Source organism: Lethenteron reissneri, chromosome 3, assembly GCF_015708825.2.
Source record: "Lethenteron reissneri isolate LAM-NWPU_2019-01 chromosome 3, ASM1570882v1, whole genome shotgun sequence".
In the NCBI taxonomy this organism is placed as follows: domain Eukaryota; kingdom Metazoa; phylum Chordata; class Hyperoartia; order Petromyzontiformes; family Petromyzontidae; genus Lethenteron; species Lethenteron reissneri.
In genome coordinates this window covers 14850818-14911993 of record NC_083781.1, presented here as the reverse complement: position 1 = coordinate 14911993, position 61176 = coordinate 14850818, and the positions used below count along the sequence as shown (strand labels likewise).

At 48.3% G+C, this 61176-nt stretch overlaps 4 protein-coding genes across 7 annotated transcripts in view; all 4 read right to left on the bottom strand.

Moving 5' to 3' along the window:
- Positions 1–3732: 3732 nt before the first annotated feature.
- Positions 3733–13785, bottom strand: LOC133348033 (N6-adenosine-methyltransferase TMT1A-like). The gene is made up of 4 exons (XM_061560859.1): positions 13527–13785; positions 7741–7879; positions 5626–5797; positions 3733–5004 (listed from the first exon to the last, which is right to left on the bottom strand). The coding sequence occupies exons 1-4, from the start codon at positions 13783–13785 to the stop codon at positions 4768–4770; spliced, it is 807 nt and encodes a 268-aa protein (XP_061416843.1). The 3' UTR covers positions 3733–4767.
- Positions 13786–16614: 2829 nt separating this feature from the next.
- On the bottom strand, positions 16615–34428 carry LOC133347328 (cytochrome P450 2F2-like). 4 transcript variants are annotated; one of them, XM_061559521.1, is made up of 11 exons: positions 34263–34428; positions 32447–32537; positions 30691–30918; positions 29004–29166; positions 26816–26956; positions 25883–26043; positions 24328–24501; positions 23146–23290; positions 21549–21736; positions 21045–21186; positions 16615–18071 (listed from the first exon to the last, which is right to left on the bottom strand). In XM_061559521.1, the coding sequence occupies exons 3-11, from the start codon at positions 30910–30912 to the stop codon at positions 17884–17886; spliced, it is 1524 nt and encodes a 507-aa protein (XP_061415505.1). In that variant the 5' UTR covers positions 30913–30918; positions 32447–32537; positions 34263–34428; the 3' UTR covers positions 16615–17883. The 4 variants fall into 4 exon arrangements, with proteins under 4 accessions (XP_061415505.1, XP_061415513.1, XP_061415495.1 ...); XM_061559529.1 differs by lacking the exon at positions 32447–32537 and having other exon boundaries at positions 30691–30994; XM_061559511.1 differs by lacking the exon at positions 32447–32537 and having other exon boundaries at positions 34263–34425.
- A 7456-nt stretch (positions 34429–41884) lies between these two features.
- Positions 41885–52961, bottom strand: LOC133347321 (cytochrome P450 2J4-like). Its single transcript, XM_061559497.1, has 10 exons — positions 52724–52961; positions 51619–51846; positions 50117–50279; positions 48627–48776; positions 47520–47680; positions 46410–46583; positions 45295–45436; positions 43923–44110; positions 43112–43253; positions 41885–42668 (listed from the first exon to the last, which is right to left on the bottom strand). The coding sequence occupies exons 2-10, from the start codon at positions 51838–51840 to the stop codon at positions 42478–42480; spliced, it is 1533 nt and encodes a 510-aa protein (XP_061415481.1). The 5' UTR covers positions 51841–51846; positions 52724–52961; the 3' UTR covers positions 41885–42477.
- A 3485-nt stretch (positions 52962–56446) lies between these two features.
- Positions 56447–61176, bottom strand: part of LOC133347343 (cytochrome P450 2D15-like) — a 10991-nt gene continuing 6261 nt past the window's right edge. The window contains exons 5-9 of the mRNA XM_061559552.1: positions 60192–60365; positions 59797–59938; positions 59194–59381; positions 58236–58377; positions 56447–57805 (exon numbers count right to left, since the gene is read on the bottom strand). Of these exons, the coding sequence (XP_061415536.1) occupies positions 57621–57805; positions 58236–58377; positions 59194–59381; positions 59797–59938; positions 60192–60365 (831 nt within the window). The 3' untranslated portion in view covers positions 56447–57620. The remainder of the gene's footprint in view (positions 57806–58235; positions 58378–59193; positions 59382–59796; positions 59939–60191; positions 60366–61176) is intronic.

The window sequence follows — 61176 nt, the reverse complement described above, 5'->3', positions numbered from 1 at the left end:
TCGGGGGGGAGGTGGTGGCAGAATGGGGCAAACCAAGTGGGGGCGACTCGTGGGGGGAGGTGGTGGCAGAATGGAGCAAACCAAGTGGGGCGACTCGTGGGGGGAGGTGGTGGCAGAATGGAGCAAACCAAGTGGGGCGACTCGTGGGGGGAGGTGGTGGCAGAATGGGGCAAACCAAGTGGGGCGACTCGTGGGGGGAGGTGGTGGCAGAATGGAGCAAACCAAGTGGGGCGACTCGGGGGGGAGGTGGTGGCAGAATGGAGCAAACCAAGTGGGGCGACTCGTGGGGGGAGGTGGTGGCAGAATGGGGCAAATCAAGTGGGGCGACTCGTGGGGGGAGGTGGTGGCAGAATGGAGCAAACCAAGTGGGGCGACTCGGGGGGGGAGGTGGTGGCAGAATGGAGCAAACCAAGTGGGGCGACTCGTGGGGGGCGGTGGTGGCAGAATGGGGCATACCAAGTGGGGCGACTCGTGGGGGGAGGTGGTGGCAGAATGGAGCAAACCAAGTGGGGCGACACGTGGGGGGAGGTGGTGGCAGAATGGAGCAAACCAAGTGGGGCGACACGTGGGGGGAGGTGGTGGCAGAATGGAGCAAACCAAGTGGAGCGACACGTGGGGGGAGGTGGTGGCAGAATGGGGCAAACCAAGTGGAGCGACACATGGGGGGAGGTGGTGGCAGAATGGAGCAAACCAAGTGGAGCGACACGTGGGGGGAGGATGTGGCAGAATGGAGCAAACCAAGTGGGGCGACTCGTGGGGGGAGGTGGTGGCAGAATGGAGCAAACCAAGTGGGGCGACACGTGGGGGGAGGACGTTTCGATTGCAACACAAGCAATCATCAGGTGGGAAAACCACAGCAAGAATTTTTTTGCTGCTGCATTGACATTGGTGGCTTCATTGGCATTGTTGCTGCATCCCCCCCCCCCCGCGCATCCCCCCTCCCCCCCAGCTCTCTCAGCCCCGCCCACTTCCCTCCGTCCAGCTTCACGTCCCTCTCCTAGACGTCCACGCAACGCTCCCCTACCCCCCTCCCTTGCCCCTCCTCCTACCCCCCTACCCCCCTCCCTTGCCCCTCCCCCCCTCCCTTGCCCCTCCCTTGCCCCTCCTCCTACCCCCCTCCTCCTACCCCCCTCCCTTGCCCCTCCCCCTACCCCCCTTCCCTTGCCCCTACCCCCCTCCCTTGCCCCTCCCTTGCCCCTCCTCCTACCCCCCTCCTCCTACCCCCCTCCCTTGCCCCTCCCCCTACCCCCCTTCCCTTGCCCCTACCCCCCTCCTTTGCCCCTCCCCCTCTCTTACCTATAAAACCTCTTACCACGACATCTCTCGTCCACTTCTTTCGAACTGCTTGTTGTTGTTGTTTAGATTGTTGTTCTTCCCCCGACAGCTCCGATTAGCACGGTTGGCTACGTACGGTGCGAAAGAGGTACGACATTTATAAAAGGCGAGAGGGTAAGCGAGGGAGCCCAGACAAACCAAACTAGACACACTTCAAGATTCAAAAGCAAAGGGCAGCGTCAAAATCGTGAGCTTTATTTAAGGCAACAGCATTATTACAATGACATTTTTTGCAGCAATAAAGTGAAGTCAACATAGATCAGAAGAAGATTTTACCTTGAAATTATTGAATGCAATTTTTTTTAAATATTAGTTTGCAAGGTAGCCCAAAGCGATCCAGTAAACATGACCAACGTTCCATGTTCCAAGATAATTTGGTTTCATTTTCATGGTTGTGCTGCTTCAGTGTCCCAGACTGCTTTAATTGAAATGGTCAACGGGCACAAGGATTACAAAATTGTACCTTTAAATTTAAATTTTTTAGTAATACTTTCGATGTAAGGGTTTCCCTGGTACTGAAACACTACAAACAGTGTAACGATGTATATGCCATAAAAAAAGGTTATCAGACAGTGTTTTTTAAAACTTCACCCTCACCATTGTTGGCTCCTTCTCTCTGGCTCTACGTGCTAAGAAAGGATATTGCCCAAAACGTCCCAGACTTTATACACTTTTCTTTTAAGGCAGAGTTATTGATGAATTTTGTAAAAACAAAAACATGTTCATTGGATGCGGATTGCTTTGGTGCTGAAATCTTTTCTGGATTTTTGACCCGAGCAGACCCAGCTGAAATGAAGTGACGCCTCCAAGCATCAACTCAATAGAGATCATTCACCAGTCTCTTAAGTGCTATGTTTATCACTCGCAAGCTAATCACTCATGCAAGGCACCTCGCACGACTATGCTATTGCAGGCACGGCAAAGGCCTTTATAAAATCTCCGCTCGTGTTACGCGCGAGATGAGCAAAAGAAAAAGCCTAAAATATCCCAGCGTCACACGATCAGGGGGGGTGAGGGGGGTAAAACCCAACGCTTCTTGGTGGCATTTCACCAAACTCGCGACAGCAGGAAAACTACGCGGAATGCGTCGTTTGTCTTACGTGGTGTATTATTATGCAAGCGACAACAACAATAAAAACAACCCCGGGATTTTAATGCCTCACGAAGACTCGGAAATTTCTCAGGAAAGCTCCTTTTAAATGGAGGTCGTCCTCAAGGAAGATCAGCAGAGGGTGGCCGGCCAGCCCGGTCACAAGAGTCGGCAGAAGCGGCAGCTGCGGGTTACAAGGGGCCCGAGCAGAGGTCGCAACCGGGTACCCGATACCCATACCCTACCCGATACCCGGCTACGTTTGCGACCCTGGTGCGGCCGGGTACGGGTAAGGAATCAAAACCCGTTTGCGACCTCTGGGCCCGAGGTGGCGCTCGCCTCATTACCAGAGATGTAAGTCGAGGATCGTGAGCCGCCTTGGCCGCATGAATAGCGACTGAGGGGGGTGTGCTTGCAAGAACGTACGTACGACAAAAACCCCACAAAATCTCATTGTCCACGGAGTAGAGGTAAATGGACAAAGCAGGTGATCAAATAATGCAAGGGGACACAACAAATATCTAAAACGTGAATTATAAAATTATAAAGTGTTCCAATAAATCAATCTTTTTTTTATATTTGTGCCACCTCTAAAATATGAATGGCTATCAATGCAGTCTGAAGATTCATGCTAATCCCGTCACAGCCGCCACGTTTAGAACAAAATCAAGTTTAGATGACAGGAAACACAGGAGAGGGGACTGCAATGCCGCAGCAGTACAGCCCGAGACGAAGCAGCCGGGGCTCAGCACCACCACCAACAACACCACCACCAACACCACCAACACCACCACCACCAACAACACCACCAACACCACCACCAACAACACCAACACCAACAACACCACCACCACCAACACCACCAACACCACCACCACCAACACCACCAACACCACCACCAACACCACCACCACCACCACCAACAACACCACCAGCAACACCACCAACACCAACACCACCACCACCAACACCACCAACACCACCACCACCAACACCACCACCAACACCACCAACACCAACACCACCACTAACACCACCAACTCCAAAACAACACCAACACCACCACCACCAACACCACCACCAACACCACCACCAACACCACCACCACCAACACCACCACCACCAACACCACCACCAACACCACCAACACCACCACCAACACCACCACCAACACCACCACCACCAACACCACCACCAACACCACCACCAACACCACCACCACACCACCACCACCACCAACACCACCACCACCACCACCACCAACACCACCACCAACACCACCACCAACACCACCACCAACACCACCACCAGCACCACCACCAGCACCACCACCAACACCACCACCACCAACACCACCACCAACACCACCACCAACACCACCACCAACACCACCACCAACAGGCCAAGAGACGGCGGGCACAGCCACAGCAGCACCCGTCAGGGCAACGGAGAAGTTCGTAAAAAGAATTCTCACATCGACCTCGTCATTTTACGCTTCACAGGTAAGAGGGTCAAGCATTTACACCATTGGAACCTCATTTGCCAGTCAAAAATATGAGAATTTTTTTTTTCACCCTTCTATCTGGCAACAAAACTGACACCTTTTTTTTTTACAAGGAGTCATGTTTGCATAGACCACAATACCTGCAGCCATAATGCAAACAAAAAACAGAACAATATATGATAATTGTTTTTGTTTGCATTATGGCTGCAGATATTGTGGTCTATGCAAACATGACTCCTTGTAAAAAAAATTGTCAGTTTTGTTGCCAGATAGAAGGGTAAAAAAACAATTATCAGGTAAGAGGGTGTTTTTTTTCTTCCTCCCCGTGGCTCGTGATGTCAGAGCGATGGGCTGGCAACCCTCGAGGTCCTGGGTTTTGACGGTCTATTAAACGTGGCCTTGCATTCGAGTACGCTACCGTCCACATTTGAGAATAAAACATTCAGTTTGACTGTCACGTTCACAATCTAGGGGTAAATGGACAAAGCCACATGTAACGGTGTATTAATTGCATACCAAGAGCATTCATTACTTGTCAACCCCTTATCAGTGGCCTACCTTATTACAGACCAATTCAGACCTTATTGGTCACCCCGTGCTCTTATACATCTCAACGTTCATCCTACAAAGTCCCATCACAAGGGAGAAACACAAACAAATAGACACAAAAATGCCCATATTGAAACGGCTGTACACCGCATGGACCTGAAAACTCAATTTCCCTGTACAAGAATACAGGTAAAACCGTGTGGGTCGACAGGCATGCAAGAGTACAGCACACGTAGTGGTGTAGTTGTATCCGCGTACCAACATGACGGAACCACGTAGATCGGTGTAACTATTTGACTGCACACCCCACTAAATGTGGATTAATCAGGGGAAACTTAAGGGGCGCGTTGATGTGCTTGATGTCCACTTGTGAAAATCCCGCGGCCTGCACAGTGCGTGCGGTGTCACGAGCCAGCTTGCACCCGTCACACATGTAGGACCACAGAGGGTTCAGCATCTGCTGACAGCTACGCACCCACGTGTCGGGAGCTGCCACCACGTGCTCCAGGAGGTACAGCTTCCCGCCCTGCACGCAATGCAATTGTACACAATCAGATTCCATAATAAAGGTGCATTTTTTTTTGGGGTTAGATCGCGTCGGCATTCATGTGTCGTTTAATGCGCCACCATCCGGCACAGCCAATTAGTAAGGTTTGTTACGTCACCAAAATGTGCCAATTATAGTTGCTACTTCAGCCCACCAAAGTGTTGGAGAGTAAATCAACAGCATTTATCTTCTTGGTTCTTTCGGTAAAGTCACGTAGAAGGGAAATAATAAAATTATAAAAATAAAACATAATAAAATAATTCTCACGACGTTTCGGCCACAACGCAAGCAGCCGTCCTCAGGTGAAGAACAGGGCTGTCGGAAAGACAGCGTCTGAATGAACACTACCAAGCTTGGCAGCGTGAGAATTGAATTTTATTATGTTTTAATTTTATTATTTCCCTTCTACGTGACTTTACCGAAAGAACCAAGAAGATGAATCCCTGCAGTCACGAAAGCTTTAAATCGAAATTCAACAGCATTTACTCAAATTGTAAAGGCACAACATGTACTCAAATTGTGTGACAGGAGGACACGGGGAGAGCGTTGTGGATGATGGGCACTGTGCGGCGAGCATGCACAGGGGTGAGTCAGCCTTACGGGACGCAGCACGCGGATGACCTCCCGCAGGACGCCCTCGGGCTCCCGCACCGAGCACATGACGAGGGTGCACACCACTGCGTCCACGCTGGCGTCCGGCACGCTGCGCATGTCCTCCCCGTGTGCCACCACCGTGTCCACGAGAGTCACGTGCCGGTTCTCGTCAAACGCCCTGGGGAGGCATCGGGCGGCAATGACGATGGCGAAAGTGTGGAGCGCTCACGGTTATAATTTATATGAGAAGCAATTTCGAATTTCTATTTAAACTAATTTTTATGACACGCTTTTATTTAACTCACTCCGTCTGTTGTCGCATCCTTAAAAAATGTTGTAACTCAATTTTTACCCACTTCCCAAAATGCTATCGACAGCAAACTCGGTGTACTTATGTCACACTGATGACACGACTCTATTCTATCATGAAAAATAAAAAATAAATATTTTTTAACATTTTACACGCTTTTATTTAACTCACTCTGTCTGTTGTCGTATCCTCAAATCTTGTAACTCTAATTCAACCGTCTTCCCAATGTCGCATCGACAGCAAACTTGGTATAGGTATGTCATACTGATGACAATACTATACTCTATCATCAAAAATTTTAAAAATATTTTTAAACAATCTTTTTTACGGGTCTAATTGTCCACGCTCAACTCACGTTGGCTGTAAATCACCACGGTCCCTTGCGTCATGGCAAGCTGCGTGGCCACTTCCTGGAGTCGTGGAGTTCTGCCATTACGAGTACGGTACATTTCATTCAAGCGTGTTTAAAAAAAAAGTATTTTAAAACATTTTATTGTGTTTGGTTTATTATCCTTCCCCACACACTTTCGATTAGCGCGGTTGTTTACTTACGGTGCGAAAGAAGTTCAGCGCACATACATACGCACCGTGGCATGAATTGCATGTACAAGAGATATCTCAGCCTTGTCGAGACCGACACTTCACAGGAAGTGACTGTGTGGTAATTTTGTAATTTAGACCACCAACTCTGAAAATCCGCAACTGTAGATCGGTTTGGTCCTCAGGACTCATTAGTACAGTACAATCAATCAATGTTCACTGCTGTCACATGCATCTGGGAGCCCCGGAAGAATGTCTAAATGACAAAATGGCCACACATTCAGTTACATTGAGCTGGTGGTCTGGCTAAGGCTGATAGAGCTCTTGTACACGTAATGCTGCACACATCTGTGTGTTAACACCTCGTATTTGTTTCCAGCCTGCAGCAGCATTTCTGTTGTGATGCGCCTTCTCGTCATGTACAGATTAGAATTTGTTTTCGCGACCAATATCATCTAACATATAGGTTTTCTGTTTGTTAGTTCTGCAATTAATTTGCTAAATTCTAGCATTCAAATGTAAATAGAGAGTTGACTGTCACGCAATTAATTTGACTCACATATGCAAAGTAGGCTGGGAAGTGCTGTCCTCTACCGTGTGGGTCAGAGGTCACCTGGAAGGGATTCTCAGAGGTCGCCCTGTGACACCCGCTTCAGTCGGCCGTTCTCTAACACTAAAGAAGGCTGCACCGCCCTGTGAGAGATTAGACTGGATTCTTCTTATTCTCCTCCTGCTCATAGCACGATGCTAATTGCACAATCAGTATAAAATGGAGGGAAATGACAACAAATATTCAGTAACAAAGAATATGTATTGATCATCTTCTTGGTGCTTTCGGTAAAGTCACGTAGAAGGGAAGTAATAAAATAATAAAAATAAAACACAATCAAATAATTCTCACGACGTTTCATTCAGACTCTGTCGCCTCGACAGACCTGGTTTTCACCTGAGGACGGCTGCTTGCGTTGTGGCCGAAACGTCGTGAGAATTATTTTATTGTGTTTTATTTTTATTATTTTATTACTTCCCTTCTACGTGACTTTACCGAAAAAACCAAGAAGATGAATCCCTGCAGTCACGAAAGCTTTAAATCGAAATGTATTGATCATTGAGTCGAAGTTACTCCCCTACGAAAAAGATCAATGCCGCACAGCCCTCTACAAGCCTCAATCGGGTTTCTAAGCCACTGGATCGAGTTCCGAAGCCACTGGATCGAGTTCCGAAGCCACTGCGGTGATATTACGGTGCGGTATGTGTGACGCATCACTCACCTGAGCAGGTATTTTTTGAAATGCGGGTTGGGATCAAGACACGTGACTTGGGTGCCCGGTGGGAAAAACTCAAAGTTGGCTCCTGTGCCTGCTCCAATCTCCAACACACGAAGAGGCTTTTCATTGCCAAGTACCAGGTCTGTAGCATTGAATGCAGATAAAAACACGAAGACACACACAAAGACAACAATTATATCCATCTGTGTGTCTCTGTCTCTGTTACAGACCAAGTTTGGCGCACTCGCCGTGGAGGATGTTCATTGACATGCTAATTTTTGCCTGCAGCCCTTTGATTGGTGGAAAGCCCAACACCATCGCAGCGGTCGCTGCCCACCACCTGCATTGGATGCTACGCCCATTTCAAACCTTTATAAGCAGTTGTCTTTAGAAGCTAACCCACTTTTTTTAATGAAAAATAATTTCCCGTACGTATGTACGTACGTATGTTGAAATTCTTCTTTCGCACCGCACTAATTGCGATATTCAGTCTACGTGCCAAGGTGCGTGGAATGACGCATAATGCACCGGGGATTAAAAGATTAGATTTTACACCTACGGGCATTGTGACACTACTCTGCTGCAACCACAAACTCCTGAGAGCCACCCGCCTCCCTTACACTATGGCTAGGAATGTTGGCACACAGAGTATGCTGTGGTACGTGGGGTGGATCGTGTAAGTGTTCTCTATGCCAAGTGCTATTTTTAACCACGTGCGATTTGCGCTCAACACATGACCCCAAACCGCTCATAAAATCCTGTTGTCGGTCTCTGCACTTTTGTCTCTTTCTGTCAGTCTTAATTTGGAGCTTTCGTGACTGCAGGAATTACTCTTTGGTTCTTTCGGTAAAGTCACGTATAAAGATAAAATAATAAATTCAATACTAGCATACGACGTTTCGATTGCAACACAAGCAATCATCATCAGGTATAAATGAAATAGAAAACACAAATCTAGTATACTTAGAAATGTAATGTAATACAACAGAGAGTCGGATAACATAACAGTCAACACCCTACCTGGTTGATTACGTTCTTCCTGAGAATGCTAAATTTGAGAGAGAGATAAAACACAGAACCACAGACATATAGACAGACATATAAGCAGACAGATATCACAGAGATACATGTCAGTGTCCATCTCGTACAGTTTTCCAACAGCTTTCTCCTCCCAAATGTGTCTTGTTTTTTATGTCCTTGTGTATCTCTCTCTTCACATCTCTCTCCCTGTATGTATCCGTGTCTGTATCTACTCCACATCTCTCCGTGCCCATTATTGTCTCCGATATTAATTATTTCTGCGTCTCCATCTCTCTGCATTTCTATCCGAATCTCCATTTCTCTCTCCCTCTTCGTGTCAAACTCTTCACGTTTTCGTCCGGCTCCCTGCGTCCGTCTCTCTCCGCATGTACGTCTGTCCCTGGTCTGTCCCTGCGTCTCCCTTCTCCCTCTGCAAAGTCTCTCCCATCTCTCTGTGTTTTTCTAGAACCCCAAACAGGGCCCCCCCGCCCCCCTCTTCCTCAAGCGTACAGTTTGGCCCCAACAGTGTGGAGTGAGCAGACACACTGGGCTAGATGGATCTGGTTTCTGTAACGTGAGGCAGATGCTTATGTTTAGTGCGACGTTATGAGGATGACTCAGGGTAAGGAGGCGTTTTTTTATTTATAATTTGAATCCGCCCCATGTCTCTCGCTGGCACAACGAACTCATTCACGTATTGGCCGAAATCCGCTTGTGCTGCCACATGTGGTAAACCCAGGTAAATGGCCAGAAAATACCGCAAATGTACGTTCGTTTTCTTGGTTCTTTCGGTAAAGTCACGTAGAATGGAAATAATAAAATAATACAAATAAAACATAATAAAATAAGTATCACGACGTTTGTCTGTCTTCTCGACAGACCTGTTCTCCACCTGAGGACGGCTGCTTGCGTTGTGGCCGAAACGTCGTGAGAATTGTATTTTATTATGTTTTATTTTTATTATTTTATTATTTCCATTCTACGTGACTTTACCGAAAGAACCAAGAAGATGGTTCAAAGTTGTTATGTTGAACCAGGTTGTAACTCTGCGAGACCAGGATAGTCTCATTTGCAAGAGTGACCTGCTTGCAGTATTAGTCTGCCAGTCGGGGCGATGATTTCTATGTATGCAGTCCCGATTGAGTAATACTATAACTTGGATAATCCGATGAGATTAAAACGTTTGGGGGGAAATATCTTCGCAAACCTTTTTGGGGGATTAAAATGGTGAAAATATAATTGGCTTGACTCTTTCTGGAAATAATACGGGAGGCGTTAAGATGTTCAAACACTAAATAGACACACCTATTGGAAAACATTGTCTTTGAGACTGATATAACTGTCTGCTTGGTTCTTTCGGTAAAGTCACGTAGAAGGGAAATTATAAAATAATAAAAATAAAACATAATAAAATAATTATTTTATATATTATTATATTATTATTTTTTATTATGTTTTATTTGTATTATTTTATGTTTTTATTATTACCCTTCTACGTGACTTTACCGAAAGAACCAAGAAGATGAATCCCTGCAGTCACGAAAGCTTTAAATCGAAACTGATATAACTGCTCAAACCGAGCAATGAATGCTTTATTATTTACATCGCTCTTGATTTGAAGCTTGCGTGACCGCAGTAATCCATACCCTTTGGTTCTTTCGGTAAAGTCACGTAGGTAGAAAAATAAAACAAAAAATTATAAATCACGACGTTTCGATCGCAACACAAGCGGTAGTCCTCAGGCGAAAACATTCTAATCCAGCAGTGGAGCTACTGAACCAGCGCTGGGTTATATTTTTCGCCTGAGGACGACTGCTTGTGTTGCGATCGAAACGTCGTGATATATTATTTATTTTTTATTTTATTTTTCTACCTACGTGACTTTACCGAAAGAACCAAAGAGTATTAACATCGCCTTTTTGCAGTGCGCCTTTTTGCGTTCTCCGGTCTAACACCGGTGGCACAAGGCCATAGCGAAGGCTGTCTCGGCTGTAGGTCAATCAGTTTCAAAGACAATGGGTACATTATTATCAAAACATATTTGTTTTACCACGAAGCATGTGTGGTTAACGCAGACTTTGATGGCTTGCATTAATAGGTGTGTGTCTATTTGGCGTTCGAACATCCTAACACCTCCTGTAAATTATTGCCGGGAAGGGTAAAACAGCCTATTCTTTAAACAAAACTAATTAGTCGGACCTTTAGTTTCCAGGTGACGGTGGTGGGGAGGTAATGGGTTTGGCTTGGTGACGTACTCGGTCTGGCTGTAGTCCGCGTCACGCTGGAAGTGGTTGTTGTGTTGTGATGTGTCACTGTCAGCCATACGTGGGGCCGTCCATAAATGACGTCCCGCGATTTTGGACGATTTTTGACCCCCCCCCCCTTCGTCACACGGCGTCACAAAAAGTCAAACCCCCCCTCAAAGATGACGTCACAAAGCTCTGCCACCCCAAAAAAAATAAAACATGCTTCAAATCGCCTTAAACTATTGTCATTGTAGTGCGTATTGAATGTGGCGCTGCACTCTGATGTTGTAGCAGAAAACATTCATTAAAAAGTCAATTTAATTAAGTGGAACGTGTTGTCTATATTTATTTCAAATTGCGCATTTTGATGTGACGTCTCATTTCTCAACCCCCCCCCCCCCCCCCCATCGTCACACATCGTCACATATGTTTGACCCCCCCCCCCTAGGTGCGTGACGTCATTTATGGACGGCCCCATACGTACGGGGAGTTGCTGTCTCCCCCCACTCTCACCGCTAGGGGGCCTCATGAACGAGGGGAGGGAGATGGGAGGGCCTGCAGGAAATGTGTCCGGGTTGGCTTTCCATTTTTAAAGTAATCGATGACAAATTAAAGTGGATTACCAATTTTTTTTATCGTGTGAAAAAGTAAGAATAGCTTTTACCCTTTTCTGTCAATAAAACAGTTGGGTCCAGATGTTCAAACGCCAAATCGATACCTTTTGCAAGGACTCAAGTCTGCATTAACCACGTGTTAATTAGCCACACGTTAATGCAGACTAAATAAAACTAAATCTTGATTAATTTCATTCCTGGACGGGCAGTCTCAGTACAGTACTATAAATGCTATTTCCACCAACACGTGCGTTGACCAGGCGAAATCAAATGTTGAGAGAAAGAGGGGGGCTTCACACGACATGACATACGCCCATAACTTAATACAAACCAATTCGGACCTTACTGGTCACCCCGTACCCCTTCAAAATCTCAACGTTCATCCTACAAAGTTCCCACCACAAGGGAGAAACACAAACAAATAGACAAACACGTTTTCCTTTGTGCCCGTATTAAAACGGCTGTACACCATACGGACCTGCAAACTCAATCTACCTGTACAAGGATAAGGGGTAAACCGTCTGCGTTGACAGCAGTGTAGCCCTCTTGTCCCCATTGGCACATTCGAGCAAAGCCGAGCTCTGGGGCCCTCACAGTAGAGGCACTTTCCAAAGGCCATTTGTCACGCTGAGCCGAAACTACAAAGTGTGCGACACGCGGGTTTCACTAAACATCCGAATCTGGCTTGGCGCCAAGCAGGGCCGGGCATTGGGGCTGATGACGTAGGCCGTTCCTTATGACGTCTGCCGTTCATTGTGACGTCAGCCGCCCAGCTGGGGATCTCTGCACTCGAAGGCCTCGTGACCCGGGTTGGGCCAGCTCGGCACGGTTCCGGCGTGGCTCGGTTGTACGTAGTGGAAAATACGTTTTGCTTAACTCCTTTGACCAAATCGCCCATAGTGCGGGGGGTGTGCGTGTTCTCAGAAGCTAAGCAGACACGAGCCTGGATTGTGCCTGGATGGGCGACGCGAGGTCTGGGGGTGTGCAGCTAAATCTATTGTAGTACCGTACTCCTATGGCTCCCTGCCACCGCCAAAGTATCAATCGGTCAGAGAGCAAACCACGACCCGCAACAAGGAGGGCCCTCGTCCAGCAGTGGATTTATAAACAAAGATGTCTCTACGATGTGCAAACTGCAGGGCGCCTTCTTCCTGCTCTCGCAGTGAAACATAAAAGAAGCGACCTCGCAACGCCGCGGGACACGTCACGCCGTGAACTTGAACTTCAACCCCCCAAGTGGCCTGCTGCCCCAGGGAAGCGACGCGACACGGCTGACGTCCCCTGCCGTGACGCAGCACGCCCCCCCCCCACCCCGCCAGCCCCCCTCCCCCCGGCACGAGCCCCCAATCGCCAGGAAGGGCCCCCCCCCCCCCCCCCACAACGCAACACAAGCTCCCCCCCCGGACCCCCAGCAAAAGTCCCCCCCCAGCTCTCACCACCAGCCCCCCCCCCTCCTCGCAAGCCCCACCACGAGCCCCCCTAAGCACCCCTCCTCTCTGACCCCCACCACGAGCCCTACCAACCCCCCCCTCCTCGCAAGCCCCACCATGAGCCCCCCTAAGAGCCCCTCCCCTCTGACCCCCACACGAGCCCCACCCCCTCCTCGCAAGCCCCACCACGAGCCCCCCTAAGCACCCCTCCCCTCTGACCCCCACCACGAGCCCTACCAACCCCCCCCTCCTCGCTAGCCCCCACCACAAGCCCCCCTAAGAGCCCCTCCCCTCTGACCCCCACCACGAGCCCCACCACCCCCCCCCTCCTCGCTAGCCCCCACCACGAGCCCCCCTAAGAGCCCCTCCCCTCTGACCCCCACCACGAGCCCCACCACCCCCCCCCTCCTCGCGAGCCCCCACCACAAGCCCCCCTAAGAGCCCCTCCCCTCTGACCCCCCCCCCCCCCCCCCACTGACCGTCCATGCTGGAGAAGAGTTCCCGTTTGGTGCGCGCCATCAGGCGGTTGTAGCGCTTGCTGAAGGCGGCGAGGAAGCGCGGGGTCACCACGCGCCTCCACAGCTGCGCGCGCCGCGCCGCCCAGCACGCGCCCAGCACGGCGAGCGACGCGCACAGCCACAAGCTGCAGCAGCAGCAGCAGCTGCTGCTGCTGCTGCTGCTACTGCTACTGCTGCTACTGCTGTCGATGCTGCTGCTGCTGTCACCATCGAGCGCCATCGTGGGAATGAGCGAGCGCGCGGTGGGAGGGAGGGAGGGATGAGAATCCCACGTGACGAGGGGGGCGGGGGACAACCCTTCTCGGCTGGACCCGACCACTCGTCCCTCCACTCCTCCGTGCTCCCCCCTCGCCAAATTTGAATGTCGAGTGCAAGTTGTGGGTAAAGGTCAGGCAGCAGCAGTTGTGGTTAAAGGTCAGTTAGTAGTAGTTGGGGTTAAAGGTCAAGCAGCAGCAGTAACTCATTTCAACCGGAATGAATTCATCTGTGTGGCCTGCCACGTTGTCCTCACGACCAGAATGAGAATGTTGATTTAGCCTGGCAACACAAATCCGATGAGCTATGAAGCTCTTCTTTTGCACCGTGTCCAGCAGGATTGCGTCAGAAAGCTACAACGACAAACGATGCCTAAAGAAACAAACAAACCGATCGGAGTGCAAAGTATTGGAAAGGAAATCAAAGCAATAAAGATAAATATACGAAATAGATAAAGTTAAAATTACATAATGACACCAATTCCCAAACTTGGGCAAGGCAGTAAAAGTTGTGTATGCATGTTGAACTTCTTTCGCACTGCACGTAGCCAACCGTAATAATCGAAGGTGCGGGGTTTAAGGACAACACACTAACAAGTTTGGCATACAATACAGTACACGGTGCAATCATTTAATGCTATTTAATATTATTGCGTAATGATGTTATAGGTGGTGGCTATGCACGCCTCTAAGTCCAGCACTGTGGGGGCAAGGGTTGGTGGATGATGCACATACGTTGTGAAACTCCGTTCTCGAGGGTGTGGAGGATGAGGTGACATCATACCGTGACCCGCCAGGAGAGGGTGGTGCAGCAAGTGTGGACCCACCGCCACCCGTTTCCATCTGTACGGGGATAGAGCGTTGCCCCCTCGCGCGAGTGGATTTTCTGCAGGCGCTCTGGTTTCCTCCGATTTGTAAAAATATATATTGGCTGAAAACTTCTTTAAAATGTTTTAATCTAATGCAGGAACTTCCTGTAAAATAATTGAGTTACACGACTCAGTGTTGCTTCCCTCCACAAATAATTATAATTATTATTGCGGATAGGAGTACCTTGTGCTGTACAACAGTGGCATGGCAGTGTGTTAGGCCCATAATCCTTGCTCGAGTGAGGAATTAAGCCCGAGTGCATGGAAATGTTTACACAGACACTTAATATATTAGTTCACGAATTCAAAGCAGAATGACAAACATTTATTTTACGGCTCAAACGTATTATTCGTTGACAAATTGTTGTAGCTCTCCATCAAGAGGAATACGGAGCGAGTAATCGCAACCATGGCCGTGCTCTCCAGGGAACTATTCAGGTTATATTGAGTTTAAACTATTTCGATTATTTTGTTGCTATAGCATTGTCCAAATGACAAGACATTTTGTGGAGCTATCATTTTGTGGCCAGGTCGCTTTTGAAAAATAAATTGATATCTCAGTGGACTTTGCCTGGTAGGATGGGGATGGTTTAGTGTTTTATTTGTTTCTGTTTTGGGTGATTTGTTTACAACTTTTGTACTTTGCACTTCGATCGTGTTTTTGTACTGTGTTGCAATGCTCTTACCCGCCCCTACTGGACATATGTGAAAACGAGCTTTATAGTTCATCGGACGGATTCCTCCAGTATAAATTCATGTTATGATTCTGATTCTGAACTAAGTACAGAAAAAAAACTACATGAATCCTACTGGGGAGCGATGCGAGTACGCTCCGAAACCGCGTGGTGCAAAACCCCCGGAGTGGAGGTGTCTGCGCCACGTCCCAGTGCAATCGCAAACGTGAGCGCACATCAGTGGTTGCTAGGGATTACATCACCACTCCCCCTGCACCGGCCAATCGGCTGCAACGGGACGGGTTTTGGCGCCAAATTTGTATCGATGCTACCTCTGCTGCAGCAGTAGAAACCCAGATGTGAAGTGGAGGCTGGGTGAACTGGACAGTCAACCGTTAAACGTCCCTGAGTGGTGCGCACTGGCGATGCCAGGACCACCGTGCGTGCCGATGATGTTTGCCGGCGTGTGTTGCTCACAACCCTTTGCGGAGGAGAGACTGGCGGTTCGGTGAAGTAACACCGTTAACTCTCCCTTGGTGTGATTGTGTACCCGGCTTGAGCGGGTGAATTATGAAATGCAATTCTGGGAGTGTTTTGCATCGAACCTACACGGGGAACAAATGCCACCTCTCAATTCTAGATTTGAAGCTTTCGTGACTGCAAGGAATCATATTCTTAGGTTTTTTCGGTAAAGTCACGTAGGTAAAACATCAAAATTAAAGCCACATTGACTCTTAAGAGATGGCACGGCGTCTGATAATGTCAGTGGCGAGTGATCAACTGAACCGGGTCTGGGCGCCCTCTTTCTCCGTGGCAGTGGTTCCCAACTTTTCTGGAGCCCTGCACCATTGTGCCCAGCAGGGACTTGCCAGATGGAGGCGGCTTGGGGGGATTGTGCGGTGTCGTCCAGCACCACGCGGCTTTGTGCGTACGAGGGGGTTCGCCTGGTACCCCTACCCTAACCCCTATGATAGGGGTCGTGATAGGGTCGCGATAGTAGTGATAGGGGTAGTGATAGGGGTCGTGATAGTAGTAGTGATAGGGTCGTGATAGGGGTAGGGGTTGGGGTAGTGATAGGGGTTGGGGTAGTGATAGGGGTTGGGGTAGTGATAGTAGTAGTGATAGGGTCGTGATAGGTATAGGGGTTGGGGTAGTGATAGGGGTTGGGGTAGTGATAGGGGTTGGGGTAGTGATAGGGGTTGGGGTAGTGATAGGGGTTGGGGTAGTGATAGGGGTAGTGATAGGGGTTAGGCTAGGGGTAGTGATAGGGGTAGTGATACGGGTAGGGCTGGTCGTAGCTGGGGGGCAGGGGTGCCCGACCTGTAGCAGACCAAGAGCCAGTTCTCAAAATCTGAATCTTTATTCTGCAGGAATCCGATGAGCTGTGAAGCTCTTGATGCACAGATGTCCAGTCGTGTATATATATCGACACAGCACGGGAGACATTCATTATTCGTTGCTACTACTGCGATAGTAGCACGTGCTACTACTGTGATAGTAGCACGTGCTACGCTGTGCCCCTTGGATAGAGCCACGTGTGGGTTGATTACGGGCACACGAGGAACACGCGGGCACGCGCACACGCTGATCACAATCTTCACTTGAACCGCCTCTATGAACGCAGATCGCATTAATTTATTGGCGAGTTACCTGACACGTGTTTAACAGTTTCGTGCGTTTTCATTGAAGAGGTGAACCCTTTCCTGCCTTTCCCCTTCAAATAGAGCTTCATAGCTCATCGGATTTCTCCAGTATAAATACATATGATGAATCTGATTCTTGGGGTTGGTGAGCTGTAGGCGCTTGATATCGTCCCAGTGACCTCATCGCCATCGCTGATGTCACGTGGGTGGCGAGAATGTAAAAACTAAACTTTTTATTTTGCCAGGTAAGGCCCACTGAGCTGTGTAGCTCGTTTTCGGAAGCGTCCTGGCCACAAGTGATAAATCAACGAAGTGGCTTGTCATGTGGCAATTTGTAGCAGCCAAATATACTCTAAATGCGTGATGTCGATTCTAAATGTGGAGGGGAAAACCGGAGGATACGGAAAAAACTCCACTCGACCACAGGGAGAGACACGGAAACTCTAATTAAACAGCAGGCGTCAGGGTCGTGATCGAACCCACGACTTCCTGTATACCAGGCGAGGTAGTTAACATCTCATAGCCACCGTGATGATGATGAGAAAGAGACTCCGCAAACTCCAATTATACAACAGGCGTCAGGGTCGTGATCGAACCCACGACCTCCTGTATACCAGGCGAGGTAGTGAACATCTCATAGCCACCGTGGCGCCACCATCCGAGTTACGAACACTCCCCGCGGTTCTTCGATTGCCAAGCCCGGAGTGGCTTGTAAAAATATTTTATATTTTCAAAGTAGAGGGACAAATGTGAAGGAGGTGCTTATTTAATTGATCACATTCTACACAATCACGCCCACGACTGTTTTGGGTCGTCGCTGTCGTTGATGACAGCGTGGAGGCTCCGTTCTCCCTGTGGCCACCGCACGCCAGGGCGGCTCACTTGTCGGGACGCTGCCGAATGCCCAACTGGTAGGACTGCGGGGAGCGCGAGGCTCCGATAGCGGCAGCCAGGCAGGGCTGGGACTCCGGGTCAGGCCAGTAGAACTGGAAACGCCGCATCAGCGATGTGAAGAAGAGGAAGATCTCCATCTTGGCCAAATTCTCTCCCAGACACACGCGGGGCCCTGTGTAACGTGAACGTGAATCAATGTCGACCGCTACGGATCACAATGCCCGCAATCAAATTGCGTGCGAAACAATCAATGTCTTTTTTGTTACCCATTATAAATATGTGCAACTGGTATGCCCGTGTAATGTTCAAGCTCATGAAGCAAACACAACTACATGAACATTACAAAAAAGATGGTGACTTTTATTTATTTATTTAGATTTTTAATTGCAACACGGACATAAACCGTAACCATCTTTTTAAATAATGGGGGGGGGGGGGAGGGGGGGGTAGGTAAATTGTTAAATGTCAATTACAGTAATTAGCTTGCTGAGCGGTGTTGAGCCTGGATAGTGCTTGAATGGGTGACCACCATGCACCAACTGGTTGTCATAGGGCTGCACGGTTCAGTGTTGGGCTGTACATGGCAGTGCAGAAACACACATTGCTGTACTGCACTTCTATGCTGCCACATTTATGGTCCCCGGCCTTAAAGATTCCCGCACGGACAAGCGTGGTGAAGATATGGCCACAAGACTCGTACGGTGTGTGAAGGCCCTCGTCCAGTGGTGGATTAACAAAAGGGCTGCACATAAAACAATTCTTCTATAACTAGGGGTTGTTCGGAGGCGCCTGCGACGCCCCTCACAACCATTTACGGCCTTCGGTCAGGAAAGTCACAAAAAAATTTCACACGAACGAAGCATTCACGCAAGCACCCGATTCTCCGTTTTGAAGTTTTAAAATTAAACATCTTTGAATTGTATTGTGTTTTGAATTAGATAATTGTATTTCTTCATTAAAAGCTTATATCATTTTACATCTGGAAGACTTCATTGAAAAGGACATTTCGTGTGAATTATCTCTCGTCGTTGGGGGTTCGGTTCGATGCGGACTTTCATCTGTTTGGGATTGCGGGATCGAGATAAGGCGACACGGAGCTGGCCGTGCGAGAAAACCGCCGTCTGCAGATCGATTCCAACGTGATCGAACGTCTGTCCTTGCTCCTCCGTCGTTCATGCAGGGGGCGCGTAGGTTTGCAGCGCCCCCTGCATGAATACGACGGAAAGTGCAGCGTTCATCACAGATAGATAAAGTTGTGCGCTTATATAAGAACCTATTACTATATATTTCCACTGGTAAAGGAGATGTCTCATAGTGTAAATGCTTACCCCGAGCTCTCAATACTCTGACAGTGCGCTGTTTTTGAGTTGTACGCCTTTTGGCGTCATCTGGTCCAACACCAATGGAGACTAGGCTCTAAGAAAAGCTGTCTCGGGTGTGGACCAATCAACTTCAAGGACAGTGCATATCATTATCATCATCAGAGTTGTTTCTTTTTGTTTGTATTTTGACTGTTTGTGTTGTGGTTATTGCAAACATGATCCCTTGTATAAAGGTGTTGGTTTTTGTACCAGTTGAAAGGGTAAAAACTTATTACTATAATACGCTTGTTTTAGATTTTGCTTGCGAGCAGCATTTTCATTTGCTTGGTAGTGCGATTCGGTTCTCACATTCTAATCATCAACGTGCAACATTTTTGCAGGACGCTATTATCACGAATGACGCGAAATGAAACGAAAGTGGTTCTCATTGAGGTCACAAGCCCGGGACGCAGCCAGAGACAAGGGCACCAGCAGCAGAGGAGAACCATGTTGTTGTGTAGAACCACGTGGTGTAGAACCACGTTGTTGTGGTGTAGAACCACGTTGTGGAGAATCACGTTGTGGTGGTGTAGAACCACGCTGTTGTGGTGTAGAACCACGTTGTCGTGGTGTAGAACCACGCTGTCGTGGTGTAGAACCACGTTGTCGTGGTGTAGAACCACGCTGTCGTGGTGTAGAACCACGTTGTCGTGGTGTAGAACCACGCTGTCGTGGTGTAGAACCACGTTGTTGTGGTGTAAAACCACGTTGTTGTGGTGTAGAACCACGTTGTTGTGGTGTAGAACCACGTTGTTGTGGTGTAGAACCACGTTGTGGTGGTGTAGAACCACGTTGTGGTGGTGTAGAACCACGTTGTTGTGGTGTAGAACCACGTTGTGGTGGTGTAGAACCACGTTGTTGTGGTGTAGAACCACGTTGTTGTGGTGTAGAACCACGTTGTTGTGGTGTAGAACCACGTTGTTGTGGTGTAGAACCACGTTGTGGTGGTGTAGAACCACGTTGTGGTGGTGTAGAACCACGTTGTTGTGGTGTAGAACCACGTTGTTGTGGTGTAGAACCACGTTGTCGTGGTGTAGAACCACGTTGTTGTGGTGTAGAACCACGCTGTCGTGGTGTAGAACCACGTTGTCGTGGTGTAGAACCACGCTGTCGTGGTGTAGAACCACGTTGTTGTGGTGTAGAACCACGTTGTTGTGGTGTAGAACCACGTTGTTGTGGTGTAGAACCACGTTGTTGTGGTGTAGAACCACGTTGTGGTGGTGTAGAACCACGTTGTGGTGGTGTAGAACCACGTTGTTGTGGTGTAGAACCACGTTGTGGTGGTGTAGAACCACGTTGTTGTGGTGTAGAACCACGTTGTTGTGGTGTAGAACCACGTTGTTGTGGTGTAGAACCACGTTGTTGTGGTGTAGAACCACGTTGTGGTGGTGTAGAACCACGTTGTGGTGGTGTAGAACCACGTTGTTGTGGTGTAGAACCACGTTGTTGTGGTGTAGAACCACGTTGTCGTGGTGTAGAACCACGCTGTTGTGGTGTAGAACCACGTTGTCGTTTTTTCTTTTTGTTTGCATTTTGACTGCTTGTGTTGTGGTTATTGCAAACATGATGCCTTGTATAAAGGTTTTGTACCAGTTGAAAGGGTAAAAACCTATTACTATATTTTGCCACTGGTAAAGGAGATGTCTCATAGCGCTTATATAAGAGTATTATTGATTCATACGTCTACAAATTCATCATCATCCCCTCGAGCGAGTCGCGTGAATTTGTTGTTATTGTGACAGAAATTCGTATTTTTTTGAGGGCGTAAAAGTTTCCCCGCATACCAGCAGAGAAGGGTAGGAAGGCGTCGGGCTTGACAAACTGGCCAGCGTCGTTGAGGAAGTGCCCCGGGTTGAACTCGAGCGGAGTTTTCCAGTGGTTCTCATCGTAAAGAACTGACGTCAGGTTCGGTATCACGATCGTGCCCTGCGGGATGGATCGGAAACAACACTCAGCATTTAGGGAGCGTAAAGAAGTCATAGTGCAGTGGGTTCCAACCTTTCTGGACCTCTGGATCATTCTTGGTTCTTTCGGTAAAGTCACGTAGAATGGAAATAATAAAATAATAAAAATAAAACATTATAAAAATAATCACTGTCAAGCCTAAACAAATATAACGGACCAAAAACAGCATTTCCACATTAAAATGGACCTAAATCACTGCCAGAATTCCACAAATCAGTGGTCAATTTGGCCACAAGTTGGGAACCACCGTCCTAGTGAGAGGTTCTTTAGCCAGCAGTAATGTGAGCAAGGAATTGCAGGGCTGTACCTTGAGCTCGAGTTACCTTGGGAATGCGGTATCCGCGGAATATGACGTCGCTGGCCGTGGCGTGCATGAACCCCGTTGGGAGCACGTTGGCCATCCTCTGGACCTCGTGAATCACGGCCACGGTGTACGGCATGGAGGCCGTGTCAGACATGGCTGGTGCACGGGAACTTCCAATCACGTCATCAATCTCCCGCTGGCAACGGTCTGCACGCAAGACAACAACAACAACAACAAACAGATTGCATTCGCATTGCGCCCGTAACGTAACACATGTCTAAAGAGTGCCGAGGGGACTCCCTGACGGCAGCTGCCCCTGTGTGCCATGAAGTGAACACAGCACAAACCTGCAAATGCACATTAATCTGCCGGTAGGGGAAGGGGGCGACGTTGCTATTGGCTCTTTACGAGTAATTGATCAAATTTGATAAATTCGGATCATGACACCTGCACACGCACAGCCCACTACACGAACGTTGAGAAACTCCCTTGCCGTGAGTATTTGGCTGCTCTGAATCTCCACATGGTGAGCCACTTCTTTGAGCTATTAAATTGTAGCAACAGCAGCGACGCCTGCTGTATATCTTTCGTGACTGCAGGAATTCATATTCTTTGGGTCTTTCTTTGGTATACTGTTTTTGAAGTTTGCGTGTTCTCTCTCCCCGTGGTCGCGTGGATTTTTCTCCGGTTCCTCCAGTTTTTCCTTCCACATTTAGAATCAACATGCGGTTAGAGTATTTGTCGGCTCTAAATTTCCACACAATAAGCCACTTGGTTGATCTGTCAATTGTGGGCAGGTCGCTTATGAAAAAAAGCTGTATATCTCAGTGGGCCTTGCCTGGTAAAATAAAAAATAGTTTTAAAAAAATAGTTCAAGAGTGTCGTGGTCACATACCCTGGCTTTCAAGGTGAAGGTGGTACAGCAGATGTGGACTCCATCTGTTCCATCGTTGTTGCCCTCTCGCAACACGTGGGTTTTTATTCCGGGTGCACCAGTTTCCTCTCACATCTAAAATCTCATTGGCTGATAAAACTTTAACATATATATAGGACCGCAGAGCTTGGAGAGTAGGAATTGGCACAGGCTCACCACCCGGCCTTTCCTCCTCGTCTGTGATTCCTCGTGCCTCCGAGTCGTTCTCTCTCTTCGAGAGCGAGCAATAACCGCGTGGGTTAGCGAGTTGAAGTAATTCGCACTCGTACTGCCAAATAATAAGAACGCGCCGTTGGCAATAACCAAGGCTGCAATTCTGGCACCGGAGGTCCCGGCGGTCACGGAAGTTGTGAGTTCGAATAAAGGCTGCACAATCTTGCAAACGGCCGCACGACGACGGTGAAAGGGTGGGGGCGGCGTTGTAGCAACACATTACACTGGGCTCTTCATGCATTGGCTACGTACGGTGCGAAGGAAGTTCCACACGTATGCATTCCACTCAAAGATGCCGTACATCTCGCGGAGATGGACAGCACTCCACCCTATAATCCGTGAACCTTTCAACGAATCATCGGTTTGGTTTGTTTTCCCCGCACCTCGGCCGTGTTACGTCACTGAAAGTTACCGTGTCTCAATCGCGACGTTAATCGCGGTGTATCACATAGGGCGGTAGACAGCGCACCCTGGATGCTGGGGTAAGCCATCATGTAGAGCAGGGCCCAGCGCAGGGTGGTGGCAGTGGTCTCAGTGCCGGCGACGAAGAGGTCCGATACCACGTTGATCAGGTTTCCGTCTGAGAAGGACGAGGCGCTCTGGTCTTGGCTCTCCTGTAGAAGTAAAACACGCGGTAGAGGCTTGTCTCCAAGCATTCGCTGCCTTTAAACTATAATGATGATAATAATAACACTGGTCAACACACTTTTTCTGTCATAAGGTATTCCAACTGTTTTAAGGTAATTTTGGGGTGCTGATTACAAATCTGGCATCAGTTTTTGTCTATCACATCAGGTTTTTGAGATATCAAATATTACATTTTCAATAAAAACTGCAGAAGAAAAATATTAAATAAATGTGGATATCTACATAAAATGATATTATAAACACACTATCCTAAATATACAGCACCATATTTTAACACTAAAGCAGTCACTGACTCGCAACAACTTGCAATCATAAGTGACAGAGTTAATTTTGGGTAAAATCAATGAAAATGGGGTATGCCGATAGCATAAAAACGAGATGTGATAGAGCAAATCTGAGATCAGATTTGGAATCAGCACCCTGAAATTAGTCTAAAACAGCTGCAAAAGTCCAGGCCAGAAAAAAATGTTGTTTTTTTGTTGACCAGTGTAATCTATCTCTATAAGCGACTAATATGTTTTTGTTGGTTTTCAAATTATTTGATGATGCTGCATGGTGATGATGCTGCACGGTGCAAAGGCACAACTGACACGAATTCAGAGCCTTCGTCAACAACGCTGTGGCCTAGAAAGAAAAACACAAATCCAGTCAGCGACATTGTGGGCAATGGTCCTTCTTCATGGCAAACAAATGTCTCTCCCACTCTTACAAATTAAAATAAAATCACTTTTTTTTACGTGGCTTAACTTATGAGCTGGACCTGTCTAGAATTTTTGAGTCTCATCAGCATTGAGTGGCCTGTTCAATAAATGCCATTGGGAATGCCTCGCGTGTTACAGTTACTAACTCTCTTCCCTTACCACGGGGCGCTGAGCAGTCCAGCACACCACATACGGTAATACCTCCCAGCACGGCTAACAGTCACGTGCCTACTCTAGCCCACCGGAGACTTCAATAATACCTTGGTGAGAAATGAATCCCTGGCTACTGTCAAGCATCTCACCTGCTCCATCTCATCCAGGTAGGCGTCGATGAGGTCCCGGGGCTGCCCTTCCACCCGTGTCTGCCGGTGAACTTGGATGCTCTCGTCATAAAAGTCCCTCAACGCGTCCGCGTTACGGAAGATTCGCTGGTGAGGGCCCGGGCAGTTTTCTAACCACGGCATCACCATGCAGAGCTGTGGAGCAGATGGAGAGGCGCTCACAATATCTTGGGCAATGTCGACCACCAGGAACTTGCCAGATGTAGGCTTGGGCACTGTGAGGTGTGGCGAGGGGATGGCAGTGTTAAGGCATCGTGCACCTTGTGCGCACGATGGGTTTTATCCAGGTGCTCTCGCAAGAAGCCAGCCGCTCGTTAAACAAATAAGTAAAATATCCCAAGACAGGACCTGTCTCGGCCTGGCTGTGCACTGCGTTGCACCACTATCCGAGTAGTTAACCTCGCATTCAATTAACATTCAGAGCCAGAGTGAACATCCGACTCCGAAGTATTTAATGAATTGAACGAGGTAAAACTGATGGAAACACAGCACAAAATACAGCATCTGTTAATACTTGGAATATCAATACAATTAATATTTCAGCATCATAACATTGTCTTAGATAACATGAAACTCAACAATAGGTCCTGGATGGACCAGGCACCTACATTAGCACTGAATAGCTACACAAGAGAATAAGCTACCGTGTTGAATAAGGTCACATCATGTAATCACCATACTGCAGCCTAAATGTACAACGCTGCACATCACACTGAACTGTGGATGAGATACTTCTTCATCCTTGCTCTCAAGATCGCATTAAAGTTACATGGGTACAATTCTGACTCGACTTATTCAATTACAAGTAACATTCACAATAATGCAAGTGGCAGGCTTCGTTGTTAACTAGGCCTCATATTTATCATAATAATTTAACGGCATTATAAAGGCATATACAGCATTATAACGGTAATCCTAGCATTATAACAGCATTCTCAGTATTATAAGAACATAAACGAACTTACAGACAATACTTCTTAAAGTCCCACAATGAACAGAAGCACCTGTCTTCACTGAGACGCTATTTGTGCCTCCATTTTGTACTCTGTGTAATGGCTGACACCCTGCCTCATGGCTTAGAGAATGTTAAATCGTAACTTCCTGGTCACGTGACCAAACTCAACACCATATCAGAAAGTTCCTGTGTAATCAACACCCCCATACCTGCCATTGGGCAGAACAGGACCCTTCTGAAAGACTCAGTGAGGCTTTCTTGGGTAATTGACATTATTATGTGCAATAAGAGGATTCATACAGGTGAGATGTTAACTACCTCACCTGGTATGCAGGAGGTCGTGGGTTTGATCCCAACCCTGACACCTGCTGCTGTATATTTGGAGTTTGCGCATCTCTCTCCCCGTGTTCGTGTGGATTTTTCTCCGGGTCCTCCGGTTTTTCCCTCCACGTTTAGAATCAACATCACGCGTCTATGGTTATTTGGCTGCTTAACATTTCCACACGACAAGCCACTCCCCGTTGAGCTATCACTTGGGCCTACAACAACTTCCAGACACACCTGTCCAATCCAGCCACTGAACAGCCGCAGGTTCTCAGCCAACAGGTGCAGCAAGTGGCGGAAGCGCGAGTCGTCGTAGTCGAAGCGGTGTCCAAAGACAATGGAGCAGACGATGTTGGACACGGCATTTTGAATGGTGAAGGTAGGATCCACCACCCTACCTGCAGTCAGCCACCGTGGCAAACCAACGTCACTTTTCACAAATGGGCATGAATTCATTTTCAACCGTCTTGCCTCCTGAGAGCGGAAAGCCGACACGGGGGGGGGGGGCAGGATACGATGGCGGTTGACAACTTTGAAAATGTCCCCGACTAATTGGCCACAACACACAGTCATCTCATCTCAAGTATATATAAAAGGCAAAGTTGTGATTATGTGTGCCTGTTCAAATTGTTTAGCGTACTTCCCGACATGCAACAAACTGCAAATTTGCCATGTGGGTACTTTCCAGACTGTACACCATGCAAAAATTATAATAATACACTTTTTTTTGTGGGGGAGGGGGGAGCTCAATAATGCAGTTATTTTTTGCACGGCAAGTGAGCTGTGACGTCACATCTGTCACGTGACCCGCGCACGTGGAAGCGTAACGCATTGTAGTGTAGCGGGTAGCGCGCCGCGCTACAAACCCGGCGACCCGAGTTCAATTCCCACTCACGGCCACCACCAGTGACGATTATTTGAACCGGTCCTGGGCCTCCCCTAGGTCGACTCAGCCTCAAACATCGCCACTGGGGAGACAAAGGCGGCCGGGTGTGGTGAATCCAAGTCCTGGGCGAAACCGGGTAGTACAGCTAGTCAATTATAATTTTAGTCGACTCATCAACTTCACCGAGTAACGATCTCTGCTACAAACAGGAGAGTGTGCGCGTGTTGTTTGTGAGGGTAGCATTCTTCTACGTTGGGGCGTCCAACATAAAAAAAAACCCTCACCGGACTCCCGGAATGTCTGGAGGAGGAATGCCACTTCCTCGCTGATCTTCTCCTTCAGAAACGTATTGCCGTTGCGCAGCGTAGAGACGGCGAAACGCCGCTGCTGCTTCCAGCTGTGGTCGTACGGAGCCGTTAATATCCCTGCCGACAACAAGGAAGAGAACGCAGATTCACCGGCAGTCCCGTACCACACAGGTTGTATTACACTGGTCAAAAAAAAAAAATTCTGGCCTGGAATTTTGCAGCTGTTTTAGACTAATTTCAGGGTGCTGATTCCAAATCTGATCTCAGATTTGCTCTATCACATCTCGTTTTTATGCTATCGGCATACCCCATTTTCATTGATTTTACCCGAATTAACTCTGTCACTTATGATTGCAAGTTGTTGCGAGTCAGTGACTGCTTTAGTGTTAAAATATGGTGCTGTATTTTTAGGATAGTGTGTTTATAATATCATTTTATGTAGATATCCATATTTATTTAATATTTTCTTCTGCAGTTTTTATTGAAAATGCAATATTTGATATCTCAAAAACTTGATGTGATAGACAAAAACTGATGCCAGATTTGGAATCAGCACCCCAACAATTACCTTAAAACCGTTGGAATACCTTATGCCAGAAAAAGTGTGTTGACCAGTGTTATACTTCTAATTTCCAACATCTTCAAGAACTCAGACTGACCGACATGGAGAAGAATGGTCAAACAACCTCCATTACCTTCATTCAACATTACAGCCAAGCCATACAATACTGAAAGGCAAAATAGTTTGACCCAAAAGTGATTGTTTATGAAAGAATGGAAAGCACTCCACGTATTTGTTTAACTTTCGCTTGTTTCTGTGTTCATCTCTGTGCGTCAAATTAATATTTCAACTGCAGAATTATAAATAAAACACCTTGCCCATATTTCATTCAACAAACGTGTTTGTTGAATTAGGATGGTTGGCTACGTACGGTGCGTAAGAAGTTCAACATACATACATTGACAAGATCACATAATTGTCTTCCCTTGCGAGATTGCATTTGCGAATACTCAGTTCAGATATCACTTGCCATGCCAAATGATATTCGCGTTGGCCGGCCGGTAATTGAACTCGGGTCGCCAGGTTCATGTTGCAATGTGATGAACGTTACACCACCTCTCCCTGCCTTAAAATTGAGTTATTTATTAACTGATTGGAATGCTGATAATTACAGGACCTTTGAGACAACTGTACACACAGATTACGCTGCCTCTCTAACCTACATTTTGTGCCACACGGAGTGTAACCGAGTGGGTCAGAATGCACAGCATGCGTTTGGACCTGTGTCTTCCAGGCCTACTAGGGCTGAAGCTTGACATTGGTCAAAACAGTTGCACGAGGTCATGGTTAAATATCTATTATTTTTCTATTTATTTTATCTTGCCAGGTAAGGCCCGCTGAGCTATGTAGCTCTTTCTCAGAAGCGACCTCACCACAAATGAGAGCTCAACGAAGTGGCTTATCGCGTGGAAACTCATCGCAGCCAAATACTTTAAACGCACCTTTCTAAATGTGGAGGGAAAATCCGGAGGACCCGGAGAAAAATCGACACGACCACGGGGAAAACACGCACACTCCAAATATACAGCAGGCGTCAGGGTCGGGATCGAACCCACTAAGTCTTTTACACCAGGTGAGGTAGTTAACATCTCACCACCGCAGCGCCCACTACAGCTTAAGACGCTGATGAGGTTTATTATTTTTTTGCTGCCGCTGTTGGTGGTTAAATGTGCCGGATTATCCTAATAGCAAAGTAGCTACACATGCTACGGACAACGCACTTTCAAGGGCCCCGCGCTAAATGCTTTCAAGCTATCAATTCCGGTTCAGTGATTCTGCACTTGCTCTATTACTATAGTACTATACCGCCTTCAACTTTTATGAACGACGACTGGGTGTTTAAGGTTAGCGATTTGTCGTATTATCTGGCTGTATAGCAAGTGAAAAAATACAATCACTTTACTATGCAAGTTAAACATGTGTGTTTAAATATTTGCATGTTTTTTTTATTTAGGGCCCTTTAATAACAAATGCTACATGCCCCGCACTAGCTTAATCCGGCACTGGTCACGCGACTGCGTATTGTAGTATTTTAACATTGTGACTGAGCAGACAAAGTGAAATGAAATGTTAATGTTCTGTAAGTGTTTGTTTATTGCTTACCCAGTCGCTGGGTGACTTTAGAAATGACGGGGATCACCGGACGGTCTGAAAACTCCTTAGCGTGCTGCACCAGTGCGTCCCATACAGCTTCGTACCCGTTGAGCACCACCCAAGGAGTGTGGCCCAGGTAGATGCTGAAGACTTCCCCGTACTCTTTTGACAACTGCCACAGAAAAACCAACGAAGAAAAACCATGCACGGATTACGTAACGCTTCCCAGCATGCGTTTGTCCACGTAAGTATATGATTAGGGGTAATAGTAAACTTGGAAATATAATGCAATACAACACAGTGAGTCGACTGTGTTCAATGATTATCTGTGTTGTATTGCATTACATTTCCAAGTTTACTATGTTTGTGTTCTCATTCATTTGTACCTGATGATGGTTGCTTGTGTTGCAATCGAAACGTCGTATTCTATTATTATTTAATTTCTTTCTACGTGACTTTACCGAAAGAACCAAAGAGTCATTCCTGCAGTCACGAAAGCTTCGAATCTAGTTTAGGGGTAATAGTGGTCGCCACGGGGGTGAGATGTTGTCTTCCTCTCCTGGCACAATCCTAACCCTGACGCCTGCTGCTGTGTATTTCGAATCTGCGTGTCTCTCTCTCTCCCCGTGGTCGCGTGGATGTTTTTTCTCTGGGTCCTCTGGGTTTTCCCTCCACATTTAGAAACACGCATTCAGAGTATTTCGATTATTTTGCTGCTATAAATGTCCAAATGATAATCCACTTTGTTGAGCTATCATCTGTGCCCAGGTCGCTTCTGATAAGTGAATGTCTCAGTGGGCTTTGCCTGGTAGGATGGGGATGATTTGGTGTTATATTTGTTTGTGTGATTTGTTCACCTTTCTTGTACTTTGCACTATTGCCGTGTTTTAGTACTGTTTGTTGTTCTAACGTTCTTATCACGTGCCCTTACTGGACATCTGTGAAAAAGAGCTTGAAAGCTCATCGGATTCCTCCTCCAGTATAAATATTCTGATTATGATAATGGCTGAGCGCGAGGCGAGTTTCTCTGTTAATGCCTGTTGCCCCGTGGGCCCTGCACCGTCCCCGTTCTGCTGTGACGTGGCACTGATGCCCACTCTATTCAGGGCGATATTGCCACGTAAAAATAAAGATTGATTGATAAGTGTTATTATATTTTTATCGGTGTTTTCGACTGTTGTGCGTACCGCCCATGATACACTTCAAAACTAAGTCTGTTTACTCGTGTAGCAGGGACGTTATTGGTTAGTATGAATTACACATTGGATAGTTTCTACAAGCATTGAGCTTTTTTAATGTTTGCATGGGTGTGTGGGGTGCCTGAAGCTGGATCGTGACCTTACAACATCTCCTAACGGTCCGCACAGGTGTTCGCTCCGGAATTATATCGTCACACGTAACCATACTAAGGATGTCATGGGACCTGCTTTGCCAGTATCAAAGTATGAAAAAATATAGAATAGGTTTTACCCTTGTACGTGTGCTTAATGCAGACCTGATTCCTTGGAAAAGGCATCGCTTCGGTGTTGGACATCTTAACACCTGTTGTATTGCCAGAAAGGGTCAAACCTATTTTTCGACACTCAAGGCTGTCAGCGGTGCCACTTCTGTGGTCTGACCCTCTGAGCCACCTCGCCGGAGGTGATTATGAAGCCCCCATCACAGGTGGTGTAAGGGAGGCACGGGAATTCGCCACCTTGTAGAGGGCCATGCCGGGCTCCTGCGTGGGCAGGGAGCCCAGGTTGCCCAGCAGGGGCAGCGCCGTGGGGCCGGGCGGGAAGCCGCGTGGCCGCTGGACCTTGCGCCACTCGAGCAGCAGCAGGAAGGTGGCGAGGAAGACGAGGCAGGTGGAGAGCGACGGCGAGATCAGGGTCGAGGAGAGGGCGTCCAGCGCGGAGGAGCCCAGCGACGCCGCCATGGCAGCCTGGCAATGAGGACGAGGGCGGCGGTGATGGAGATGAGCCTCCACATCGTCGTCGTCATAATCTACATCAGCGACACTGTCGCGATCATCACCGTCGTCATCATCGACGTCATTATCAGCATCGTCATCGTCATCATCGACATCATCATCAGCATCGTCGTAGTCATCATCGACATCATCATCAGCATCATCGTCGTCATCATCGACATCATCATCAGTATCACCGTCGTCATCATCGACATCATCATCAGCATCGTCGTCGTCATCATCGACATCATCATCAGCATCGTCGTCATCATCGACATCATTATCATCAGCATCGTCGTCGTCATCTCCAATGTGTTTTGTCGCAAGGCATCGTTGGGGTGCGTCCAACGAAGGCGACGCGAAACGTCGAACGAGCTTGCACAGGGCTCGGCAAACCTGCCCTGCCCTACCGGAGCCGCATGCCGATCTTTCTGGCTGCTCCCTCGGTGGGCATCCGTTTAATAAAGAAACAAACCAAACAACTTGAATTTGAAATACGATTGAACGCGAAGATGATGTATTAAATATGGCGGGCAATTGGATCACTATTGAATGTCTTGGTGACGACAAAATGTCCAGGCAAACTGTATTTTTAGAGAGTAACTATTTGGTTTCAGTCAGAATGTGCGTTGTCATCTGCTGTATACCTGCCGTGTTCGCGTGCACGTTTCTTTCCAAGTATTTCGATCAAAGACAAAAAAAAAACACGCGCGTTGAAAAAACCCACGGCTCAACTTCTTTTTTAAATGTTGCCGAGCCACTCATTGAGTGCAGAACCACGCACGGCGGCACAAGACGAACGCGCAAATCGGAGAAGTTAGGGGCCGTCCATAAATGACGTCACGCACCTATGGGGGGGGGGGGGTCAGACATTTGTGACGATGTGTGACGAGGGGGGGGGGGGTTTGAGAAATGTGACGTCACATCAAAATGCGCAACTTTAAATAAATACAGACAACACGTTCTACTTAATTAAATATACTTTTTAATAAATGTTTTCTCCTACAACATCAGAGTGCAGCGCCACATTAAATCCGCACTACGATGACAATAGTTTAAAGCGATTGGTCTGGATCAGGTGGCCCGCAGTTTCTCATTCACGACGGAGAGAGAGGTTCGATGCCGACCCGGGCGGTTTCCTTTCGTCGAGGCTGAGATTTTGTGCCACGTCTTAACAAATGTTACGAGCCGCGAGACTTTGCTCTTGAAGGTTTTGGCCAGGTTCACATTCACGAGATTTCAGTGGCGTCTCGCAGCTGTTATCGCTCTGCGTCTGCATCAGCCGTACGAAGGCATCACCTGTGACCCCTTATCAGTGCCCTAACTTATTACAAATTCAGACCCTATTGGTCACCACGTGCCCCTTAGAAATCTCAAAGTTCATCCCACAAAGTCCCATCACAGGGGAGAAACACAAACAAATTGACAAAATAGAGTATAGTGTATAGTAGTGTAGTGTATAGTGTATTTATAGTAGTGTATAGTGTAGTGTACACCATACCTGTCAACCCCTTATCAGTGCCCTACCTTACCACAGACAACTTCAGACCTTATTGGTCACCACGTGCCTCTTAGAAATCTGAAGTTTTATCCTACAAAGTCCCATCACAAGGGAGAAACACAAACAAATAGACACAAAAATGTTGCCCGCATTGAAACGGCTGTACCCTGTATGGACCTGATAACTCAATTTCCCTGTCCAAGAATACGGGGCAAACCGTCTGGGTTGATGACGACTGCTTGTGTGGCGATCGAAACGTCGTGATCTATTCTTATTTTTTCGAACCCACGTGACTATGCCGAAAGAACCAAAGAGTACGATCCGGAGACGCCGGCAAACCCGCTCCGAAGGCCGTGACCAGCCGGGCGACCGGCACCCTGCAGCGTGACAAAACACATTCCTGCGGAGGGAGCTGGTAGGAACGTTGGGTTGCTCGGTCAATGGCCAGGGTCAACGGCGGCGTGGTGTATTCCGCAAATATGCCAGACTGTGAGGGCGACCACAAGCCGGTGTGAGTAGGTCAAACGTTGAGTTTTATAAGGGCACCACGGGGTGACCAGCCCCTCCCCACCCAGCCCCACCCCTCCCACCCTCCACCCAGCCCAACCCTCCCCACCCAGCCCCACTCCTCCCATTTTTGGATGCACGACGGACGGACGGACGGACACAATAATCCCCTGTGGGCTGGTGGAACCAGGTGGTTTCCTACCAGTAACAAAATCTCTACGCTTGGTTCCAGTGTGACATATTTTCCCACGACATTATACACAACACACAACTTAAACAATGAAAACACTGCACGTGTATACATCAGCCCATGGTGCCGAGTCTTCGAGAGTGGAGTGCTCAGTACGGATCAGTCAATGCGGGTAAGTTACCCTTGAAACTTGACATGATAGTGTTCAGGGCTCGGTGGAGAAAACTTGCTCCAGAGATATTTCGGTATTCTAAGGAATGATTAGCAGAGGTGGGACAAAGTCATTGTTATGCAAGTCCAAGTCGAGTCTGAAGTCATCAAATTCATGACTCGAGTCTGACTCGAGTCCAAATCACATGACTCGAGTCCACACCTCAGAGGTGGGACAAAGTCATTGTTATGCAAGTCCAAGTCGAGTCTGAAGTCATCAAATTCATGACTCGAGTCTGACTCGAGTCCAAGTCACATGACTCGAGTCCACACCTCAGAGGTGGGACAAAGTCATTGTTATGCAAGTCCAAGTCGACTCTGAAGTCATCAAATTCATGACTCGAGTCTGACTCGAGTCCAAGTCACATGACTCGAGTCCACACCTCAGAGGTGGGACAAAGTCATTGTTATGCAAGTCCAAGTCGAGTCTGAAGTCATCAAATTCATGACTCGAGTCTGACTCGAGTCCAAGTCACATGACTCGAGTCCACACCTCTGATGATTAGACGCTCCTGAAAGTCGCACCGCATTTATGCAAATCTAGTCATACAAAGACAAAGGTCCCCCATGTAGCCTTTAACAGACTGTAGGGGCAAGTGCTGCTAGCGAGTAGCACCTATGAAGGCCGACACGGCACACGAGGGGGTGGGTGGCCAACATCCACGCCCGGCCGCCTTTGTCTCCCCAGTGGCGGTGTTTACACACCACATCAGGTACTCATTTGAGGCCGAGTCGACCTAGGGGAGGCCCAGGACCGGTTCAAATAATCGAACTCGAGTTCCTGGGTTCGTAGCGTAGCGCACTACACTCACACACGTGTTGAAGTTAACAGAATTATACCACTGACGCAATCGCTCCCCGCCACCAAATACTGTACCTTGATGCAACTCTGGTCACACACTCACTCACCGGCTTATAAGGCGACACTCCCAACTTTTAAACAGTGGGAAAGCGAGAGAATGCGGTGATACAAAGTTCACGGGGGTGGTGGTGGGTGGTCTTGATGCATGCGTGCGTCAAGAAACCCGCTCGGCTCCACAGTAGGCCGTAAGGTGAAGACGTTTTACGTTTAATCCCGTTCCCATATATGGGCCACTAAATTCTTTTTATTCTAATAAAAAGATCTATTGCTGTTGGCCGTGAAAATAAAAGTTCTCCATGTCTAATCCTGCAGTTTATTTGTTATTATTGTTTAAAGTCGGCAATATTTCTTTCCTCGCGTAATAATATTTTGATCATCAGTGATGAGGCTTTGCGTCACGTGCTTCCCGCTAGACCAATGAGGTGGCTGCTTTTTTGGGACGAAAGGTAAACATTACTCCAAGATGTCTGTGCCCTTGTTGTCAATGTCGAGTAGTGAAGAGGAGGAAATTACGGCCAGACCTCCTTCAAAAGTCCGCAAAAAGTATTTTAAACAATGCTACATGCATCTCACATCCATAAAGAAAGAAGAAACAAATGATTTTACACGGACATGGTGGGATACATTCAGAAACTGCGTCAAACGGTGGCTTTTTTTGCAAGGTGGGAATCGGAGAATAGCAGAAACATACAAATTGTCTAGAAATCGAGTTTGACAATGTTCCCGAAGACGCTGGGTTTCACTCCACTTGCTACAGGCGTTTCATTGACAAAAAGCGCTTGGATGCGGCCGAGAAACGGGCCACACAGCGTCCTGAAGCAAAAGATCAAGGCCAGTCTGTGCCATCGGGTAGTAACGTTAGTATCGCTGCAGTTGATTGTCCCGCAAAAAAACTTAGGTCCAGGACCGGCCTGCCAGTAGCTTGTGCTGGTCCTGAGCTTTCTGCCTTGTGCATAATTTGTAAGAAAACGGACAAGTACATTACTGTGGGAGGCAAACGCCAGAAGGACCATCTTTCACAGGCAGAAACGTCAGCACGTAGGTAAAAACAAAACACACATACACACGTTTGAACTTGTATTCCCTTATGCTGGGTACCATGGCTAACTTTCAATTACAATTACATAATTTATGTAATGTTTATTTTACAGTCAGAGACAGATTTGCATTGTTTTGCATACAGCTACAGCCAGAACACTCAATATTGTTTAACTCTTAACACAGTTAAATTTCGATTTAAAGCTTTCGTGACTGCAGGGATTCATCTTCTTGGTTCTTTCGGTAAAGTCATCACGTAGAAGAAGGGAAGTAATAAAATAATAAAAATAAAATAATTCTCACGACGTTTCGGCCACAACGCAAGCAGCCGTCCTCAGGTGAAAACCAGGTCTGTCGAGGCGACAGAGTCTGAATGCTCCAAGCTCGTGTGCTGTTTCATTCAGACTCTGTCGCCTCGACAGACCTGGTTTTCACCTGAGGATGGCTGCTTGCGTTGTGGCCGAAACGTCGTGAGAATTATTTTATTGTTTTGTTTTTATTATTTTATTCCCTTATACGTGACTTTACCGAAAGAACCAAGAAGATCTTAACACAGTTTTTTATTAGTTTAATTAGTATTTATTTATTTGCAGGCAATTTTCTGAAAGCTGCTGAGATGAAGGAAGACACTAGCATTCTTGTGCATATTCGAGACAAAGACTGTGTGTCTCTGGAGGTGCAATACCACAAGGCCTGTTATAGACAGTACACCAGGTTCTTGACAAAGTCTAGTGCATCAGTTACTGTGACCTCAGAAGAACAGTGAGTTAGCAATATTTTATATTAATAAATATTAATTAATAATTCCCTCACATTTTCACATTTTAAAAGTAGGAGGTTGGCCCGTGATTTCCCCCAGCTGGTGTTTCACTACCCCAAGAAGCGCAACATAAGTGAGATGGTTTTCGTTGAGACATTGTCTGCAGATAAGCTGATAGGCTACCTCATCCATCAGGTACAGAAACAACAGAGTCAACTGAGGTAACTAGCGAAAGTAACTGTGAAAACAGGGCTAGTGCAAAAGCTGGTCCACAAAGACCAAGTTCAATGGCCTCCATCAATACTGCAGAGGACACGAGGACACTTTACAGTGCGGCATTAATATTAAAGATGCTTCTGTGTGACTCTCCCAGTATGAAATGCCCGTGGCTACCCACATCAGATGATCTAAATGTGAGCGAGGCAACATCTGTCGTTCCAATTGAACTGTACAATCTGATTTCCTGGATTATTGATGCAACTGAGGAACCAACACTGGCCCATTATGTTGATATTCCAGATGATTTGAACCTAAAAGTGATATCTATCTGTCAAGACATTGTGTATCTTGCATCTAAGGGTCGGAGGCAGACCCCTAAATCATTGTGTCTTGGTCTAACGGTTCGCCATTTAACAGGTTCATCACAAATTGTGTCACTTCTAAATAGACTAGGACATTGTGCAGCATGGGACACAGTTGTCAGTCTAGATACTAGCCTTGCCCAACTTCAACTAGCAGAGGGCAGAGACAAAATACCAAAGGGATTCTCAAAGAAGGTTCCTACAGTACTTGTGTGGGACAATATTGACTTTGGGGAGGAGACACTGTCAGGTCATAGAACTACCCACCACACAAATGGGATTATGCTGCAAAGTTCTGTAGTTGAACCTGTGTCAACAACAAACAGACAACCACTACAGAAGGGAAAACCCTCATTGAAAGTACCCCCTAGCATCCCTGTCGAATAGTACCATCAGTCTAATAGACAAGGACCACAGAACTTGTTTCATCAGGAAAGTGTTCCATTACAGGCGGACACATACAAATTGAACACGGTGTCTGCTGTACAAACTGAACTGGCATATGTTTTTGTAAAGTCCATAGATGCTGAAAGATGCACAATACCAAGCTGGACAGGTTTACATACATTAATTCAAGGTGATGGCACTCTGCAAAAGTCAGCACTGTATTATCTTCCAGTCATTAAGGCTTCACCGACAGAGATGTCAACAGTAAACACAATTCTGAAGCGAAGTGTCCAAATTCATAATCAGCTAGAACTGGACCATATAGTGTTAGTTTTTGACGAAGCTATATATGCCAAAGCTCAGCAAATCTGCTAGAAAGATGATGACTTTACTCAGCGTAAAGCGATTAGACTCGGTGAGTTTCACACATGCATATCCTACCTGAGCATTCTAGGAAAAAAGGTTTGGAGATGCAGGACTGCAAGACATACTCATTGAGTCCAAAGTTGTTGCCCCAGGATCCATCAATGGAGTGATCAGTGGAGCTATTCTCTTTGATGGCATGGCAGTCATTCAAGCCATTCGGTCAATACCAAGTACCTTTGGAGAGCTTGCAGAGACCATACTGCAGTACATAGTCAAACTTGCTCTGAAACAAACTGTACACGGATAGACTTTGTGATTGACCAGTATCCAAAAATGAGTATTAAAAACCTAGAACGGTCACGTAGAGCTGGTGGTGTTACACAACTGGTGAAAGGTTATGGACGGGATCATAAGACATCAACACAATGGAAAAAGTTTATATCAGATGGAACAAACAAAGAAGCACTGACAGAATTCCTCTATGTTGTGTGGCGAGAGGCTGATCTTACCACTGTGGGAAAGGACTTAAGCTTGTACATAACACATGGAGACCTGTGTCACTGCGTGACTGTAATGGAGGATTTACATACTCTCAGTGCTGTTGAAGATCTGACATGTGATCATGAGGAATGTGACACCAGGGTGTTTTTACATGCACAACATGCTGCACAGGAATATCAAACTGTAGTCATCAAGAGCCCTGATACTGATGTGGCAGTGATTGCTTTAAGTCTGCAGCCAGATTTACCATGTAGGTTGTATTTTTTCACGGGGGTTGGCAACAAAACAAGGCTCATTGACTTAGCTAAGGTGTCGTCAGCTCTTGGCACAAGTGTCTGTTTGGCACTTATTGGGATCCATACCTTCTCAGGTTGTGACTCTACAAGTGCCTTTTATGGCAAAGGCAAAATAAAGGCATTTTCTGTTGCTTGTGAGAAAGAGGAATATCTGACTGCTTTTACAAATCTGGGCAGCAGTTTTAACCTAGACCAGTCTACCTTTGAGCTACTTTGCACATATGTGTGCCACCTATATGGCCAGTCATCTGCCGAAAATGTGAACGATGCAAGAATCAAAGCATTCTGTATGGCATCGTCAGCTTTTCCAGAACTATCCATGCCCCTTACAAGTGACGCCCTGTACCAACACTGCAAAAGGGCAAACTACCAAGCAGCCATAATGAGACATTCTCTGAAAATGTATAATGTGTGCCCCTTCACCCGTTGGCAATGGATGGCACCTCGAGGATGGTGAGTTAACAGTGACCTGGATGACTAGAAATCCTGCCCCTGAAAGTGTGTTGCAGGCAGTCCACTGCAGTTGCAAGCATAGCAAATGTGAGACTGGAAGATGTTCCTGTATATCTGCAAGACTGTCTTGTACTGATTTATGTCGGTGCCAAAATTGTGCAAATGTTTCACAGGAAACAGAAGACCTACATGGGATAATGGCTCTGATAGTGATAGGGATGATTACGATGAGTAAATATGCACTGTGTTATAATTTAGGGTGATTTTGAGCTGTAAAGAATCTGTGGTAGAATTGTAATTTTTTTTGGCAGCATTCCAAAACAAGGGGACAGTGTAGCATTTCGAGTCATTTCAGCCAACTTGGGCCAAAGTGTGCTTATATTTGTATCTTTATGTGATTACACAGTACCTACTGAAAATTTTGATGTACAAAACATCACAGTTTTGCTAAATTTTAAATGTTTATGTTTAATTTAGCTTAGTGCCAATCCGTGAAGTTGAAGCATATTGTCTACAAATTTGCCATCTTTCATGGTCTACATTCACACTTGAGTATATAATGCACCAAAACCTGTCTCAAGTGTTTAGGTACATGTATAAGTGTCAGTTTGAGAGATATTTGGTGTTGCTAAAATGTATATAAATAAAGTTACAAACAAAACCAGCAGCATAAGATTTTTGTTTTTTCCAATTCACAATTATATACATTTATGGATTTTGAAAAAAAACTGCAGGGTATTTTGCGGAGAACTTTTAACATAAAGTCGAAAATGGTTTTGTCTATGAAAAAATTCATTTAAAAAGTAGTTCCCAGGTGTGGGAACGAAAATCATTTTCTAGCCACTTTTTCCTTGTTCACCTTACGGCCTATGTTGCTCAATGATCGCAAAACAACGCACGTGGCACGCGCGTGGCATGTCAGGGGCCGTCCATAAATGACGTCACGCACCTGGGGGGGGGGGGGTCAGACACAGGGGCGGTTTCTTCATTAGGGCGATTGGGCGACGCACCACCAATCTCAGCCGTTACTGTGCCTCTGGATATAGTCCAATCAGCGTCATGTCACGTTCTGTGGAGTACCGCCTCTTTTTGGGCGATTTCACTCTGGCTGAGAATCGCCCAGAGTGTTCCCATAGACTTACATTCAAAGATGTTTTTTTTCGAACGGCGGGCGCTCCAATGCATTCTCTATGGCTTCCGGGAGGGCTCGCACTAACGTGCTTACGTCATCATACGTAAGCACGTTTCAGTCAACAATATTATTTGTCGCCACCTAGTGGAATCTTTAATAAAAAGAAACTGAGTGGATTGTAATAATAGTGAGATAGAAACAAACAAGATGTATTGTAAGAGTCACTTTATTTTTCATTAATATTAAAGAAGTGAAGTTGCCTTTACATGCTTAAGCTGTTAATTTATCCATTGCATGGGTGGACCTTATCCTTATCAATCATCCAGACATTTGCCCCCCCCTGAGAGATTTTGCAGGAGCCGCCACTGGTCAGACATTTGTGACGATGTGTGACGAGGGGGGGGGGATGAGAAATGTGACGTCACATCAAAATGCGCAACTTTAAATATATACAACACGTTCTACTTAATTAAATAGACGTTTTAATAAATGTTTTCTCCTACAACATCAGAGTGCAGCGCCACATTAAATACGCACTAAAATGACAATAGTTTAAAGCGATTTGAAGCATGTTTTATTTTGGGGGGGGGGGGGGCAGAGCTTTGTGACGTCATATTTGAGGGGGGGGGGTCTGACTTTTTGTGACGCCGTGTGACGAAGGGGGGGGGGGGTCAAAAATCGTCAAAAATCGCGTGACGTCATTTATGGACGGCCCCTGACGTGGCACGCGCGTGGCATGCCACGTGGCCCTGCCCAGCACTGAACGCGTCACACACCCAGGGCCTCGTCGTCTGAGCTGGTTCCGTCCAGACGGGGCTCGGGGTGGAGGCCGGGCAAAGGAGTGGGTTGTTCCATGGGTCAGGTCGCTCCGCTCACTCACTGTCACCGCTCACTCATCACACTGCTCACTGTTGTCACTGCTCACGCTCCCTCGAGGACCATTCTCGCAGTTGCATCACCACCATCATTTGGCATTGGATGTTTTCTCATTGTTACAGAGTCAAAGCATCGTTTAAGGACCCCGTTCTTATGGTCTCATCACGACCACACGTGGGCTTGAGACCGTCCCCTTTATACGACAGCCGACAAGCCTTTCGAGGGTCATTGTGTCATCACTATATCTTTATCAATTCCCTTTGCTACAAAGCATCCTGCAAGGACCACTCTCACGGTTTCATCATCGTCACCATCTGCTGGCACCCGGCCCTTCCTCTTGCTTCTTCGTCTTCTTGGTTGCTTCAAATGTAACCAAACGGCGGTGGAACACATTGTCTTGCGGAGGGAGCTGGTAGGAACGTTGGGTTGCTCGGTCAATGGCCAGAGTCAACAGCGGCGTGGTGTATTCCGCAAATATGCCCGACTGTGAGGGCGGGCACAAGCCGGCGTGAGTAGGTTAAACGTTGAGTTTTATAAGGGCACCACGGGGTGACCAGCCCCTCCCCACCCAGCCCCACCCCTCCCCCAGCCCCACCACCCCCACCCAGCCCCTCCCCACCCTCCCACCCTCCCCACCCAGCCCCTCCCCACCCTCCCCACTCAGCCCCTCCCCACCCTCCCCTTCCCACCCAGCCCCTCCCCACCCTCCCCTACCCACCCAGCCCGTCCCCACCCACCCAGCCCCTCCCTCCCCACCCAGTCCCTCTCTGCAGGACGGACGGACACAATAATCAATCCCCTGTGGGCTGGTGTAACCAGGAGGTTCCTACCAGTATAATAGAGGCACGTGCTCAAAGCGCCATAGTTGGATATTCCCGTATCGATGCAGGTAGCAAGCATCATCTCAGTTTGGGCTGAGAAATTGTCATTTTATTTTAGGGACGATATGAGCGGTCAAAAAAGAGCTGGAAAAAAACTTGGTAAAAATAAAGTTTGTGATTCACCAAAGTACTACTGAAATGTACAAAAAAATTCACTGCAATACAATTAGACAAACTGCAATAACGTGTTTTAGTCTATATTCACACGACGTAGACGTGGTTGAAGTTGGAATTTGACAACATTTAAACAGCTCTCAGAGGATTGACTTGCCTCTGCTGAGATCCTGGGTTTGAATCTGGCTTTGAGCCACCCGTGATTAAACAGGTGAGTACGCAAGTTAATGGCGATTAATTTTTCTCAGCCCATTCACAACTTTACTGCACCGACAAACAAAAACAACATTTTAATATAAGTTTATTTTTCCACAAAATTGCAGCTTTGGGAATTACAAAAAATCGAGTTGACTCTTCATGCGACGAACATCCCTATAACAGAAGGGCGAGTGTAAAAGAGCACTCCAGTGTATGGATTAGGTTACTTGATGGGAACTCAGAAGTAGTTCTCTCTTATCTTCTACCACGGGCAGTGCTCTCTAACATGGGGTGATACACTTCTCTGCAATGGTTCTCAGTGGATAATTCATATCATGAAACTAGATTCACAGCACAAGTGGAATAACGTTGGGGGGGGAAAGAACCGTATTTGAATTTAAGAAACACACAAAACAATAACCACTTTCAAGGAACTCAACATTACTTGAATAATGCATTCCGTAAAATAAACTTGGGGCTGTGTGAGGCTTGGGAATAGTACAATTTATTTATTTTTCACTCTCACCATATACAATCGTCTGTTATATCCATTAATATTAACGTGATGGCGCTTTGGGTGGTGGATTCATGCCAGAAAGGAGCCCCTGACCCGGACGTGTTTAAGCAAAAAAAAAGGTGAAATCGACTTTGACTTCATGGGGAATTCGGAGCCCACAGCTCACTTGGCCGTGTTGCGAGGGCGGATGCCCAGCTTGTAGAACACCGGGGCACGGCTGAGACCCTCGGCAGCTACAAAGTTGGGCCGAGAAGTTGCGTCGGGCCAATGGAACTTGAAGCGCTGCAGCAGAGACGTGAAGAACAGGAAGAGCTCCATCCTGGCCAGGTTCTCTCCCAGGCACACACGGGGACCTGGGGGTGGGTGGGGGGAATGAGGATTTGCGTTCTTCTTTCGTATGACAGGACGGAAAAGCGATTAGAGTATTTATAGAACGCTTGCTTGGATGCCTGAGCAAATCACGCCGACTTACATCACGTCCGACCGATCGCAAAGCGCGCCAATGCTCTGCAGCCTAGCCAAGGAAATCCCCTGCGGCAGCTGTCACCGGGGCTGTCCCGAGGGTGGGTGGGGGGGGAGTAGAATGCTCACGTGAGCCTCCCCTTGTTCAATCGTGTGACAAAAACACGGGCCCATCGCGGGGTCCTCTTTTGTGCGAGCCCCGGGGGAAAATGACCTCCCTTGGCCCACCCCGCATCTGGGCGGCCCTTGGCTAACCCGGTGCAGTGCAAAGGTGTTCGGAGCGCCGGCTTGGCAGTCGGTGGCGGTGTTACGAGTCGGGGGCATTGCCACGTACCAGCAGAGAAGGGCAGGAAGGCGTCAGGCTTGACAAACTGGCCCGTTTTATCCAGGAAGTGGTCGGGGTTAAATTCGTCCGGCGTTTTCCACTGAGTCTCGTCGTGCAGAACCGACGTCAGGTTAAGTAACACCTTTGTTCCCTGCAGACAAATGAAAGTTGTTAACCTACGTAAGTATGTAAACATAACATCGTGTCTATTTAGTTGTATTTTTAATGCTTGTTTACCAAGGAATGCCCGAGTTTGATGGCTTTTTCAGTAAGCTCCTGCCAAATTTTCACAGCAGAGGGACGATTCTTGCGATAAACCTCCCAATTGAGTAATTTTGTGGGTGTCATTGCAAAGAGAGACGTCAAAGTCTTAAAAGTAATTTCAAATCTTGACTTAAAGCTTTCGTGACTGCAGTAATTCATACCCTTTGGGTCTTTCAGTAAAGTCACGGAGATAGAAAAAAGAAAAAAAATCACGACGTTTCGATCGCAACACAAGCAATCATCTTCAGGTGAAAAAATACAGCAGGCGACCTGCTGGGGCAGGAGAAATATAGTGGGAGAGCTGCTGCGACAAGAGGTTATATAATAGGTTTCAGATGGGTGCAACCCAAAGGTAAGTGGGCGGGGCTAGAGATGTAATTTGCATGTAAATGTAAGATCGCAATGTGGCAGAAGCAGTTAGATATTTTTTTTAAAAATCATATAGATTTCGATAACGTGTAAATTTCCTTTACATTAGCGTGAAAAGCAACGTCACTTTTACAGGCACGCAAAATAAAAAAAACCCACACAGGTGTCTAAATCTACGCAAGTTAACCTTGGGAATATCGTATCCTCGAAACTTGACGTCGGTGGTGGTAGAATGCAAGACGCCCAGCGGGGCAACGTTGGCCATCCTCTGGGTTTCGTGGATCACAGCGTCGGTGTACGGGAGGTTTGCTCGGTCCGTCGTGTTTGGCGAGCGATCGCCGCCAATCACCTCGTCGATCTCTCTCTGACAGCGCTCTGCAACGATCAGCGTGGTAAGCTACGTATGGTGTGAAAGAAGGTCAACATACATGCATACCAAAGAGCCCCCGTGTACGCTTAACAGCCGTTGCGGCAAGTGCTGTTAGCGAGCAGCACCTATGAAGTCCGGCATGGCACACGAGAGCGTGGGTGGCCAGCACCACCCCAGGCCGCCTTTATCTCCCCACTGGCGATGTTTACTACACACCTCACCAGGTACTTATTTGAGGCTGAGTCGACCTAGGGGAGGCCCAGGACCGGTTCAGATAACCGTCGCCGGTGTTGGTCGTGAGCGGGAATCGAATTCGTGTCGCCGGGTTCGTAAGCGCAGCGCGCCGACCGCTGCGCCACCGCTCCTCACAGCGCTCTGCAGTGCAGGTGCGGGGAGCAACGGGCCAAACCTCATCCTAAAACCAAGAGCCAGCCGCCACTCGCAGCAAGGTCACCTGTCAGGGGGGTAAAACTGCAGCCCTCGGAACTGATTTCTCACACCACTCATGGCCAAAAGGGTCCCTCCCCCAACTCCAGGCACCTATAGAAAACGCCTCCTCCTAAGGAGGGCAGTTAGGCCTATTCGTCCGTGGTGGCCAGATGTCTTAGAAGAGATGGGAGTACCCACACTGCACCCCACCACCACACAAGACCTACCAGCCGATCGACCAACTGTGGGTGCACACCGGTGATGCTGCTGGGTGGACAGGGGGGAGGGGAGCAGGGGGATTTAAGAAAGGCGCAACGTTGTCTCAGCTGCCGCACGGTCGGATCGAATTGGCGACCTCTGGATCGCAAGTCTGGCGCGATGACCATTATTGAGTTAAACCGTTAGAGCCAAAACACGAGGCGTGGAAACAAAGTTCGTGTTTCGCTGTTCAAAGAAGCACGTGGTGTTACTTGTATGTGTTACTGGCCCTCAGACAATGATGGAAATTCCACATTCCCATGGTAGGGACCATGGAACAATCAAAGTTGGCTTCCCACAAAGTGATACTCATTTTGATCGACCCCCAAAGAGTTGAGTTGACTCCCAACTAAGATTTGAACCGAACGGCCAGTCAACGGCTCTTACCGTAGCACCACCGAGATTCCATTATAACAGAACACACACATTTAAATCCAAATCGTTGTTGTTGTTGCTGGAGGCATATTCACAACTGACGTCAGACGCTTTCACAAAACCGTACCCTGGATGTGGGGATAGGCCATCATGTAGAGCAAGGCCCATCTCAGGGTGGTCGAGCTGGTCTCGGTGCCAGCTATGAACAGGTCTCCGACCACGTTGAGCAGATTTCCATCGGTGAAGGTGGACTCTGGGTCCTTGCTCTCCTGCACGGCGCGCACAACGCAGCATCCTCGTTTTACGTTTTTCGTGATTCAAGAACCCAAATAACGTGAAACAAACCCGGAGGGATAGACCCTCGAAATTAGGGACCGACCGGGGGTGTGTCCGGGCTCGCCGCCCTACCCGTCGTCGGCGTAATGATCGGGAGCAGGGGTGGTTACGGGGAGGGACATCCTCGCAATACTCTTAGGGGCATTCCTACATGGGGGCTATACCTAATAAATAAACTTGAAAACTTGAGACATTTAGCTAAGACCCTGGCCCCCAATTGCCATTTACTGTAGCTACAGGCCCAATTTTGGACACCTTCTACTTGAGCGGGGGGGAGGGGCTACTGACATTGGTGAGCGTGTGGTCGTAGTGGGCGGAGCTTGTGGTGGTGGACGGGGCTTGTGGTGGGCGGGGCTTGTGGTGGACGGGGCTTGTGGTGACGGGCGGGGCTTGTGGAGATGGGCGGAGCTTGTGGTGATGGGCGGGGCTTGTGGTGACGGGCGGGGCTTGTGGTGATGGGCGGGGCTTGTGGTGATGGGCGGGGCTTGTGGTGATGGGCGGGGCTTGTGGCTGTAGTGGGATGACTCTATCTGGCCTTTAACATTGAACAATCTATTTGGTGATACACCATCGGCAGTGGTACACAAATTATAATCATAACAAAATAATAAAACCTCAAAATAGGACGGGATGTGCTATGAAGAAGGGCTACTGCCCGAAACGTCTATAGTAATCGGGGGCATCCTTATTCTGGGCGGGGTTTCTCCGAATTGTGTGGGCCTTGTCGGAGTGAGGCGATCTTCTCTCTGGAGCGGGCGAGAGATGCCAGTTCAGTTTGCGCCGAGGACTGCTTCTAGCGCATTGTGTCACCGTGCCCTCGTTGTGTTACAAAAAATAAAATAAAAACTTAGAATTAATATACACAAATAATTAAAAAGACGTAAAAAAAACTGTGGAAAGTCTCGCCTTCTCCATCTCGTCCAAGTAGGCGTCGATCAGGTCCCGCGGTCGGCCGGCCTCGCGTGTTTGCCGGTGCTCACGGATGCGCTCCTGAAAGAACAGCTTCACTTTGTCCGCGTTCTGGAAGATAATCTGGTGAGGGCCGGGCCAGTCTTCCAGCCATGGCATGAATATGCATATCTGCGGAGAGGCATGAGAAATTAGACCATCCAAAAACGTGCGTTTACATTGCGCCCATAACGTTACAAACATCCCCGACGTTACGAACATCCCACTGACGGCAGTTGTTCCAGTGCCGGCACAAGGTGAACATGGCACAAGGGGCTACTGGTCTGCCAGTCGGCGGGCGATGCTGCCAATTGTTTTTTTACCTTTAATTGATGTGCGGTAAATTTTTCTCATTTGGACGGTGACGCCCGGCACACGTGGCCAACTTCTCTCTTCTGAGATAGCGTCATGGGATCTTTAACGTCCACCGTAACGCAGAGGGCGCACGTTTTTTGGCGGCTACGCGCCTGCAGTATTTACTGGGGCGGCCAGGGCTTTGAGCCGCAAAGAAGCGGCAAACGCGATAACGCTCGGCCACGTCGCAAGCCTCGGGGCTGAGTCGTCTGAACTGACGGCACAGATTACACGCCGTGATCAAAGTGTCGTCGTTGCCGCCCAACCGGCTTGAGCGTGTTCTCGCCGAATAAAAGCATCTTGCGTGCATTCGCCTTCAAGCACAGCCCACGTGGCACGATGTTCAACGTTTAGCTCCACATGCTGGGATCTTCTTCAGTGAAGTCAGTTCCTGAAGTGGACATTCAGTTCCTGAAGAAGCTCCCAACACGTGGAGTGAAACGCCTGACACAATGCCTAGTAACAAACCTTCATTCGTCGTGCGTGCAATGTGAGTACAACTAAAAAAAACGCAGCGTCACCGCTTCACCTAACCGTGTCTCGACTCGTTCGTCGCGTTTGACGTCGGCTGCACGCCAACATCACGGCTCGGGTTGTGCAGTGGAAAAAGCAACCCGGCACCTCTCAGAGCAGCACCGGGCCGGCCCGGCACGACAAACACTTCAAATAAAAGTCTTATAAGCGAACGCTCGTTGAAGATTCAACTCCGCTTGCCTTCCCTCTCCAGCCGCCTTCGATCCTGAAGTTATCGGCGAAGAGTTGCAGAAAGTCGCGGAAGCGCTTGTCGTCGTAGTCAAAGCGGTTCCCAAACACGATTGAGCAGATGATGTTTGACACGGCATTGTTGATGTTGAAGTGGGGGTCGAAGGTATCACCTGCAACCAGACACGACGGATAACATTTGCCAACAGCGATTTCCACTACGCTACTGCAGTGATCTAATGTGCGCGTGTATGTTCAACTTCTTGCGCACCGTACGTAGCCAACCGTGCTAATCGGAGTTGCGTGGGAAGGACAACAAACTAAACACAACAATTAAGAGTGAATAGCCCAGTGGCTTCTGTAAGCACTGCGCGGTGCGGTGACCGCCGCCTTTGTTCGATGGTCAGCCAAAATACGCTGCTGCGAGGATGACCGGAGTTCGCTTGATGGTTTTGACGAGATCAGCAAGGCATTGTGGTTCATTTGTGGCAAGCACACTGGACTCGCAATCCAGAGATTGCTGGTTCAATTTGATCTCCGCCTCTGCACATCAGGCAGCATGCATACACAACGGTGAGCCAATCAGTAGGTCAGGATCAGAATATTTATTTTACTGGAGGAATCCGATGAGCTATAAAGCTCTTTTTCCCCCCACAGACGTCTAGTTCACATCTGGTTGGGTACAGTAAAACAGCCTACGGAATAAAATGGCGCATTTTTGTGCACGACGCACACTCGAGCGACTTGCCACCTAACTCAACGGCAGCTCGTTCGTACGTATGGGCATGTCGAGCTTCTCTCGCACCGTACGTAGCCAAATGTGCCAATCGGAATGCATCGCTTCACGCGAGTGATATGCGATGGCTGTCGTGCTGAGCACTGGGTTGAGGCGGCGGAAGAGGGAGGAAAATTGCGGGGGGTGAGTGCGATGGGCGTGGAAGTGCGGAGCTGGGCTGGCATGACTTTGCAGTTCCCCGGTCGGCTGGTGTTTTGTTACGACGGCCCGTGAAGACGAATTAAATCATTATAGTGGGGGGCGCTGGGGATGGGGGAATGTTTTGGGGCTCAGCACAGTGATGCGGCTCGCGTTCCCAAGCGTTTGTGCGCTCGCTCGCTCACCGGACTCCCGGAATGTCTGGACGAGGATGGCCACCTCCTCGTTGATCTTCTCCTCCAGAGACTTCTTGCCGAGACCGAAGTTGCGCAGCGTGGAGAGGGCGAAGCGCCGCTGCTGCTTCCAGCTGTGGCCGTACCCCGCCGTGATGATGCCTGCAGCGAAGCGACCGTTGCAGATTGCACGTTCAAGTCTGGCCGCGCGATGTCGGGTATCTACAGCCGTACCGCTGCTGACCTAGCAAGTCTGGGTTTGCAATTGTTGTTTTTGTTTGCCTCTCAAGTGTATCGTGTTCGAACAACACACACGGGGGGGGGGGGGGGAAGTGTGGCTATTTTCATCAGACATTTAAGAGTTGCCGAATTGCGAACGTGAAAATTCAATCTGTTTATCACGTAACCGACCGCTGCCCTCCACGGCCGCCCAGAGGAGCGGGTAGAAGAGGTTTGTGAATGATGGGGTATGGTGGTGACCCCAAGTGGCCTCTAGGAACCGCTGTACGGCCCTGCTGCCAGTATACTAAACATTCAGAGATGTAAACAATCATCGCTTTATAATAGACTTCATTCATTGATCGTGAGCCATGATCTATCCTCTTCTGGATGAGCACCCCGCACCCGAGCCGTCGCCATCTCTCACGGCCTCGCGATGCGACGATCTGCCCGGCACGCTCACACGAGCCCATTTCATCGCTCCATCTTTCACGATGGACGTCCTGAACTAAAACTTTTATTTTACCAGGTAAGGCCCACTCATCTATCTAGCTCTTTTTGAGAAGCGACCTGGCCACAAATGATAGCTCAACGAAGTGGCTTATCATCACGTGGAAATTTATAGCAGCCAAATATTCAAAATGTGTAATGTTGGATTCTAAATGTGGAGGGAAAAACTGGAGGACCCTGAGAAAAATCCACACGACCACTGGGAGAGAGACACGCAGACTCCAAATATACAGCAGCAGGCGTCAAGGTCGTGATCAAACCCACGACCTCCTGCATACCTGGTGAGGGATTTAACATCTTGCTACCGCGGCACTTACACAGCAGCGACGATTGCTATACAGGAAGCAACTCCTGACACCATCGAATGGTTTCCAGGACTCAGCGCCAATCTACAATAAGCAGTGGAAAAGTGCCGCTATGCGACGGTATGCCATGCCGGCATTTCCATAAACACCAAATACGTAAACTGGCACTTTTCATAACGGATCCTATTCCTGTGCCACAATGTTTCTGCAGAAGGGAATCGCCAGTGAAGATGGGCTGCAGGACGATTAGGTTTCACGCAATTTTCACTTCAAACCTAATATTGTCCCAAATACTACAACGCATTCGTCAATACCACTGCCTTAAAAAAGAAAAAAAGTATAAATATACTAGGCGATGCTTCAGGTAATGGCCCTACTTCACAGCAACGTAGAGCAAGCACGTGGTGGAGAGGCCGTCGCTCTTCAAATGCCACGTGGACAAAGAGCGGAAGGAGTCGAGCGGCTCACCGAGGCCCTCCGTGATCTTGGAAATCATCGCCATCCAGGGGCGGTCGGCAAACTCCTTGGCGTGGTTCACCAGCGCATCCCTCACGGCATCGAAGCCATTGATGACCACGCACAGCTCGCGGCCCAGCAGCAGGCTGTACACGTCCCCGTAGCGCTTCGAGAGCTGCGTACAGACGTCGAAGGCGAAGCGATTTATGGTTTCTGCTCACGTGAGCATCGAGTCGACAGTCATCGCCTGTTCACAGCCCCGAGTCAGTGGTGGTGAATTCTGCATTCCTATGGCGGGGTGGGGGGGAGTCTGTCCATAGACCAACCGCTGTTGACGTGTCCACAAAATGGTAACTATATTATCGACCCCGGAGGGATGATGGGCTGAATTAAAACCCAACCAGAGTTTGAACTCGCAACCTCTTTAATTACGAGCCGATAGCTGAACCGCTGGACCATCCCACTGGCATACAGATGGGGCAGCACATTCCGATGATGTGGCCAGTTATCGAACAATAGCCACCGGTTGGGGCAAGGGGTAATTGCTGTTGTGGATGAATGATTTGTGAGACATTTGGAATCTTTTATTAATCCCAAGGGTTGTGTTTACCATTGTTGCCAGAACATACTAAGCTTTACCTGGATAAGTGCAAAATACATTTTTCAAGTCTCCCTATTGCTAAACTTAGGGGTGATTACATCATAAAATAATTTGAATTTCTAAAGCAATCTTGTACGACTTTCTGGTGGTGATAATTTACGAAATTAATTTTTTCCCCACAATTTCTTTCAAATTCTGCGAGCAGTTATCACGCCATGAGAACTCCCACTGAGCGACGCAATCTGCTTCCACCCCTCGGAAGCAGATGTATGTACACTATATGTAGTTTGAACTTCTTCCGCGCCGTACGTAGCCAACTGTGCTCATCGGAGGACAGTTGGCTAAACACAAAAAGTAGCCCCAAAGAAATGAGCTTTCAATCGAGATGATTTAAAAGTGCATAATTACAGCGGCTTCATAAGGGGCCGTCCATAAATGACGTCACGCACCTAGGGGGGTGGGGGTCAGTTTTGTGACGATGTGTGACGAGGGGGGGGGGGTTGAGAAATGTGACGTCACATCAAAATGCGCAACTTTAAATAAATATAGAATTGTTATAACAACACTAATTGTTATAACAACACTCCTACAACATCAGAGTGCAGCGCCACATTCAATACGCACTACAATGACAATAGTTTAAAGCGATTTTAAGCATGTTTATTTTCAAAATAGAAATATGGTTTAGAGGGGAGGGGGCAGAGCTTTGTGACGTCATATTTGAGGGGGGGGTCTCACTTTTTGTGACGCCGTGTGACGAGGGAGGGGGGGTCAAAAATCGTCCAAAATCGCGTGACGTCATTTATGGACGGCCCCTAATATCGTAAGGAGGAGCGTTCCAGACGGCCGCAGAAGCGCGTCTGAAAGCGCCACGCGATGCGGTGACCGTCACCGAACAACAAGAATTCGCCACCTTGTGCAGGGCCGTGCCGGGCTCCTGCGTGGGCAGGGAGCCCAGGTTGCCCAGCAGGGGCAGCGCCGTGGGGCCGGGCGGGAAGCCGCGTGGCCGCTGGACCTTGCGCCACTCGAGCAGCAGCAGGAAGGTGGCGAGGAAGACGAGGCAGGTGGAGAGCGACGGCGAGATCAGGGTCGAGGAGAGGGCGTCCAGCGCGGAGGAGCCCAGCGACGCCGCCATGGCAGCCTGGCAATGAGGACGAGGGCAGCGGTGAGTGGGTGGGTCAGTAGGTCGGTGGGTGGGTGGGTCAGTGGGTGGGTAGGTGGGTGAGTGGGTGGGTCGGTGGGTGGGTCAGTGGGTGGGTCGGTGGGTAGGTGGGTCGGTGGGTGGGTCAGTGGGTGGGTCAGTAGGTCGGTGGGTGGGTGGGTGAGTGGGTCAGTGGGTAGGTGGGTGGGTCGGTGGGTGGGTGGGTGAGTGGGTGGGTCAGTGAGTCGGTGGGTGGGTGGGTCAGTGGGTGGGTCAGTGGGTGGGTGGGTCACTGAGTGGGTGGGTCAGTGGGTGGGTGGGTCACTGAGTGGGTGGGTGGGTCAGTGGGTGGGTGGGGTGGAGTAAGAGAGGGTGGGTGGGTGAGTGGGTGGGTGTGGTGGAGTAAGAGAGGGTGGGTGGGTCAGTGGGTGGGTGGGGTGGAGTAAGAGAGGGTGGGTGGGTCGGTGGGTGGGGTGGAGTAAGAGAGGGTGGGTGGGTGAGTGGGTGGGTGGGGTGGAGAAAGCGAGGCGATGATTGTTGGAGACGGAGTGCGACGAGCAGCTGATTCAGGAAGAGGTTAGAAGAGGGAGGGAGCGTGTGGCGGAGTTGGAGAGAGGATCAAGATGTGGACCCGTGCCGTGAAATAAAAAAACCCTGAACCTCGTGGAGAAAGAAAAGGGCACATAGTCTTCTTTCACGTGCACACATGAACACACTCCAGGGAGCAGGCACATGAACATCCACAGGAACATTCGCGTGAACACGTACGAGCACACACTCTCCACACAAAGCACATGCCGACACACGCTCAACAAATAGTCTGCACACTTCCCCGGATTGAAATACACACTGCACTCACCTGGCCCCCCTCACTCACCTCGCTCCCTGCTTGGTGGAGGAGTCTCGGGCGGGCACGGAACGGAGAGAGAAGTCCGCTGCTGGGGTCGTTCACCTGCAACTGCTGCCGCTGGACTCGGGCACACGCGGCTTGTTGGGGGGTGTTGACACCCGGGCAGGGCTCAGGATCTAAACAACAACAACAACAGCAGCAGCAGCTCTGGGGTGGTGGTGTTGGTGTCACGCAGTTGCATCGCTCTCGACGCGGCGAGAAGACGTCGCAACGTCCGCCCAACGTTTAGAATGTTCTGTGGGGGGAGGCGGGGGGGAGTAAAAAGTGACCGGGTGTTTTTTGTTATTTTTTTACAAATCTGGTTTCGGGTGGTTTCATCTTAAACATTCCGCAGCGAGGTTTGCACGCAACTTGGTTCGCAACGAGCAAAGCGCGTCTCTCATTCTCCCTCCCGTGACTCCGTGTCCCTTCCCTGCACGGAGACGTCTCGCGTCCTGTACCCCACGGCGACTTGACAAATATTTATCTCGACAACATCAGTGAACGACTGACGACACCCCGAGCGGTGACGCTGGCGAGGTAGCAAACGATGAGTGGTAGTCGTGAGCAGGAGAGAGGCTGACAACCAAACTCCCTGAACTCAACACCCCATTTACGAAAACGCAACAACACCCATCAATAGCGCGGCCTTGAGAAGGAGTAAACCCACACAGTATACAGCAGTGGTGAGATGTTAACTACCTCGCCTGGTATGGAGGAGGTCGTGGGTTCCATCACGACCCTGACGCCTGCTGCTGTATATTTGGAGTCTGCGTGTCTCTCTCATCATCATCATCACGGTGGCTATGAGATGTTAACTACCTTGCCTGGTGTGCAGGAGGTCGTGGGTTCCATCACGACCCTGACGTCTGCTGCTTTTACTTTGGTGTTTATTGGTAAGGACTCTAAGTTTACGAATTAAAAACTAAAAAATCTTCACATTTTCTTCCCCTTGCTGTAAACAAATATACTTAAATGTGGCAAATAGGAATTCCAAATTACGCTTTTGTAAATCTCATCACTTTGCAAAGATTGGGGAAATGCATTGTTACGTGGTATAAAATAAATCAAACGAAGCGTCATAGCGCACGTGCAGCGGAGATGATCGGCACCATCGCGAGCTCTGACTTTCGAGTCTGGGTGGAACTGGCCCACAGTGGTGTGGCTCCGTGTGCCGAGTCTAGAGTTGTTCATTGTTCAGCCGCGGCCGCACGGTCGCATTTCCTCCTCCCTCCTTTCTCGTTTTTCCTGCTTTGAAATTGTTTGTGAGAGAGGCGAGGAGGAGGGGGAAGCGATGAGGTGGTGCGCCATACCAAGGCGCTGTGGGTAGCTGACCCGCTACCACGCACACGGGCCGTCAGGGGACAGCCGAGAGAGAGCGAGGTGTGTGGGGGGTGACCGAGGGTCAACCCCCCTCCCCTCCGTGACCGGGGGTTGACACCCCAGACCCTCCCAGGGGCTGGGGGCTAATGCCCCCCCCCCTACCACTTCCTAAGATCCCTTAAGATAAGACCTTCTAGAAGGTTCTAAGGCATCTGAAGATCTGCAGACTGGACCAAGCGACCTCGTGCAGCACGGGTTGTCGCGGAGCAGTCGAGCTCGCTGGGACCCCCTGGGACCCCCTGGGACCCTCCCCGCGGCTCTCGCTAAGCCGGGGTTGAAGCGGGCCAGGGCGAGACCCGTACCCTGCCTGGGTGGGTCGGTCGGTCCAGCCTTCCGCCGTCGCAAGCGTAGCCGGCGTGTAGCGTAGCCCAGCGTACGCAGTAGTATATGCCGAGTTTAAGAGTTGTTATAATAAAACGCGTTGCCTCCGAAGAAGTCTCCGTGTGGTTAGTTCGAGGACACACCAGAGGCACGGCTGCGGTCGGGTTTGGTCCACGCAACAACAAAAAACAACAAGCTGGGCAGGCAGCTCGATTGGCCCAGGCTCTGTTGCAGCATTTTCGCGGATCGGAATTTTTCCCACGGCCGCCCCGATTAATACGGCAAGTGTATTCTAAATATCTGACTGGATCCGACTAGGGATCATCGGTAGTGAAATGTGTAGCAGCAGCAGCAGCAGCGACCATACCTGTCTGCCCATACGGTTTACCCGTATTCTTGTACAGGTACAGAGAAATTAAGTTTTCAGGTCCATGCGACGAACAGGCATTTAAATACGGGTTTTGTAGGTTGAACGTTGAGATCTATAAGGGCACGGGGTGACCAATGAGGTCTGAATTGATTGGTAATAAGTAAGGCATTGATAAGGGGTTGACATATTTTAATTGAGCATTCGTACCCTTAAGTGAATGTGTAACTTTGCTGAGTAACTTGCAGCTGTTCGCGGACGAGAAAGTTTGAGGATGTTGCATGTTTAACTAAGGCATGCTGGCTGGTCGGTTGCTGTAAAATCTGTGGGTTCCGATGTCGATAATCAGAACACATGGCCCGTGTGTGCATATGGAATCTCTTTACGGTACAGCAGAGGGCGACGCAGCAACATCCGTTTGTTGTACTGAACCTCTATGTTCCAACGTCTACGCTTTCCCGGCTTCAATTCGCACTGACCAGCGTGGTGGAGTATGGTCAAAATAAATGCTGCCAACCTGTGCAGAGTGGAGGCCCTCATCCAGCAGTGGATTGGCACAAAGGGCTGCGACATGTCCACTACTCGGCACATGTATGATCCACTGGGATGTGTTTGGGGGTGACAGAAAAATTCAGTCCTCTAGCTAGTACCGATTTTAGGCTATCGGGGGTTGTGCTGTTTCTCTGATTGATAGTATGGATTCCTGCAGTCACGAAAGCTTCAAATCAAGATTGTAATGTCTTCTTGGTTCTTTCGGTAAAGTCACGTAGAAGGGAAGTAATAAAATAATAAAAAGAAAACATAATAAAATAATTCTCACGACGTTTCGGCCACAACGCAAGTAGCCGTCCTCAGGTGAAACCAGGTCTGTCGAGGCGACAGCGTCTGAATGAAACAGCACACGTGCTTGGAGCATATATATAAGCTGGGTTGGAAGGGGGGGAGGGGAAAGGGGGCGCCTTGACAAAAGAATTTGTATATCAAGAGGAATCCAGCATGGCGTTGTGGCCGAAACGTCGTGAGAATGATTTTATTATGTTTTATTTTTATTATTTTATTACTTCCCTTCTACGTGACTTTACCGAAAGAACCAAGAAGATGAATCCCTGCAGTCACGAAAGCTTTAAATCGAAATGTATCCCTGTCTCGCGTGCGTTTTGCAATGACAGCAGAGCTGCACGGCGTGCTCGGGCCACGTGACTTTGACCACGTGGCAAAAGTCCAAATAGATCAACAAACATTTTCTCCATAAAAGATCTCTCTTCGCGTTACAAAAAAAAGCATAAAGTATCCTTTACACAATCCGTGGGCCACGTGGTATTCTTGGAGGGCATCGTTTCAGGAGCATTGATTCAGCACGAGCAAAATTCTTGGGACGGATTTTGCCTTTCAGTGTCTCATTGGTAGCCAGGCTTTACCTTGACTCAACGCCGGCAAACCGCAGCGCAAGAGGGCATTGAGCTGCGGGTAGGTGGCGGTGGTGCCGTTTGTCGTTCCAAAAGAGTAGTCGCTTTTCAGCGATGACTGAAGGGGGGTGGATTAACAAGCACACGACTATCAGCTAACGACGACCCAACCAGAGATCGGAGCTCAACTATGACAAGACGAAATGAGCTCGTGTGAATGAAGACACGGGCTAAGACAATTTGGTAATTTTATTTGAGATTTGCAGTGCACCGCGGAAAGTCATAAATTGGATATGGATATATCATTCGGGGCGAGTTTTAGATTTTGGAAAAAAAAGTTTCAGATCCCTTTTGCATAAATTATATCATGCAATAATGTCATGTCAGCATAGTCTGAGATGGGCATAAAGTAGATGTCAAATGTTTCCGTGTCGAAGATGAGAAAGAGGATGTTTTGATACTTGGCTAAGATACTTGTACGGCAAGTCCTCGCTTAACGTGTGTTCACACGATAACGCGTTTTCGCAATTACGCGGTTCTTCCACCGGGGAACACTTTGCAAAACGCAGAATGTGTCCGTTACAATGTGGAACGCGCTCGTCACAATGCGGAACACGGCTGTTACAATGTGGAACGCGCCTGTTACAATGCAGAACGCGGCTGTTACAATGCGGAATGCACCCCCCCCCCTCATCACGTGGTTTCATGAGCAGTCGACGACGAACTACTTAAGCTGCACGGCCGAGCGGTGCGATACGGCGGCGTACCCTTCGTTGTTTGTCCCACCCTCTCACCGCGTGTGCGTAGTGATACATCGTAACTCGCACACACTTTACCGTGACGTTATTAAAAGGGGAAATCGTTTTGCTGAACGCATTTTTCCGCTATACATCTGATTTGGTTGCCTAAAATAACGTCTTTAAACTCACGGTCTCTTCACTCGTTACTTTCACTGCACATACATCCACCCTCTTTTGTAGAATGTGTACCACCAAAGTGTCGGTATATGTACTCATGTTCAACAAGCACAGCTGACGCTACTGCGCAACGTTTCATTTGTAAAACTTGCTCTGCTGCCATACTCGTTGCATGTGTCTGTTGATGGATTAATGGAAGACAGCAATAGCTGTCACATTAATTAAAAAAAATGTTTTACAGACATGCTAAGGAAATGACTGCTTGAGAATTATATATGAATTTTTAAACAACGGGCAGTGAGAATGCCAAGAAGAACACGGGTCTACACCCTCCTTGGCATGTGCACCCTTGCTGCTCTGGAGCAAACAGCAAGGCTGCCCTCTGCTAAAGTTGCCACCTTGTCCCGTATTTTTGCCGGAGGATCATCGGCAGCGCTGGGAAATCTGCAAGCCCTGCCGGTACGTCGAACGTGTCCCGGCTTTTTGTCGATTCACAAGTTACGTGGGCGCACTCCCATCTTGTACGGCTGCGGTGCCTGCGTGAACTGATATTTGGGCTCCAGGTTTGGCTTTGAAGCCGGGTCGGGCCAGTAGAACTGAAAGCGTTGCAGCAGAGACGTGAAGAACAGGAAGAGCTCCATCCTGGCCAGGTTCTCTCCCAGGCACACGCGGGGACCTGGCGATAAATACATGTATACATAAACTATTGTTATTTCACATCCTTGTACGTTGTGGGAATGCCGTTGGCACGTTTGACGCTATATAAAATGAAAGTATTGTTCTTCTTGGTTCTTTCGGTAAAGTCACGTAGAATGGAAATAATAAAATAATAAAAATAAAACATTATTAAATAATTCTCACGACGTTTCGGCCACAGATCTGTCTTCTCGACAGACCTGTTCTTCACCCGAGGACGGCTGTTTGCGTTGTGGCCGAAACATCGTGAGAATTATTTTATTATGTTTTTTATTTTCATTATTTTATTATTTCCATTCTACGTGACTTTACCGAACGAACCAAGAAGATGAATCCCTGCAGTCACGAAAGCTTTAAATCGAGAAAGTATTGTTATCGTTACTTTTTTTTTTAAAACCGTGTGAGCGTACCGGCAGAAAAGACCAGGAAGGCGTCGGGTTTGACGAATTTTCCGCTGCCGTCCAGGAAGCGACCAGGGTTGAACTCATGTGGGGCTTCCCACTGGCTCTCATCAAACAGCACCGATGTAAAGTTCGTCAATACCATAGTTCCCTGTGGCACACGCAACAAAATATATCATTTGATGAGTGCCGACCACCCAGAGTACGGTTGATAACACTGGAAAAACTAACCAACAATCGCGACCGTGTTCTCCGCATTGGAAATTCGGGAAAATAAGACGCACCCCAAACTTGTGTCTAGTGTCAATAGAGAAAGTACAAATCTGCTCACGTGCACACACAGCTACCAGATTATGAGACTCGCTCCTAACTTTTGCTTAATATACAGGCGGGAGAAGTGCGTCTTATAATCCGAAGAGGATGGCGCTAGAAAATAGATGCTGTTAATGTTGAAGAAAAAAATATAACTTTTAATTCAAACACTGAAATGAAACAAAGATGCTGGCATCGTGGCTGATCGGGGGAGACAGATGACCTTGAGTAAAGAGAAACGGGAAGAAAGCTTAATTATAAATATTCTTTGGGTCTTTCGGTAAAACCACGTAGATTGATCTATCTACTTTAAGTAAAGATTTTATTATAAAGTTACTGCAAATTACATTTTAGGATTTTCCAGACTGATTAAAAGACACTCTCGGGCACGAAGGCTTCCTTGCTACTGCGTTTGTGTCGCACAGCTCTCCCGCTCCTTGTCGGGTTTATACCACGTGGCATTCCATGTCCGAAGTTTCGCTCCACGTGCTGGGAGCTTATTCAGTTCCTGAAGAAGTTTCACTCCGAACAACGTGTGGCACGATGCCGGAGCACATGGAAGGATGGGTTGATCCAGGACAGCTTTCACCAAGGCTCACCACATGAATAGAGTCGGCGAGCGAACAACAGAAGTCCAGCAAATGACTCGCGGTACCTTGGGCAGCAGGTAGTTTTGAAATTCCACGCTCTTCAATGTGCAATGCACCACGCCGAGTGGCACGATGTTGCTGATTCGCTGACTCTCGTGGATGACTGCGTCTACGAAGGGCATCTTGGGCCGGTCCTCCATTGCGGGCAGGCGGTCCGCGCCCACGACCTCGTCGATCTCCTTGTGGCAGGCAGCTGCCCCAACAGGCAACGTCACGAAAGGGATAGGGGACGTGCGTGATAGATGATTATATGTAAACAAGGAGGCCGTTGTGACTGCGGAATCAGTAAGGATACTGCATTGTGGAAAATAACTAGGACTACTGTTGAGTGTTTAAATATGGAACTTGATAGCAATAACTTAATCCAAGACACTGTAGGACATTAACCTACGACTATATCCTTTGGATCACACTGAACAATTCGGCAAAATTCAGCTTCCTTTCGAACGTGTTTCACTCCGATTAGTGTTAATCATTTTGCAGGACGTGTTTATTTTAATGGTTATTGCCCCCCCCCCAGTATTAACCAGGGCAGCCACCGAACTCGAACCACGAACAACCTCTGCGACAAGCAGCAAAGCAGCCCACGAATGTGCTGCACTCCCTACCCTGTATGTCTGGGTACGCCATCATGTAGAGCAGGGTCCAGCGCAGGGTCGTGGAGGTCGTCTCGGTGCCAGCGATGAAGAGGTCCAAGGTCACCATGGACAGATTCTTGTCCTTGAAGGGGCTGTTCGGGTCGCCCTTCTCCTGTTTCGAAACAAAGACAAAGATCCCCCGTATAGCCTTTTTTGTTTATATTTCACCAGGTAAGGCCCACTGAGATATGTAGATGTTTTTCAGAAGCGTCCTGGCCATAAATGAAAGCTCAACGAAGTATCTCAAGACGTGGAAACGTATAGAAGCCAAACGCTCTAAACACGTGTTGTTGATTCTAATGCCGAGGGAAAAACCGGAGGACTCACGGTAACTATCGTCAGATTTTTTGTACTCTTCCGCAAACCTTCTCAATCTCCGCCAAGTAGGCGTCGATCAGGTCCCTGGGGTTGCTGGGGTCCAGCGTTGCACGATGCTCGGCAATCTTGGCGTCCACGAGGGCCTGGACCTTTGCCTGCGAGGTTAACATTCTCTGCTGCGGCCCGGGCAACTTGCACAGCACTGGGAATATGTTGCAGATCTGAAGAAAAACAAAACAGGCACCGCATCATCTTACTTCTAGCCCCACTCACTTCCCCCCCCCCCCCGCTGCCCAGTCTCACGTCCCAGTCCCTAGCGCACACGCAACGCTCCCCCCTCCCCTTATTCCCCCCCCACCACCACCCACCGCCCTCTCTGATTTATGTAAACCCTTCTTGGTTCTTTCGGTAAAGTCGCGAAGAAGGGAAATAATAAAATAATAAAAATCTAACATAATAAGAATAAAAAAAAACAAAATAAAACATTAATTTTGTTATGTTTTATTTTTATTATTTTATTATTTCCCTTCTACGTGACTTTACCGAAAGAACCAAGAAGATGAATCCCTGCAGTCACGAAAGCTTTAAATCTAAATTTATGTAAACCCCTTAACTCCGGCTTCTCTCCCACTTCAGTAAACATTTCTTGCTCTGGTTGTCACACCTGGTGATGATGATTGCTTGTGTTGCAATCGAAACGTCGTGATTTAATTTATTCATTTGTATTTTTTCACCTACGTGACTTTACCGAAAGAACCAAAGAGTATGGGTTGAGACGTGTATGACGAACCGCTGTGCGGTGCACAAGATGGGGTGGTCACTACGGCTGTTGTCAGCCTGTGATTTTCCACTGCTGGGCAATGGCATGTCCCCCCCCACGCTCCCACCCCGTTCTCTTCCACTCCTGAGTTCTAAATGTCCCGTTGTGGCCTCCAAACCATTTGATTTCATCTCGCTATTCTCTTTCGCCGTCTTCCTTCTTAGCATGTCTGCCCGCTCTCGTTATCACTCCGCGTCAGTTGTTCTCACGAC

What these genes read in the sequence shown, in the direction of transcription:
- LOC133347328 (XM_061559521.1), bottom strand. Translation starts at nt 30,912, where the DNA reads ATGGCGGCGTCGCTGGGCTCCTCCGCGCTGGACGCCCTCTCCTCGACC. An exon ending in GGCTTACCCCAGCATCCAGG is followed by an intron (nt 21,737 to 23,145) that starts GTGCGCTGTCTA and finishes TCTTGCGTGCAG; the next exon opens with ACCGTTGCCAGCGGGAGATT. An exon ending in CTTCCTACCCTTCTCTGCTG is followed by an intron (nt 18,072 to 21,044) that starts GTATGCGGGGAA and finishes CACGTTACACAG; the next exon opens with GGCCCCGCGTGTGTCTGGGA.
- LOC133348033 (XM_061560859.1), bottom strand. Translation starts at nt 13,785, where the DNA reads ATGGCGCTCGATGGTGACAGCAGCAGCAGCATCGACAGCAGTAGCAGC. An exon ending in ACTCTTCTCCAGCATGGACG is followed by an intron (nt 7,880 to 13,526) that starts GTCAGTGGGGGG and finishes TCAATGCTACAG; the next exon opens with ACCTGGTACTTGGCAATGAA. An exon ending in TCATCCGCGTGCTGCGTCCC is followed by an intron (nt 5,005 to 5,625) that starts GTAAGGCTGACT and finishes CATTGCGTGCAG; the next exon opens with GGCGGGAAGCTGTACCTCCT.
- LOC133347321 (XM_061559497.1), bottom strand. Translation starts at nt 51,840, where the DNA reads ATGGCGGCGTCGCTGGGCTCCTCCGCGCTGGACGCCCTCTCCTCGACC. An exon ending in GGCCTATCCCCACATCCAGG is followed by an intron (nt 44,111 to 45,294) that starts GTACGGTTTTGT and finishes TGATCGTTGCAG; the next exon opens with AGCGCTGTCAGAGAGAGATC. An exon ending in GAGGATACGATATTCCCAAG is followed by an intron (nt 43,254 to 43,922) that starts GTTAACTTGCGT and finishes ATTTGTCTGCAG; the next exon opens with GGAACAAAGGTGTTACTTAA.